Here is a 54,784-nt window from a genome sequence, read left to right as displayed (position 1 = left end):
CTGCAGTCCAGATGTTTCACCACCTGAAAACAGTTCAAATACAACAAAGAAGACCCAGGAATCCTCTATCAGACAGGAACGAGACAACATTCCTCTCATTCCTCAAGGTCCAGCAGCTGGTCTCCTCAGGTCCAGATGTTTCAAGAGTCCAGGTGCTGGACTCACCTGCCTGCAGTCCAGATGTTTCACCACCTGAAAACAGTTCAAATACAACAAAGAAGACCCAGGAATCCTCTATCAGACAGGAACGAGACAACATTCCTCTCATTCCTCAAGGTCCAGCAGCTGGTCTCCTCAGGTCCAGATGTTTCAAGAGTCCAGGTGCTGGACTCACCTGCCTGCAGTCCAGATGTTTCACCACCTGAAAACAGTTCAAATACAACAAAGAAGACCCAGGAATCCTCTATCAGACAGGAACGAGACTCAAGGTCCAGCAGCTGGTCTCCTCAGGTCCAGATGTTTCAAGAGTCCAGGTGCTGGACTCACCTGCCTGCAGTCCAGATGTTTCACCACCTGAAAACAGTTCAAATACAACAAAGAAGACCCAGGAATCCTCTATCAGACAGGAACGAGACTCCTTCCTCAAGGTCCAGCAGCTGGTCTCCTCAGGTCCAGATGTTTCAAGAGTCCAGGTGCTGGACTCACCTGCCTGCAGTCCAGATGTTTCACCACCTGAAAACAGTTCAAATACAACAAAGAAGACCCAGGAATCCTCTATCAGACAGGAACGAGACAACATTCCTCTCATTCCTCAAGGTCCAGCAGCTGGTCTCCTCAGGTCCAGATGTTTCAAGAGTCCAGGTGCTGGACTCACCTGCCTGCAGTCCAGATGTTTCACCACCTGAAAACAGTTCAAATACAACAAAGAAGACCCAGGAATCCTCTATCAGACAGGAACGAGACAACATTCCTCTCCTTCCTCAAGGTCCAGCAGCTGGTCTCCTCAGGTCCAGATGTTTCAAGAGTCCAGGTGCTGGACTCACCTGCCTGCAGTCCAGATGTTTCACCACCTGAAAACAGTTCAAATACAACAAAGAAGACCCAGGAATCCTCTATCAGACAGGAACGAGACTCCTTCCTCTCATTCCTCAAGGTCCAGCAGCTGGTCTCCTCAGGTCCAGATGTTTCAAGAGTCCAGGTGCTGGACTCACCTGCCTGCAGTCCAGATGTTTCACCACTTGAAAACAGTTCAAATACAACAAAGAAGACCCAGGAATCCTCTATCAGACAGGAACGAGACTCCTTCCTCAAGGTCCAGCAGCTGGTCTCCTCAGGTCCAGATGTTTCCAGATGTTGTTAAAAGAAGAGGGGATGCCACACAGTGGGAAACGTGAACCTGTCCCAGCTTTTATGAGACGTGTTGCTGGCTTCAGATTAAAGATGAGCTCGTATTTTCCATGAAATAGCTAAATTTTATACATTTTCTATGTTGTACTGTGAATAAAATATTAGTTTATGAGACTTTTAAATCATTTATGTTTTTGTTTAAATGCTATGCAGTGTCCCAACTATTTTGCATATATGTCCAATTACAAAGTGGAGAAGAAATTCCCATTTTTTGCTCAACATGTAGAACAAATAATGTAACATAGTACAACGGACAAAACCAAACATTTAGATTGTCACCACATGGCTGAACTGATTAACATCTGTTCACAAGGGGAGAACTTTTCATGCTGTATTGTCATAATTGTGGGTTTGGGTTCAGCTTTTTAAAGGACTTTTGCAACACTTCAGCTTTTATTTGTCAGAGGAGAAGCAACAGGAAATTAGGGGAAACTGGGTTGAGATATAAATCCAACAAACAACCCTCGCAGCTAATGAAACGAGGACATTACAGTTACATATTCAGCAGCTTTCCTCCTTTAGCTTCCTCTCTTTTGTCTTTTCTGTCTTCTTGTAGTCTCCTCTTGGTAAGTTAAATCAGGATTTTTAAATTACCGAGACACTGGGTCTGTCACAGAAGTAAAACATCCTCTGTTCCTAATGTTCTTCATTTGGATGCAGATAAATACTTAAAACAACGTAAAACAACAAGTAAACAGCTCAGAACATGATATCAAGCTACGTTCCTCTCCCATTTGCCTCATTATTACTACTCAAAGTTACTACTCAAGTAATTTTCAAGTCTTAAATCCATCAAACTATTTATATGGCTCAAAGTTCATTGCATTTAAAGGTGTTTGCTATGTGACCAATAGACACAGGGTGTGAAATTAAAGTGTCGCACACAAAAATCAAAGCAGAGTACTAAAAATCAAGTGAAAAATCTCAGAAATAAGGAATGTCCAGTATTTTAGAAAAATGATTATTTAATTCTCTTTCCACAGGAATGCAAGTTTATGAAAGTATGAAATAGTAATTATTTGGCCTTTCATAATATTGGAATGAACAACTTATATCAAAGTAAATGCAGGTTGACCTCCTTGACCTTGCTGCCACATTAATACACTGACCATTAAAAACTTTACAAACCAGAGTCTTAAAATCAATTTGGAAACACAGGAAGTCTATTTTAAAACTGGTGTAATTTGTGCTCTTTTTCTGGTCTTTGTCAGCAGACCGGCTGCTGAATTTTACAGTAGCTGTAATGGATTAATGTTCTTTTTTGTTTTTTAGGGAGCCCAGAAGGAAGCTCATAACAGTAATCAAGTGATTAAGCATGGATCAGTGTCTCTGCATCGGTTTGAGGGAGGAACGGTCGCACTCTGGCAATGTTTTTCAGGTGAAAAAATGTAGTCTTTGTTGCATTTTTAAAACAGGATACAAAATCTAAGCTGGAAACTAATATAACTCATACGGTAGTTTGCTTTTGTTGATAGGTTTATTGATAGTGATTTCAATTTCGAAAACAGTTCCTCCCTGTGTTAAAGGGTATCTATAGGGCCGGCGTCACCCGGAGACACGGAAACATAAAGCTGCGTGCTGTCAGGTTAAAGGGTATCTATAGGGCCGGTGTCACCCGGAGACACGGAAACATAAAGCTGCGTTCTGTCAGGTTAAAGGGGATCTATAGGGCCGGCGTCACGGAAACATAAAGCTGCGTGCTGTCAGGTTAAAGGGTATCTATAGGGCCGGTGTCACAGAAACATAAAGCTGCGTGCTGTCAGGTTAAAGGGTATCTATGGGGCCGGTGTCACCTGGAGACACAGAAACATAAAGCTGCGCGCTGTCAGGTTAAAGGGTATCTATAGGGCCGGTGTCACCCGGAGACACGGAAACATAAAGCTGCGTGCTGTCAGGTTAAAGGGTATCTATAGGGCCGGTGTCACCCGGAGACACGGAAACATAAAGCTGCGTTCTGTCAGGTTAAAGGGGATCTATAGGGCCGGCGTCACGGAAACATAAAGCTGCGTGCTGTCAGGTTAAAGGGTATCTATAGGGCCGGTGTCACAGAAACATAAAGCTGCGTGCTGTCAGGTTAAAGGGTATCTATGGGGCCGGTGTCACCTGGAGACACAGAAACATAAAGCTGCGCGCTGTCAGGTTAAAGGGTATCTATAGGGCCGGTGTCACCCGGAGACACGGAAACATAAAGCTGCGTTCTGTCAAGTTAAAGGGGATCTATAGGGCCGGCGTCACGGAAACATAAAGCTGCGTGCTGTCAGGTTAAAGGGTATCTATAGGGCCGGCGTCACGGAAACATAAAGCTGCGTGCTGTCAGGTTAAAGGGTATCTATAGGGCCGGTGTCACCCGGAGACACGGAAACATAAAGCTGCGTGCTGTCAGGTTAAAGGGTATCTATAGGGCCGGTGTCACAGAAACATAAAGCTGCATGCTGTCAGGTTAAAGGGTATCTATAGGGCCGGTGTCACCCGGAGACACGGAAACATAAAGCTGCGTTCTGTCAGGTTAAAGGGTATCTATAGGGCCGGTGTCACAGAAACATAAAGCTGCGTGCTGTCAGGTTAAAGGGTATCTATGGGGCCGGTGTCACCTGGAGACACAGAAACATAAAGCTGCGCGCTGTCAGGTTAAAGTGTATCTATAGGGCCGGTGTCACCCGGAGACACGGAAACATAAAGCTGCGTTCTGTCAGGTTAAAGGGTATCTATAGGGCCGGTGTCACAGAAACATAAAGCTGCGGGCTGTCAGGTTAAAGGGTATCTATAGGGCCGGTGTCACAGAAACATAAAGCTGCGCCCTGTCAGGTTAAAGGGTATCTATAGGGCCGGTGTCACCCGGAGACACGGAAACATAAAGCTGCGTTCTGTCAGGTTAAAGGGTATCTATAGGGCCGGTGTCACAGAAACATAAAGCTGCGTGCTGTCAGGCTAAAGGGTATCTATAGGGCTGGTGTCACAGAAACATAAAGCTGCGTGCTGTCAGGTTAAAGGGTATCTATAGGGCCGGTGTCACCCGGAGACACGGAAACATAAAGCTGCGTTCTGTCAGGTTAAAGGGTATCTATAGGGCCGGTGTCACAGAAACATAAAGCTGCGTGCTGTCAGGTTAAAGGGTATCTATGGGGCCGGTGTCACCTGGAGACACAGAAACATAAAGCTGCGCGCTGTCAGGTTAAAGGGGATCTATAGGGCCGGCGTCACGGAAACATAAAGCTGCGTGCTGTCAGGTTAAAGGGTATCTATAGGGCCGGCGTCACGGAAACATAAAGCTGCGTGCTGTCAGGTTAAAGGGTATCTATAGGGCCGGCGTCACCCGGAGACACGGAAACATAAAGCTGCGTGCTGTCAGGTTAAAGGGTATCTATAGGGCCGGTGTCACCCGGAGACACGGAAACATAAAGCTGCGCCCTGTCAGGTTAAAGGGTATCTATAGGGCCGGTGTCACCCGGAGACACGGAAACATAAAGCTGCGCCCTGTCAGGTTAAAGGGTATCTATAGGGCCGGCGTCACGGAAACATAAAGCTGCGTGCTGTCAGGTTAAAGGGTATCTATAGGGCCGGCGTCACCCGGAGACACAGAAACATAAAGCTGCGCCCTGTCAGGTTAAAGGGTATCTATAGGGCCGGCGTCACCCGGAGACACGGAAACATAAAGCTGCGTGCTGTCAGGTTAAAGGGTATCTATAGGGCCGGCGTCACCCGGAGACACCCTTTAACCTGCGTGCTGTCAGGTTAAAGGGTATCTATAGGGCCGGTGTCACCCGGAGACACAGAAACATAAAGCTGCGCGCTGTCAGGTTAAAGGGTATCTATAGGGCAGGTGTCATCCAGAGACACACAAACATAAAGCTGCGTGCTGTCAGGTTAAAGGGTATCTATAGGGCCGGCGTCACCCGGAGACACAGAAACAGAAAGCTGCGCCCTGTCAGGTTAAAGGGTATCTATAGGGCCGGTGTCACCCGGAGACACGGAAACATAAAGCTGCGTGCTGTCAGGTTAAAGGGGATCTATAGGGCCGGCGTCACAGAAACATAAAGCTGCGTGCTGTCAGGTTAAAGGGTATCTATAGGGCCGGTGTCACCCGGAGACACAGAAACATAAAGCTGCGTGCTGTCAGGTTAAAGGGTATCTATAGGGCCGGCGTCACAGAAACATAAAGCTGCGTGCTGTCAGGTTAAAGGGTATCTATAGGGCCGGCGTCACCTGGAGACACGGAAACATAAAGCTGCGTGCTGTCAGGTTAAAGGGTATCTATAGGGCCGGTGTCACAGAAACATAAAGCTGCATGCTGTCAGGTTAAAGGGTATCTATAGGGCCGGTGTCACCCGGAGACACGGAAACATAAAGCTGCGTTCTGTCAGGTTAAAGGGTATCTATAGGGCCGGTGTCACAGAAACATAAAGCTGCGTGCTGTCAGGTTAAAGGGTATCTATGGGGCCGGTGTCACCTGGAGACACAGAAACATAAAGCTGCGCGCTGTCAGGTTAAAGTGTATCTATAGGGCCGGTGTCACCCGGAGACACGGAAACATAAAGCTGCGTTCTGTCAGGTTAAAGGGTATCTATAGGGCCGGTGTCACAGAAACATAAAGCTGCGCCCTGTCAGGTTAAAGGGTATCTATAGGGCCGGTGTCACCCGGAGACACGGAAACATAAAGCTGCGTTCTGTCAGGTTAAAGGGTATCTATAGGGCCGGTGTCACAGAAACATAAAGCTGCGTGCTGTCAGGCTAAAGGGTATCTATAGGGCTGGTGTCACAGAAACATAAAGCTGCGTGCTGTCAGGTTAAAGGGTATCTATAGGGCCGGTGTCACCCGGAGACACGGAAACATAAAGCTGCGTTCTGTCAGGTTAAAGGGTATCTATAGGGCCGGTGTCACAGAAACATAAAGCTGCGTGCTGTCAGGTTAAAGGGTATCTATGGGGCCGGTGTCACCTGGAGACACAGAAACATAAAGCTGCTCGCTGTCAGGTTAAAGGGGATCTATAGGGCCGGCGTCACGGAAACATAAAGCTGCGTGCTGTCAGGTTAAAGGGTATCTATAGGGCCGGCGTCACGGAAACATAAAGCTGCGTGCTGTCAGGTTAAAGGGTATCTATAGGGCCGGTGTCACCCGGAGACACGGAAACATAAAGCTGCGTGCTGTCAGGTTAAAGGGTATCTATAGGGCCGGCGTCACCCGGAGACACGGAAACATAAAGCTGCGTGCTGTCAGGTTAAAGGGTATCTATAGGGCCGGTGTCACCCGGAGACACGGAAACATAAAGCTGCGCCCTGTCAGGTTAAAGGGTATCTATAGGGCCGGTGTCACCCGGAGACACGGAAACATAAAGCTGCGCCCTGTCAGGTTAAAGGGTATCTATAGGGCCGGCGTCACGGAAACATAAAGCTGCGTGCTGTCAGGTTAAAGGGTATCTATAGGGCCGGCGTCACCCGGAGACACAGAAACATAAAGCTGCGCCCTGTCAGGTTAAAGGGTATCTATAGGGCCGGCGTCACCCGGAGACACGGAAACATAAAGCTGCGTGCTGTCAGGTTAAAGGGTATCTATAGGGCCGGCGTCACCCGGAGACACCCTTTAACCTGCGTGCTGTCAGGTTAAAGGGTATCTATAGGGCCGGTGTCACCCGGAGACACAGAAACATAAAGCTGCGCGCTGTCAGGTTAAAGGGTATCTATAGGGCAGGTGTCATCCAGAGACACACAAACATAAAGCTGCGTGCTGTCAGGTTAAAGGGTATCTATAGGGCCGGCGTCACCCGGAGACACAGAAACAGAAAGCTGCGCCCTGTCAGGTTAAAGGGTATCTATAGGGCCGGTGTCACCCGGAGACACAGAAACATAAAGCTGCGTGCTGTCAGGTTAAAGGGGATCTATAGGGCCGGCGTCACAGAAACATAAAGCTGCGTGCTGTCAGGTTAAAGGGTATCTATAGGGCCGGTGTCACCCGGAGACACAGAAACATAAAGCTGCGTGCTGTCAGGTTAAAGGGTATCTATAGGGCCGGCGTCGCAGAAACATAAAGCTGCGTGCTGTCAGGTTAAAGGGTATCTATAGGGCCGGCGTCACCTGGAGACACAGAAACATAAAGCTGCGCCCTGTCAGGTTAAAGGGTATCTATAGGGCCGGTGTCACCCGGAGACACAGAAACATAAAGCTGTGAACTATGGAAGTTTATGCCGTGTCTCCTGATGATATCCCTATGGAGCAGTATGTAAATACTGAGAAGAATCTGACTTAAAATTGAGCACTGGGGCGCGCCATAAGTCAGTTTCTATCTTACAGATACAGATTCATCAATGCCAATAAAAAAAAACTCTATTAGAAAGATAGGATCTGAATCTGAGCTCAGTTATGAAGTCTATGTAAAAGAATAGTCCACAGTTTTAAAGGCAGCAGATTGGCCAAACAGCACAAGGACTGAGAGTTCTTTCTCATGTAGTTTGCTTCTAATATAATGTAAAACCTTGACCTTTGTCTGTGGTTTGCACTGCTGCAGTAGCTCTGGACATATTGTGCATTTCTTTCCATCTTCTTGAGATTTTCTAATTAGTTTTTTTTCTGTAAAAACACAGATTTAGAAAAAAAAACTAAACTGGTAACTCTGTTATGATGTATAACCATGGCAACGGAAAAGTTGTTTGTGTGTTGGAGCAGTTCATCAAGCTTTCCAAAAAAAGCACAAATCACCATCATCATCTCACTCTGAAGGAAGGAACTATAAGTAGAAAACTGCAATAAAATAACCAAAATGAAAGCAGTAAGTTGATTGTAAAATGCAGTAGGAATTTGGCCCAAAGATAACGGGGGAAAAGTAAGAATTACAGAGCTCTCTGCTGCATCCAGACTCCAGTAGGAACGACCAGGAATAACCTGGAACTGCCTGGAATAACCTGGAACTGCCTGGAATAACCTGGAACTGCCTGGAATAACCTGGAAGTTGACGCTTGGACCAGTAAGGAACATGTGACATCAGGCAGAAGGAATTCAGGAGCTGGGGTGTTTATGTTTCTGTATTTATCAGATTCTTTTATCCAAAGCGACTTACAAATGAAGATATAACAGCTTTATAAAAAGCTAACAATAAGCTCCATAGAAGGAACCCAGGAGTCCGACTCTGTCAGAGGGGACAGAGTAGAGATAGGGTGCAGGCATAGAAGGAAGTGCAGAAAGATAAAGTGCAGAGATAGAGGGGGGAGGGAAGTACAAGGTAAGTGCTGGGATAGGAGATGCTCTCTGAAGAGCTGGGTTTTCAGGAGCTTCCTGAAGATAGACAGGGACGCCCCTGTTCTGGGTTTGGCTCAAAGTCAAACCAGCAGTGAAGAAGCAGAGAATATGACATCATCAAGAAAGGAAAAGGCTTTACCAGGGACTGAGGGTATAAAAGCCATTGACCGCAGACAGAGACAGACAGACAGAGACGGACAGACAGAGACAGACAGAGACAGACAGACAGAGACTGCAGACAGAGACAGGCAGACAGAGACAGACAGACAGAGACTGCAGACAGAGACAGACAGACAGAGACAGACAGAGACTGCAGACAGAGACAGACAGACAGAGACAGACAGACAGAGACGGACAGACAGAGACAGACAGACAGAGACTGCAGACAGAGACAGACAGACAGACAGAGACAGACAGAGACAGACAGACAGAGACTGCAGACAGAGACAGACAGACAGACAGAGACTGCAGACAGAGACAGACAGACAGAGACTGCAGACAGAGACAGACAGAGACTGCAGACAGAGACAGACAGACAGAGACAGGCAGACAGAGACTGCAGACAGAGACAGGCAGACAGAGACTGCAGACAGAGCGCTAACAGTAAAGCAGGAAGATTGCAGAGCTGGTTAACAACAGATGGTGGAATCCTGGACGTGTCACTGAGAAGGAGCGTCAGATGAGAACACTATGTGTGCTCATTTGCTTAGTTGCTACAAAAATAACATCCTAATCCATTCATTGTGAAATCTTCAGATTTCTGCTACATTTCAACAGTGTTTGCCAGCTGATTTTTTTATTTCTGTTTGATTTTGATATCTCTCAATAACAATAGCAAATCTTTACTAATAATATATACTGCAGTAATGTAACTTTACCTTAAGGAATCAATAAAGTATTATTGTATTGAATTAGACTGCATAAAAGTACTTGGTTAAGGTGAGGAAAACACAATAGATGTGTATTAAAATGCATCATCAATAGCATTTTTTGGGGGGGAAGCTTTGCTTTTTAACCATCACCATGGAAACCTGTCCTGTGACTGTCACATACCCTGCATGTCCAGAAGTAACACTGCGGGGGTACCTTTTGTGTTCAAAACTGATGCACTCAGCATGTCACACAATGGGAGGTTGGCTTTGTCCCTCTTTTTCTGTGAAATTTACCAAAATGAACCAAGACATAATGTGCAGTTATTTTACCATCAACCATCAAACTTTATCCTGCAGAGGGTTAAATATAAATAAAATTAATATAGAGGTTTACAGTTAGGGAACAGTTAAATCATCTAAAACATGTCTTGAACATCAAATTAGGTGTCTAAAAGTTTTAGGCTGAATTAATCTAATCTGTGTAGTAAATGAACAAAAACAGTGAAATCTATGTGGTCCCAAAAACAGATGAGCATGCAATAAAAATCAGATTTTGTCCAGATTCATTCATTCAGGCTGAAAAACAAGAAGCTGTAGCAAGTTGCAGATAAAATGTGTTTTTATTTAAAGATTTTTATCAGGCACAATAGTTATCGTTATCATTAAAACACGGGCAAAGCGGCTACCTGGGTCACATGGTACAGTGCTGAGGTTCAGTAAGAATGGAGGGACGACCAAATATCTGCAGACAACACAGTGCGGAGAACAGAGATCCAAACAGAACAAGACACAACCGCTCACCATTATATCGGCGATAGAAAGAAAAATAACTAAAAGGGACTGACTGTATGCGAGACCCTCCTCTCAGTCATCAGTTACCGACTGTACAGATAAACTCATAGTCAGTCGGAAAATCAATTAAAATGTCTATTGATACCCAAAACCACACAAAAACACCTTTCTGAAGAAGCAAAAATACAGCATTTAGTTGCTACTGCAGTTCACAGCTTAGCATATGGCTTCAGATAGAAAATCTAACTTTAGAAATCTCAGAAGAAAACATGACAAAAGCTCATAAAGTCTCATAAAAATACACAAACTGCTACAGTGAAGCTACATTTCTTTGATAGACAAATAGGTAATTCAAGGGAAATGACGGCTTTGAGGTGATGGGGACGTTTTAGTGGCTTTAAACGGGAAAACACGGACTGGCTTATGGGAGTGTGTTAAAATGTTTGGGATTTTTAAGAGTGAAAGAAACAACTTGTTGTTTTTATTCATTTTAGGATTCATCTCGTAGTTGGAAATTGGCTTCCATCCTAAAGAGGTGGGACAACCTCAAATGTTAAGGAACATACTTTGATTCTAACATTTACTTTAATCTTTATTTCATAACAGACAGTATGGACCCAAGATGTGTCATGTTCCTCATTAACTTCATTTAATCTGTTAATATGTATTTTTACATTTCAGGATGTAACGCAGTATTAAGGTACAAAAAATAATGATACTGTTATTTCAAACAGGTGATTCTAACCCTGATCTGGTCCTAAATCAGCCTCTCTGAGCAGCAAAGATGTTCAGAGGAGCTCCAGTTTGTGTTTAAAACAATGTTCCTCAGAGAAAGACTGGAAGGGATCTGCATATTTCTGCCTCTACAGAGCAGAATATCATTAAAGCATCCAGGGAACCTGGAGGAGTTTCAGTGTAAAGGACGAGGGAGCAAGCCTGAGCTGGACCCCGTGACCTCTGACCCCTCAGACGCTGCATCAAGAACCGTCATTCATCAGCAGCTGATAGAAGCACATGGACAAGGGATTACTGTGGAAACCTTTGTCCAGCACCACAATACAGAGTTCCATTCACAAGCTTTACTGTGCAGGAAAGAAGCCTGATGTTAACCTCGTCCACTTCTCTGGGCTCGGAGGCGTCTGGGATGGACCGTCACACGGTGGAAACGTGTGCTGTGGTCAGACCCATCAGTATTCCACATCTTTGCTGGAAGAAATGGAGCAAAGAGCAAAAGCAGCATCCAGCCTGCTGTCAGCAACCAGTCCCTGCAGCCAGGCTCTGTGATGGTATGGGGTTGGATCAGGGGGCAAAGCTCATTTCCACTTCTGTGACGGCAGCATTAATGCAGAAAAGCTCACTGAGATTTTACAGCAACATATGCTGCCTTCAAGGCCACATCTTTTCCAGGGACGTCCCAGCATTGTTCAAGCAGACCATGGAAAACCACATTCTGCCACATTCCAAAGGCCTGGCTGAGGAAGAAGAGGTACGGGTGCTGGACTGGCTGCCTGCAGTCCTGACCTGTCCCCAGCAGAGAAACAACCACCCCCCCGCACTGCTGCACACCTTAAGACCTGTTTAAGGAAGAATGGGACAAAATAACAGCTGGAACTCTGCATCACCTGGTTTCCTCAGAGTCAGAACGGCTTTAAGTGTTGGCAGAAGGACACAAAGTGGGAAAAGGTTCCCTTAAAATTGGATGTTTAATAACAGATGAAATGAAGCTGGGTCAAAACACGAGATATTTTGAGCTCATACTGTCTGTAATGAAACTTTATCTGATTTTTTCCAGGTTTGGGGTTCAACTGAATAAATAAAACAATGTTAAAGGATGAAATTCATTGTGGAAAAAAGATAAACTGTCAGGAGTAGAGAAGTAAAAATAAATCGGAGAAATAGAACAGTAAGAAGTCAAATAAGGTCTAAAAGTGAAGAAAAATGGATTGAAGAAAGGAAAAATGCATCAAAAGAAGGAATAAATGTGGGAGGAGGACAGAAGAAGGGAGGATGTATCTGAGTTTTGACTTTTGTCTGAATCCTTCAGGCTGTTCTCATGAAGCTACATCAGGTCGTCCAGCTGCTGTTTCTCTACATTCATCAAGTCAAAGCCATTTCAGCGAAGGTGCTCAGTGTTTTCTGATAAACAGAAACGAATGATAGAATTCACCACATTTTCTTTGGAAACTAATCTTAATGGCTCCATAAGCTGGTTGGAGAACACGAACTCAGGAGAAATCGCACTCTTGCTTTTATCTTAAAGAGGGGATTAGAAGAGCCCGTCCTCAGGAAGCACGCTGGATATTTGCCCAAGGGTAGGGTGGGTAATAAAATGTGTTACAAACACAGTGTGTGAGGGTTTTATCGGACAAAATGAGGGCCTTTTGGTGAGCACCAGTTTATATTTGCTGTGTGGCCAGATGTTTTCCTAATGTGGCACATTTGTTGCTATCCTGTGTAAACCGGTTTTTAACCATCAACAAAGACTGTTTTACATTCATAGACAGTTTTCTGCATCATAAACACTTCTTCCACACAAGAAAATGTGCCACAGAGCAACAGTCACAGCACACCTCAGGGACAAATGACTGAAAGCGAAGAGGAAAACGGTCTGTCCACACAGATCTGTTCCATGTTGAGTTGGCAGGAGCTTCAAACTGACTCATTTCTTAACTCGGAGACAACAGTCGACAATTAAGAACTCGCTCTGATGGAAGATGAGTCATGTTTGCTGATTACAGGTCTATTGTTATCTCTGAAGCGAGGCAGAAACCTGCTGTCCTCTGCCTCCTGTGACTGAAAAGGGTTTTTCTTTAAAAGCTGGAGCCTATCGAGGTCTGATCCTCCTGACATGTTGGTGAAAATGTTTCACGAACAAGTGACAATACACAAGTGAGAGAAGGGTGCACCAAAACACACAAGACAAAGAATACGACAACAGGGTTACTGTACGAGGAAGTGTGTGAAGACAAAAGTGAGCGCTGATGGTCATGAAAGGAGCTGCAGTTAATGTGAGGAGACTCACCAACATCCTCGAGCCGAGGTCGTTACTCTGAAGGCTTCTGACACTTTAAAGCACCACTTTAAGTTCAAACAGGACACTAATCACAGCACACAAATTAAGACTGACACCGGGTTCTCGGCCAATCAGTCTCTCAACTTCACCAGGACTAGAAACGACGCATAAAGCTCTGTGAACAACCAGAAAGATGTTTCACATCGGTACAAACATGAGAAAGCAGCTGCTGCCTGATTTATGGATGCTTCAGTTTCAGCTTTACCACACATGGCTGCCTTAGAAGCCCGGCAGAGGACCACATGTGCCCTTCCTCTGTAAAAACTGTAATTCACAGACAGACCCGATGGTGAGCTGATGGCAGAGAAATTACAGGATGGAAGTGCTGCAGGCTGACAGAAACAGCTGCCCTCGAACAGCTGGAAACCCTCCCGCTGGACACACGTTTGAGTCGTCTTTTACTGCTCTTATTGCTCACCTAAACACTGACGCAGGTATAAAAAGGCAGTGAGAAATCAGTTCACTCCCATCGGTTTTACAGCCTCCAACACATCCAATCAGACCAGCAAACAAAGAGGAGCCGAGTGAAGCTCAGAAGTGAATAAATATAGAAAGTCTGCTCCAGCTTCATGCCCCTCAGAGGTTCTGACTGTCTAATCACAGTCAGGAGCCCAAAGCACCCATCTTTGCTCACATGGTCTAGATTTTGTCCTAGTTACTGCCGATGGCACCGTGTGAAAAGCCTCCAGGCAGCAGCCATGTGTCACTTTTACCCTGCAGTAGTTACTGAGCTACAACAGTTTGGACTTCATTCCCTCTGTCTTCAGACCCAAAGCACTGAGAAATATTCTCTTCTTCTGGTTGTGTCATTTAAAGCGTCGCAAACTGCACAAGATGAGAATTTGAGCATAAAATTGAAGCACAGATCAAAACCTTCCTGATAATAATCTCCACAAAACAAGCAATTCCTTTTATTTTTGGTCTTAATGATAATGAACATATTCTGCAATGATTAAAGAATAGTTACAGGAGATTTTTCCTACTCTGGTTTATTAAGCCTGCAGAGCACAATAGGTACAAAAAGCACCGTCCTGCAAAGATAGTTTGCCTCAGCTCTCCAAATGATTTCTCTAAACTGCCAATCTAATTAATTAATTAGTTAATCTGTGGCAACAAAATCACTGGACTGGTCTATGAAGTTGCTAACGTTTGGCTTTTGAGTGCAAGGGGACTGTCTCTGGTCTGGATTCAGTCGTGCATCAAATGACTGTGCAGCTGTCACTGGTTTTAAACGGCTTCAGCTGCCACACTTTCATTTTTACAGAGGGTGCTGCGTTCAAGGCGACAAGAGTGGACACGGTCCACGTCTTCTTTATAGAAACCTGTGCTTATCGACCATAAAATCTCCCACTGAGACTCTGAAACTGGCATAAATAAAAAGGGATTCTGGTCACACTTCAGCCTGCAGTCATTTCAAAGGATCATCGCCTTATGCTCAACAATACGTCTTAATCCAAAAAGATGCAAAAAAAGACATTATTCAGTCTTTAGTTTGGAGTGGTGCTCAAATATGCATTTATAAAAGCAAACAATTGGAATAAGAGCAATCTGCTTTGACCCTAAAAAGAAGTTCATTATTATTTAACCAACTGAAACAACTGAAAAGGGACTTGTGCTTAGGAGGACCTGAAAAGAATGACTCGAATGGGACTTGAACGACATTTTGAGACCACAGAAGCACAAAAAAGTGTATCTCAAAGCATAAAAAAATGGAAACACTTAACGAAAGCGTCAAAAGGAGACAAAGCTGTAACCTTTCCTCGCATAAGCTGCGTTTTCTACATTCTTCTCCATCATTTCAGTTGGACTCGAACACTTTTCTGTACTCTTTTATTTAATTTGCACCCCCGACAGGTTGTCAGTCCATCACAGGGCCACACACTCACTCCTAGGGACAATTTAGAGTCCCCAATTAACCGAAGATGCATGTTATAGGATGGTGGGAGGAGTAGAACCCATGCAAACACGGGGAAAACATGCAAACTCCACACAGAAAGGCCCCAGCTGGGAGCTGAACCTGGAACTGTGAGCCCCTGCTATCACTTAATATCCATAAATACAAAAATAAATGATAGTGCAGCTGGTTTCACCGACCACAGCACTTTGTTTTGGTTTGACCTGAAGGGAAATCTGCTCAGTAGCGTTTGCAGTGATTGTTCTTGCGGTGCTCCCTGTCCAACCTTCCACTTTCCTGCTGTCTGCAAACACACCCTGAAGACCCTTGGCTCAAAGGCTCTCACATCATTAGCAAGGCAGAGGTCTGGAGTCTCAGAAGCAACTGAAGCCGCTAATAGGCCCTCAGGTGAGTCAACAGTGTGCTTGAATACATGAATGATAAATCAGGTTTAATAATTTAAAGTCACCTCTAATAATTTATGTACAAACTTACATCTATAGACCCTTTACCTTGTCATTTCCTCGCTTTTCTTTCTGACACAGATCCTCTTTGACAGCACTGATCCCAGTTCCAAGTGTTTCCAGAACCCTAAAAGACTTTTTGAACCAACTGGAACAGCCCATGTGGCACCCTCTAAACTTGGGAACTGGTTTAATCAGGTCTATATGGGTTGAAATAGTCCTACAAAAGTGACAACAGTGCAACAAAACAGGTGAAATTTACACCTTTCGTCTTTAAAAAAATACTGCTGATGGATGTCGGTTAAGAGCTAAATATAGTTTGAATGCTTACAAATCAACAGTTAAGCTGTTTCAGGGTTCAGGCAGGGTCCGAAGTATCTTCACACAAGCAATACGAAGCCGTCAGAAAGACCCAAAGGGGACATCAGGACTTAGGGTCTCTGTTTTGAAACATTTATGGCTACTGAGGCTCAGAGAGAAACTATATCAGCAAAAGAGCTACAGCGAAGAGCATTTACATCCCACATGTCGGTCCTTATGTTTCAATCAGACTCCTGTCGGCTCAATACGTCACAGTACAAGCATTCTGGTTGGACTGTGATAGCATTGGGGTTGAATCGCATTCAATTCTTTCATCATTTGCAGCTAAAGTTAGAAAAAGGTCAGAGAGAAGAAGTGTGTGCTGTTCTTGGGAAAATAAGCTACAAATATAAATCAGTGTTAAGATCAATAAAGCTGGATATAAACTAGCATTTTCTTGGCTCAGATGACGGATCACTGCAGCGAAGTGATTGGATAATAATCTTTTTCATTATTGTTGGGTCTGCTTTTAATTCCTAAATCTCAAAACTAGCAGGTTTAAGCTCCTAAACTCCTCAGATTGTCTGCTTTTTGTCCGAAAACTTGAGATATTGGTCAGAAACAACCCCAAAGATGTTCTTGAATTGTAGGAATTTTTCACTACTTTCTGACTTTTTTTACTAAAACTACATTTTTTAACTCAGTATCGAAGATATTACCTATTTCAAACATCTTGATTTGATATAGTTTGGACCAAAGTCTGAAAAGACTTCACTGTGACAAGAATTTTAGTCTTTAAAGATAAATCTACTAATCGGTTAATGAAAAAAATATCTGTAGATTAATAATGAAAACAGTTGCTACTCGAATCTTAAGGTCACAACTGTGATCTTAAAGCAGAACTTGGCAACCTTGAGAAGAAGGACTTTGGTTGAAAATGGGAACAAATTGAATGAAAACAAATGACAGGCTCCTCCCACTCCCTCTCTGCTGTGCTTCAGCTCTGCTTCTGAAGCCCCGCCCCCAGCCAAGGTAAACACCATGGCAACTCCTCCCGGCTCTGATTGGTGGATTCATTTGGGCTTTTCTTGCAAATCTCATTAGAAGCACAGAGAGGAACCAGGGGAAGCTTACTGTATTGTTTGTTTACAGACGGGGCAAAAGGTACAGTTTCAGCTACCATCAGAACCTATCAAGTTCTGCTTTAATGAACTCCAAATATAGATTTGAGTGTGGGATTCCTCTGGCATTTGGTACAGAGTGAAGCATCCATTCATCAAAGACCTTTGCTAATAATAATGAATCGAACAGATGTTCAATAAGAGATTCATCAGAGCTGAAACCTAATAAATTCAGGTGTGTTTTTAACAAGAAACCAGACCCACGATGACATCAGCTACCAGAAAGCAACCAGGACTGGGGTACTTCACACAACCCTTAATAACAACTTAGCAGACTCAGCTCGGCACCCTCCGAGTGTCCCACTGATCCAGTTAAACTCAGGAAATATGCTGAAGTATCTCTCTACAGTGTTTCTGCTGAACTCTACAGGCAACAGGGTGGACCTACCCTCTATCTCACTTCATTTCTTTCCTGTTCGAAATCATACAAAATCAGCTGTTGGTGAAGTCCACTCAACCCCCGTCTAGATCCAAAGTAATTCCACGTTGTGTAAACAGATTTCTGCACTTTCTTAGTGTTCTCGATCGCGCCGCCGCACAGGCACTGCAAACAGGGGCAAGGTCCTTGTTGGCGATGTCAGGTCAGGGTCAGAGTTCGTCGTCAGGGGGTCTCTGGCCTTGTTGCCACAGCGATCCGAGGGCACAGCGGACTGGTCCTGGCACACCTCGTAGGAACATTTCCTCTTCTGTAGGGCCTCGGCTCTGACAGCCAGAGAGCGGGCGCACACTGTCAGAAGCACAATGAGCGTGCCCAGAAGAAGAGACACCATTGGCCAGAGGACGCAGTGCAGCAGGACGCTGGTGTCATGGGAACGGCGCCACAAAACGTCATCGGGCCTGAAATCACAAGAGGAAATGCACAGTAAAGCAAGAATTTATCGATACTTACCAATAATACCAATCACGTCTTTCTGGGGACACTTTATCAGTCACTGTCAATGAAACCCAACACTTCCTGCTGATATTTAACATTACAAGTCTGAAATATACGTACGTATACCTTTCCATGCTGATGTCCACGAGGGAATTTAGCCACTTTAAGCATATTTTCTTAGTAACTTTAGGCAGCTACTTTTTATTGAAAGTGGTTGAAATAATTCATTCAGACTTCTGCATGCAAACAACAGCATGGTAACGCATGAAATGACAAATTTACAACATCTACCCCAAAAGAAAATTATTTTATGCATCATAAAATATGCAAAAAATGTGCCAAAATTAACAACAGAATCATCCTAGAAACACAGCAGCCAAACCAGTGTAGAAAAATGTTTAAAAATCACTGTTTTACCAGAAAATAGCTAATTAAAAACTCAAAAAATGAGCAATGTTTGTTTCTTTGTATCAAAGAAGACACAAAGAAAGACACATTATGTCCACAGCTACAGCAGCAGGCTGCCGCTAGCACAGTGGCATTAAACAGCTCACAGGGGAAACTGTAATAATCAATATTCCTCTTGAAGTTGTTACTAGTAACGACCATCGGACATAAGCTATCATAACACTAACTTAATGTTAAAATGGTTTAGTTAACTGCAGTCAAACATCTGGGTGCAGATTGGAACCATCGCTAGCATTGCTATTAACAACCACATGAAAAAGCTAATGTTATTTTACTCGAGTTAAGCCATCTAAATCTAAAAGTTGTCAAACTTTTAATACAGCATTAGCCTGTATAAACTATTTGTAATCAATAACAATGAAACAAGTCTAGTCTAAGAGCTAACTTACTCATTCCAACAACCCACGCTTTAATAAATGATAACATTAGCATTAGCATGTGGCTAACCGCAACCTAACCTTGGCACAAGAGTTGAAAACTTATGGTTAAATCAACTATCTGTGTGCTGTAGTTCTCGTATTCCAACATTTAAGCACAAAGTTAACAAAGAGTAGCGTAGTGGATTCATAAGTAGTCAACAATAGCTGATAGCGCTAGCTATTAGCATTAGCTTTCGCAAATTAGCTAGAAACAGCTAGAAAGATAGCAAGGAATTGTGTTGATCACATCATATATAATGATCCATGTGGTTAACTCAAGATGTTATAAATGTTATAAACACATCAGTACATACATAGACTAAGTGGGGTTTTCTTTACTCGAATAAAGCCTATAAACTGTTCCAGTTTGATGTGTAGCATCCACAAGCTCCCAGAGGGTCCTTATTCATGAAAGGTTCCTTACTTTGGTGCAGAGATAAAAATAAAATCTGTCAGGGTCACAGGTGTGAATAACAGGAAGATTAAGCTGACACTGAAGCGCATCTTCTGTTTTTCTTTGTCTCATCAGTTTTTGGTCACAGCCTAGAAAAAGACTCTCAGCAGGCCTAAAGTACCCTTTTTTTCTGCTCTACCATCACTGCAGTGTTTATTTTCAGTTTTTCACCTTAAAATCCTTCCACTGTCAAGGTCTGTGTCTCCTGCTCACCTCAAGCGATCTCCAGAATCTGCCTTCATCATTCACCACCAGACCTACATTTCTCTCAGCTCATGCCACCTGTACACCACAAAGGCTTATCCAGGGTAGTCATATTTCTTTATTAGACTTTTGATCTAGTCAGGCATGACTTAGTTATTACAGGTATTTTTAAATTGGTCCTGTATTACCTTAATTTAATCTCTGAATCTCAGACAGAATCATAAATTAATCAGTTTGAACTCTTATTCTGTAATGAAATACCAAGTTCTTCTGATTGGTCAGAAATACTTCATTTATTTAATAGACACCCGTCCTCAAAGCTGAACACATTTGTCCAAACAGCTTTCAAGGATAGCTCTCCATCTCCTGTTCTCGTCTGACCTTTTTCTGTGTCATGTTGAGTAAGTATTGAAAGAGGCTAACGCGGTAGATTTGGCCTTATTGTACGTTCAGTGAGGCTGGCTGTTGGCATTTTATTTCAGTAACCAAGGCAGAGTTATTGTGTGTATGCACTCATATCTGAGCCATTAAGGTTTCATTTAGAAGCTCCCACATGCTTTAACAACAGAATAAAATATTACCCCAGCTAACTTTCAAAGCACTCATTTCTGGATGAGACATCCTAATGACTGTGGTGATCCTCGGGTTTCTTCCACCACTTCCGTGAGGTTCACATCTGTGTTCTTAAGTGATCATTTTAAACAAATTGCCTCTAAATTTGGTTCATATATTGCTTTTTCCCACAAGATCTACTATATTCACTTTGGTGGTGACTTTCCTTATGGTCTAATCTGTCTTTTAGAGCAATGAAATGATCATTTTAATCTGTTCAATGTTTAATCTGACATTTCCATCGGCCTGAGCTGGACTTTGTTTGTATGTAGTTCTATTAATTAAAGCTTAGGATTCTACACGCAATGATGAACATGATAAACATTGTGTCTTGAACTACTGTCACATGAGCATTTATGTTAGCATGGTATTATTGGTATTTGGATGAAATACTCCCTATGAATCCTATAATTTATGCCATTGAACAGCTTTTGAGTTTTAGAAATGGCTTGAGTCTAACAGATGTAGACATTCAGCAGGATAAACCAAAAGAAAAAGAAAATAAATGTCTACACATCACCAAACCTGCCTGAAAATCATCACAATTTTAGGCTTTTATCAGCATCCCAGTAATCCAGCGATAACTGTTTATCCATCCATGGATACATCACATACGGCAGCTACTATTGGGCAATTCTGCTTCTTATAAAAGCACCAATTTGGCCATAAGTGAACAAATCCAGGTCAAGAAAGGGCCTTAAAAAGAAAATAAACCAACCAATAGCTGACATTACAACAGTGAACTCATGAACATCCAGCCGACAGCTTTAATTTCTTTTATGTTGCCACACAGGTTCCCAAACAGGCCTAAATGTTGAGGCTAATGTTCCTCCACCAGATTGGTCAAAACATTTTCTCTGAAACTGGAGGTAATTTAAGTGGACTGGATTTAAATCACCAACCAGGTCCGGTAATTCTAAAATCACCCCTCATTTCCCAGACACAATAATCACATCCAAATGGGGCTAGTCTGGTTTTCAGCCTTGTTGTTGTGCTTTTGTTGCATTGAGTGGAGAAAACATGCGGTTTCAAATGGTGCTGATGATATTTTGCATTATTTGGCAATGATTCAGGAGCTGTAAATCACAGTACTAGCTCTTTGTTTTGCAGGGTGCTTCATTTTAATATTTAATACCATTGTATTTATGAGGTAAAGTGTGCTTTAATGAGTACAATGGTGCAAAGTCATCCTAAAAAAACACTTTTTCTGTTGGAAGAATGATTACGTGAGTGAAGTTTCTAAGCTTCAGCAGCAAAAACATTTTACATTTGTACAGGGACTGTGAGATCTTGAGGCATGAGGAACATAAATTGAGGTCAGGAGTCCGTTCAGTGGGGTCAAATATCAACGGCAGCAAAGTAGAAAGCAGAAAAAGCTTTTGTCAAAACGACCCTCGGAAAAGTCGGACAATCTCCTGTGATAACATCGATCTGTCAGTGAGGCAAATTTCACAGCATCACACATCCTCCTGCTTCCAATTTACCTTCATCACACCTGAAAATAGATGTGTGTCTCACCTCCTCTGCTGGTTGAAGAAGCAGATGAAAGACCGGTTGGTGAACTCTTTGGTGAAGAAATCCTCCCACCACAGAACATTGTCTTTGTTCTTCTGGTTGTCCCTCTCACAGGGGGGGACGTATGAGCACTGAGAGACACAGAAAACACACCATTTAGGTCTAATGTTGATGAAGAAAACGAGGTACATAACCTGTAACCACACTGCTTCACAAGGTCTTCACCTGGACTGGTTTCCTGTCAGCAGGTGGGAGTTGTTCCGAGGTGCTGCTGCTCCGTTTTGTTGTGTAAATCATTGTGGTTCATGTTTTTATTCATGCTATACCGACACTGAATGATGTGCTCCTAAAGAAGTTCCACTGATTACCCGGCAGGAGGCACCGTAATGGGGTCAAAACAGGCTGAAAGGTTCAGCAGTGATTGGCTCAAAGGGGGCTCATTTTGCTGTTTTTCTCCTCAGCTTTAGTACCTGCAACTGAACACAAGTTCTCATATATTTCGTAGCAGGAGGCTGATTGGTGCCATGGATCGAGTAGTTGCTATGACAATGATATGATTGGTACAGAAGGGAGGGGGAAGGAGAAAAGGATGGGTGAAAGAAAATCATTTAAGGCTTGAAACTTTGAGCTGTGGCTCAGTAAATTTGCTGTAACTACAGTCAGATAAGATGCTGATAAACAATGTTCTGGTTGGCTCGCCAGCATTGGAGCATTGAGAGCTGCAGCCACACCTGAGCCAGTGAAAAGTTTGTGAACCATACAAAACCTCCATATGTTTCACCTCTTTAATATGCAAACCTTTGCAGGAAGGCTCTCCAAAGTGTAACCCGACCCATCTCCTCAGCTTAGGCACCAGCACCAATAGGTGCTGCATCAGCTGCTGATTGATTTTCAGAGAAGTACCTCATCAATATCCTGAAGTGCTCTGTTTGGAAGCAATAGTTGTGATAAAGCTGACACCAGGCAGAGTCTTTCAAAGTCCCAGTTTCCAAGGCAGCCTCATGACACACCTGAGCCTCATCTATGTGTCACGGTGCTGTTTTCTCACAAAGCTTCACACTGAACTGGTGTGACTGACTAAAACTGCTCAGTCCGACCTGCCAGAGGCTTTAAACACATCAACATACTTGTTTTTTGCCTCAGAACCTCTTATAATTGGTGAATGATGTTTAAAGTTTGCCTTTTCTCCTTTTTCCTCCATTCAAGCTGCTTTCTTTTGGTCCAGTATGGAGTCAGTCTGCGTCTTGAGTTCATTATTTTTTAAATTTGCTTTGATTTACTGCGACTATAGAAGGCATTAAAGTACTTGGTCAAGGTTAGGCAATACTTTAGTCATCAAAAGAACTTGGTTGGGTTCAGGTATTGAAGGTATCTCATAGATTTGATGAAGCATGGGGGGGGCCGGGGTGAAAGGCTCACCAGTCCTTCCGAGTTCACGTAGTAGAGAACAATAACACAACAGATTAGCACCTGGAACCTACAGGTTGTGCCATATGGCCTTATTACATAAAATATTTCTAGTTTCTGCATCAAATTCATTTTTTTGTTGTCCTCATCCAAAAGTGGCGCTTTTTGGGCATTAAAAGCCAACCTGGCAGGGTCCTATGATCGTCAAGATTACCTTAAATTAATGTCCTAAGCTGGTCTGAAAGTGGGCTGCACCTGTTGATCATTCAAGAAGATCCGCTGTCTTTTACTCAGGGTTCAGTGAGCATGTCTGTTTCAGAGCTTCGGCGGGTAAAGCATGTTGTACGGCTGAAATCAGTCCAATAACTTGATTACAAAAAATCTTTGATGCAAATTATTAGAGGCTTCTTTTAACTCCAACCTACATGTTCTGCTCAGTGTTTCACACCCACAGTTATTACTGCCACACAACGTGCACACGCACGTGCTGCGTTTGCAGCAGCTTGATTTGATGGAGGAAACTGGAGAAAACAACGAGGAAAGAAAAAGAAAAAGAAAGAAAAAGAGCAAACACTGAACACTGGGTCCATTGTAAAAGCCAGTTAGCTTAGCACGATAGCATAGCGTCAATGCTACAGCATCTCAGCAGAAACAACTTGGGTTTGTTCTCCCATGAATTGGATGAAGCGGGCATCCGGTTCATTCCTTAAACATGTTGCATTTTCTAAAAAATAAACCAGTGAATGGTCTGCCTTTTCTCTCTTTTAAATAGTTAATATTGCAAAAGCATTTCTTAACTGAGAATACTCAAATAAAAATACTCAATTACCTAAATAACCGCGTGCTGCAGCACGAGTGTGTTGATTAAAACGAAAAGAAAAGAAAGATGCATAAAGTTTAAGTACAGCTGGGTGTGGAGCAGATAAATACCTGAAACTACAGCAACTGACACAAGACTGAAAGCAAAATGTGTTTCTTGTCCATTTGCAGACAAAATACAGATTTTGATGCTTTTCTTTTTTGTGATAAAGCGATAAAACCACAGTTTGTACACTTCAAAGTCAGTATCAGAGAAAATGAGACAGCTGCATGCATTCTGTAGACGGCAAAGTGTCTTTATAAAGAAGGATATTATCTGTACAAAAGGCTTGGTGTGATGTTCTTCTGCTGCTGAGGTAAAATACTGAGAGAAGGCAAGAAAGCTCTGCCAGCTGTCTGACTGGAGAACATCTGGACTTAAATCTATTATCTTGTCTCCATTTCTCTAAATCAGCAGTGATGTCTGCTGATATTTGAAGTAATAAATGTGACACCAATGAGTTTTAAAGCTGATCCTGGAGCTGATCCGGCTGATCAGACCTGAGCTGGATTAGTTTCTGTCTGACTGCACGCTGCCCGGCTCGTTTTCCGTTTCAGGTAATTGTCAGATTACCAAGCAGCCATTCATCCTCAGCATCATTCACCGCGCAGCCAATCACACGCGGCCCCGGCCTGTGACATCAGAGGTGGGCCGCCCTGCTGGATGATTGCGGTTGCTATGCCAACGGGCCGGGCTCACAATTACACGGGTCTATTCATGTGTGTGTTTCAGTCTGTGATAAATGGGCTAAATGAGATCAATCTAGAGTGCGTGTGCTGACATGTGGAGGGCTTTGAGACGGCAGGCCTGCTGTTTACAGGCTGAGCCGTCACACACGGATCAGGATGTGGCGACGGCGTGAAAACAGCAGCTACTCATTTAAATTCCACTCTCAGGTCTTTTCAGGGTCTTGATACCCAAGGGACTCACTGATGTTCAGTCTGTCAATAAATGCAAAGTTAAAAGAGAAGTGTTTCTTTTCTCCATTAAGCTCACACAAGTCGTGCTCATTTTTTAAAATTTTACACTTTAAAACAGAGAAATTTGCCACCTAGGAAACAGATTTCAGTTATAATTAATTCACAGAAATTTACAGTGTAAAACATTTATCCAGTAGGTCTCAGCTGGATGTGCACAGCTGCTGGTAATCAGTGAATCACAGTGACCTGAATTCAGACACGCAGCAATAAATACAGAAGAATTTACCCCTTAAAAAGTCTTTCTATGAACTGAAGCTTCGGGTAAAATCTGCCCTTTAACATTATTTAACATTATGAGTCTGCTATAATTAACACTGGTTCCAAAAAAGCCTAAATACCCCCCTATGTAGAAGAAGACTTTGAGCTGTAGAGATCCTTGTAGTATTTCATCAACACCAATAGCAGCAGTTAGAGTCTAACGGCTGGAGTGCTGCAAGCTTGCTGCCTGGTTCCCTCAAAAAAGGTTTGTCTAGCCTTGAAGAACATCATATCCCTCCTCTGGGATAAAATGTTGTTATATTGGTGTTTTAATTGAGTTAAGATTGTGTGATGTCTTTTTTTAATTTGACTTTCCTAATCTAACCAATTATCTTACAGAATTAAGTGAATTGAACAATGTGCCCATTAAAGGGGATATTTAGATAACTGGAGATCCATATAACGGAGTGAACGGGGCTTAGAGGATGCAGCCTCTAAATAAGGCATTATCTGTCTTTATTTCACCAATACTTTAAGAAGAATGAATGAATGAACGTGTGCTATAGCTCTGTTAGCTCATAGCTGCTGTTATGTGGCTACTTGCAGCTATAGGAGAGCTAACGGAGGGATTTCTACACAGGCACTCTACTGGGACCACTTCATCCACGCACGGCTGCAGCACAGTTTATTCACTCCGGTAAGAACGTCCATCTTACTCAAAGTCGTCGTTCAGGTTGTCAAAATCTGATAAATATCCTGCCATGTTGCACAAAACTATCAGCAGCAAACTCTGTGTGAAGTTAGCCGACTGTCACAGAGCACGGAGTGAATAAACTGTGCTGCAGGGGGGCGTGTGGATGAAGGGGTCCCAGTAGAGTGCCTGTGTAGAAATCCCTCCGTTAGCTCTCCTATAGCTGCAAGTAGCCACATAACAGCAGCTATGAGCTAACAGCAGCTATGAGCTATCAGCAGCAAACTCTGTGTGAAGTTAGCCGACTGTCACAGAGCACGGAGTGAATAAACTGTGCTGCAGGGGGGCGTGTGGATGAAGTGGTCCCAGTAGAGTGCCTGTGTAGAAATCCCTCCGTTAGCTCTCCTATAGCTGCAAGTAGCCACATAACAGCAGCTATGAGCTAACAGAGCTATGAGCTAACAGAGCTATGAGCTAACAGAGCTATAGCACACGTTCATTCATTCATTCTTCTTAAAGTATTGGTGAAATAAAGACAGATAATGCCTTATTTAGAGGCTGCATCCTCTAAGCCCCGTTCACTCCGTTATATGGATCTCCAGTTATCTAAATATCTTCAGAAGGACGCCGACTTTCACCAAACTGTTCTCGGTGAGCAGATGAACGTATTTCATGCCAGAAATAAGGTTTAAAAATACCGGAGTTCCCCTTTAAGGAACAAATGTTTCACTGATGCCACTGAGGAGCAGTTAGTCTCCATGTATAGATTTAACTCTGCCTTCATCCATGCAACATTGGATCTGGATCTCGTAAAAGAGTTGTTGAGGCGCCAGTGGTAAGAACATCGTCTTTCAGTATGGGGCTTTATGTCCAAGCACACAAAGCATGATCAGAGGGGATTATATTACTTATGGAACATCCAATGACCGAGGGAACAAGGGGTTTAGATATTATAAAGGTGAGAAAAAGGTAGTCCTCCGTATGCACACACAAACGTAATTATACAAGATGACATTTGACTGGTTCACTAATTTAAACAGGTTGTGGAGGAACTTGGAAATGGAAACCTGTGGGACACAAATGCCGGCTAAAGTGGGATTTTTCCTGGTATTGCCAATATATTCAATGGATAATTAATAAAATGCGAACATGCGATCAATACAGCAGCCTTAGTGTCAAAGGCCTGTTTAAATCTGTTTAACAAAGCAGTGAAATGAGCTTTTTCTCATTGTTGGGTCAGATACTGGCGCACTGATGAGTCATAGTGACCTATGTATCACATGCAAATATCTAAATTTACTTGAAGAGTCCATATTTTGCCAATTTCTGAGCTTATAACTTCATAAGGTTTATTATGGTAGGCCAGCTAATTAGTAAAAAATGGTGGAGAGAAAGGCAGCTACTCATTTTTTGGTAAAGATGTGCTAAACTAGCCACTTGGTCGACACTATACTTCTATACTTACATGTTTCAAGGGGATGTTTCATGAAGGAAAGAAAGAAAAACGTGGACTGCAAACAAGCTATTCCAAGATGTTCAGCAGCAGCTGCGTCTGTGGGAGGTAATATCTCCCTTTGTTGTGGACTTTCAGGTTGGTAACTCTGAACTAACTCTGAGAAAACGGTGTATTGCACTGAAGTAAAGGGAGAAACCCAAAGACTGGGGCCACTGGGGAGCATGAGCCAGTGTGATATTTTCTAAGATATTGTCTAAGATATTTTCCTAACAGAGCACTTCGCTCCCAAACTGCAGGTTTACTTGTTGTTCCCAGAGTTTCTAAAAGTAGAATGGGAGGTAGAGCCTTCAGTTATCAGGCCCCTCTCTTGTGGAATAAGCTGCCAGTAAATGTCCGGGAAGCAGACACCCTTTCCACTTTTAAGATTAGGCTTAAAACTTTCCTTTTTGATAAAGCTTATAGTTAGGGATGGCTCAGGTGAGCCTGAAACATCCCATAGTTAAGCTACTATAGGCTTAGACTGCTGGGGGACCTCATCTGTCACACCTTTCCTCACTTTGCTCTCTTTTTCCCCCTGTTTAATTTCAAAATTGATTTTATGTCCATGTGACATTATTGTGGTTATTAACTTGTGTTTCCCTGTTCCAACAGATATCCTTTGAATGGTGTTATGGTGTTTTCCCCCCTCTTTTCCCTCTTTTCTGTCTTCTCAAACCCCAGCTGGTCGAGGCGGATGGCCACCCTTCCTGGTTCTGGTTCTGCCAGAGGTTTCTTCCTGGTTCTGGTTCTGCCAGAGGTTTCTTCCTGTTAAAGGGAGTCGTTCCTTTCCACAGTCCCTCAGGCTCAGGACGGGAGATTGGACTGAAGACACATTTCGGTCCAATCTGTTGGTTTCCTTAGCTAGGATATTAATTTTTTGAATTAGCTCTATATGAATTAATTGGATTATGATTACAATGAATTGAATTCCAATTGGCTTGAATTGGACTATATTACTTAAGTGCCTTGAGATGACAATTGTTGTAATCTGGCGCTATATAAATAAAATTGAATTGAATTGAATTGAATTGTGTTTCTAGTGCCGGTCCCAAGCCCGGATAAATGATGAGGGTCGCAGCAGTGCCAAATCAATGATGTGAGATCGACTCGCTGTGGTAAAGGAGAAAGGAGGAAGAACAAGAACAAGAAGAACAAGAACAAGAAAAAGAACAAGAACAAGAAAAATAATAATAATAAGAAGAAGGAGCACAAGAAGAACAAAAAGAAGAACAAGAAGAAAAAGAACAAGAAAAACAAGAAGGAAAAGAACAAAAAGAACAAAAAAAACAAAAAGAAGAAGAAGAAGAAGAACAGGAAGAACAAAAAGAAGAAGAACAAGAAGAAAAAGAACAAGAAAAACAAAAAGAAGAAGAAGAAGAAAGGGAGAAACCCACAAAAGTAGGATACGGTCTCTTTAAAGCTTCAGTTTACCTGAAAGATTCTAATTTAAAACCACAAACTTTGGGGGTTTCATCAGAGAGAAGTGGTGTGAACGTTCTGCAGGTTCTGCAGAACTTTGCCCTCTTTTGCTTCAGTTCAAAATAAACTGAACATGTTTTAGCAGTAAAATAAATTGCAGATTAATTTCCTGTCAACTGACATTTCATCTCAGGTCCAAACTGTCCCGCGGAACAAAGACGAGACATCGATGTGACAACACTCACACGGACAATTAACTCAGAGTTCAGGAGCATCCATCACGTCCTGACAGGCACAAACGCTGTTCCTCCTGATCGGATCAGTCAAGGAGAGAAGTTCCCTGATTGGTTGCTAATGAGGAAGCAAACTTTGTTCTGCTGGAGGTTTTGGAGCCAAAGAGTGAGAAACACTGAAGTTCTCCTTCACAGCCTCTAAAGAACCAACATATTACCAAAAAAAAAGGTTTTCCCGATTGGTTGAGCTGGAAAATGTCATGAAAAGGTGTGAGAATAAACTGCAATTCATTCAAAACAGACCAGAGAAACACAAAATAACCACAAAGAGGTGCAAAATCATCTGAAAAACACCTTAAAGTTATAGAAGGGATGCACTGAATGCTGCTTTATCCATTGTTGTTCTTCCTTTAATATCAATAAAGTAATAAAAAATGTATTATATCTCTCATATCTCGCCACTTCAGCACTTTTTATTATGTTTTAGTGCTTTTTTGGCCAGCTGGACCCCAAATGTCCATTACCAAATTAAAAAAACAACAAAAGAATAAGAAAAAGTCTAATATTTATGCTAATGGAGTCGGTAAAAGGAAGGGAGACATTATGAGAGCACAGTGGTTCTGCCATGCAGCTCTGTAATGAATTTAAACTGATAATCAGGATCTATGTGACCTGCGGCTGCCTTTCTGTCTTACCCAGCTGAACAGACTGACATGAGGCCACGTCCACCTGAGAGTCCACCTGAGAGTCCACCTGAGTGTCCACCTGAGAGTCCACCTGAGCGTCCACCTGAGAGTCCACCTGAGTGTCCACCTGAAAGTCCACCTGAGAGTCCACCTGAGCGTCCACCTGAGAGTCCACCTGAGAGTCCACCCGAGTGTCCACCCGAGAGTCCACCTGAGAGTCCACCTGAGCGTCCACCTGAGAGTCCACCTGAGTGTCCACCTGAGAGTCCACCTGAGCGTCCACCTGAGTGTCCACCTGAGAGTCCACCTGAGCGTCCACCTGAGAGTCCACCTGAGAGTCCACCTGAGAGTCCACCTGAGAGTCCACCTGAGTGTCCACCTGAGAGTCCACCTGAGAGTCCACCTGAGTGTCCACCTGAGTGTCCACCTGAGAGTCCACCTGAGTGTCCACCTGAGAGTCCACCTGAGCGTCCACCTGAGAGTCCACCTGAGCGTCCACCTGAGTGTCCACCTGAGAGTCCACCTGAGCGTCCACCTGAGAGTCCACCTGAGTGTCCACCTGAGTGTCCACCTGAGAGTCCACCTGAGCGTCCACCTGAGCGTCCACCTGAGAGTCCACCTGAGTGTCCACCTGAGTGTCCACCTGAGAGTCCACCTGAGCGTCCACCTGAGAGTCCACCTGAGCGTCCACCTGAGTGTCCACCTGAGAGTCCACCTGAGCGTCCACCTGAGAGTCCACCTGAGAGTCCACCTGAGTGTCCACCTGAGAGTCCACCTGAGAGTCCACCTGAGAGTCCACCTGAGTGTCCACCTGAGAGTCCACCTGAGTGTCCACCTGAGTGTCCACCCGAGAGTCCACCTGAGAGTCCACCCGAGAGTCCACCCGAGTGTCCACCTGAGAGTCCACCCGAGCGTCCACCCGAGAGTCCACCCGAGAGTCCACCTGAGAGTCCACCTGAGTGTCCACCCGAGAGTCCACCCGAGAGTCCACCTGAGAGTCCACCTGAGTGTCCACCCGAGAGTCCACCCGAGAGTCCACCCGAGAGTCCACCTGAGTGTCCACCTGAGTGTCCACCTGAGTGTCCACCTGAGAGTCCACCTGAGTGTCCACCCGAGAGTCCACCCGAGAGTCCACCCGAGAGTCCACCCGAGAGTCCACCTGAGTGTCCACCTGAGAGTCCACCTGAGTGTCCACCTGAGTGTCCACCTGAGAGTCCACCTGAGTGTCCACCTGAGTGTCCACCTGAGAGTCCACCTGAGCGTCCACCTGAGAGTCCACCTGAGAGTCCACCTGAGAGTCCACCTGAGTGTCCACCTGAGAGTCCACCTGAGTGTCCACCTGAGAGTCCACCTGAGTGTCCACCTGAGTGTCCACCTGAGAGTCCACCTGAGCGTCCACCTGAGTGTCCACCTGAGAGTCCACCTGAGAGTCCACCTGAGAGTCCACCTCAGACTCCACCTGAGTGTCCACCTGAGTGTCCACCTGAGAGTCCACCTGAGAGTCCACCTGGGTGTCCACCTGAGTGTCTACCTGAGAGTCCACCTGAGAGTCCACCCGAGAGTCCACCCGAGAGTCCACCTGAGAGTCCACCTGAGAGTCCACCTGAGTGTCCACCCGAGAGTCCACCTGAGAGTCCACCTGAGAGTCCACCTGAGTGTCTACCTGAGAGTCCACCTGAGCGTCCACCTGAGTGTCCACCTGAGAGTCCACCTGAGTGTCTACCTGAGAGTCCACCTGAGTGTCCACCTCAGAGTCCACCTGAGCGTCCACCTGAGAGTCCACCTGAGAGTCCACCTGAGAGTCCATCTGAGAGTCCACCTGTCCACTCGTCTGCCTCTCTGTGGGTGAACAGGACTGCGATGAATCCCCAGCTCAGCAGAAAAGGCTCAAACACTCTGCAGCTCCAGCCCGGCTGCTTAGCTTTAACTTATTTAACAGCTCGAAGGCCGTTTAAATCCACTATCCCACATCCCAGGCCGACTTTATCCGTCAGAAACTCACACCTGGACCCGCTGACACGTCTCCTTGCATTGACTCATCACTCCTTACCGACCGGGGAGGGATATGTGAGGCGTAGGTCCACTTAAGGGAAAGTTAAATTAATAAGAGACTCTGTGTGTGCAGTCATCATGGAAACCTCGGGGCAGGCGATAATGACATCTCCTCAGGAAGTTAACAGAGTGTCAGGAGCTGCAGCAGCAGCCCTGTGTGGACAGAGATCAGTTTTAACAGGTCGCCGTCGTCTTCAGGCGGTAAATAAACCGAAGTGTGCTCTCATTGCAGAGCAGTTCTTTATTTTCCACTGATATCAAGCTTCAAATCGGCCTCTAACAAAGAATCATAATCCAGACTTCAGGGGTGTGATAGCTGACAATGTGCAGCACCAGCAGCTTCTCCATCCTCCTGTTTACTTTCTCAGTTTGTGCCAAAATGTGACGATCACTTCACAGGCGACTGTAACCTCCAGCAAAGAGATGAAAACACGAAGATATTCGGACTATTTTGTGCTGAAATTTAACCATTTTATAGACACAACATTTCTTATCTTATTTGCAAAAGGAAGTGATTTGAAAATGAAATAAAAAAGAATAACTAAATGCACCATTAAAGCTATTTTGTGGGAAGAAGCAGCTTCCATGAAGGGAGACCACCATAAAAAAGTGCTCTTATTGGTTGGTAAGAGCCAGCTCCACCCACCGATCTGCAAAAATTCTGTAAAATTAGTGCACGAATCTGTAGATGTACTCCAGGAAGGAACTAAAAAGCTACTTTTCCAAGGTTTGGTGGGACAGATATTGCTTTACATGCGATTCATGATGTGAGAGAGTTTGATTTCATGGAATTTTGCCCTAATTCTAACCTAATCTGATGTCATGCTCAGCTTCAGGGGCTGAAAAGATGACAAAACAGCCACAAATAAGGGAAAAATTACAACAGGCACGAGATTTGTGACTTTATGAACACTCCCAACTCTTCTGAAGAGGAGGTTTGTAATGTTTGTAACTCTCCTCCTCATTGGATGTGCATTAAAAGTGTTTTTAATGTGAGTTTATTTGATTAAAAGTGTTTTAAATGTGAGTTTATTTGATTAAAAGTGTTTTTAATGTGAGTTTATTTGATTAAAAGTGTTTTTAATGTGAGTTTATTTGATTAAAAGTGTTTTTAATGTGAGTTTATTTGATTAAAAGTGTTTTTAATGTGAGTTTATTTGATTAAAAGTGTTTTTAATGTGAGTTTATTTGATTAAAAGTGTTTTTAATGTGAGTTTATTTGATTAAAAGTGTTTTTAATGTGAGTTTATTTGATTAAAAGTGTTTTTAATGTGAGTTTATTTGACTTTTCACAGGTAAAATAGTCAAATTAAAGTAAACACTTTCAGTCACAGGCCTCAGACCAACCCGAGGGACGTGAATGCAACAGTTTGCCGTCTAATCAAACAGCGTAACCACGTTCTAACTTCACTGACCGGCGTTTTCTTCACACATACGAACGTTTCCAGAGCAACTTTTCCTCTGAGAGGCAACGAGTTTCCCCTGGACAGAAGCTCCTGCCTGGACAGTGCCGGCCGGCTCCCTCCCCTCCAGCAGCTCAGCTCTGCCTCATCAGCTTTAATTAGCTTAAGTTGACATGACACACACACATCATTGCTGTTGTCATGACTCAGTTATTAGATTTCAGTTGTGTTGCTGTAGTTCAAAGATCAAAACGTCCTCATATAGATGTGATCATCTTAAATTTAGGCTATTTCATCAAGTCAAGGCTCCTTAAGGGACGTACACAAGCCTGAAGGTTTAAGAGATGAAAATGTAAACTAAATCAGTGTTTCGGTACTATCAGAATAGTGCTAAAGGTTGAAGGCTCGGAGGATAAATGAATACAATAAGAGTGAGTATTTGTGCGTGTTGTTGCCCTCTGGTTACCCACAGCTCTTGTCATTTACATTTATAACATAATTAAGTCATAAACGAGGAAATTACCCAGCCAGTAATTGGCTGAGTGAAACCACCCACCTGCCTTCATCTCCTCTCTTCCTTCCTCTTTCTCGCCGCTGTCACACTGTGTCGGTTCTGCTGTCTCATTATTCAGACGCCAGATCAACGTTTTACAGCTCACAACTCGTGATTTAGTGCTGATTTGCTCTATAAATGACAAAATACGGAGGAGAGAGGCTCAAATTGATCTGCTTTGCAGGAGGGAACACAGACATCTTCAGCTGCTTCTCAGAATAATCTCAATAAATCTGCAGGGGTTGATGTGGTCACTGATCAATGCCTATGGCTCAGTGATTCATTGATCATCAATGCAACATTTAGGAAAATTAAATCCTCCTCCTGTACAGCGTTGTGGACGCTATTGATCATTATCAGTCAATCTGATGATTTATTCATTAATGTTTTGGTCCCAAAATCAAAAGTGACATTTTCAAATGTCACTTTTTAAAGGCCGATTTCAGTATTCTATCAAAGAGGCCACACAGAAGGGCAAGAATCAGTCCAGGAAACAAATACAGCATTAAAAGGTGGCCCAAAAGGTGGCCCTAATGCAGCTGGCATTAACGGGGCTCTGCAAGACCAAGACAATGGTTGTGGGGGGCTGATTGTATGTTCTCTGTAGGGATGGGGCACCTTTGTGTCCTTTAGACACGGCACTGTTCTGTCAAAATGAGAGATTTATATAAAATGTGGATATAAAGCAGAGAAATGCAGGACAAGAAATGGAAGAAGTGATAATTTACAGATGTGAAAAGAACATCTGCACTTTGGCCTTTGACAATAACGCATTTCTTCCAAATATATTGCAAAATTTAACCAAATTATCTGAAAGCAACCACACCTTTGACAAGAGGTGTGCTGCGACTACGCTCAACACCTGCAAGAACTCTCAACAAATGCAACTCCACATCTGTGCAGCGAACAGCATAAATGCCATCAGAAGCTGGGAAACATTTGTTCCTTAAAGGGGAACTCCTGTGTTTTTAAATCTTATTTCTGGCATGAAATACGTTCATCTGCTCACTGAGAACAGTTTGGTGAAAGTCGGCATCCTTCGGAAGATATTTAGATAACTGGAGATCCATATAACGGAGTGAACGGGGCTTAGAGGATGCAGCCTCTAAATAAGGCATTATCTGTCTTTATTTCACCAATACTTTAAGAAGAATGAATGAATGAACGTGTGCTATAGCTCTGTTAGCTCATAGCTGCTGTTAGCTCATAGCTCTGTTAGCTCATAGCTGCTGTTATGTGGCTACTTGCAGCTATAGGAGAGCTAACGGAGGGATTTCTACACAGGCACTCTACTGGGACCACTTCATCCACAAAATCTGATAAATATCCTGCCATGTTGCACAAAACTATCAGCAGCAAACTCTGTGTGAAATTAGCCGACTGTCACAGAGCACGGAGTGAATAAACTGTGCTGCAGGGGGGCGTGTGGATGAAGTGGGCCCAGTAGAGTGCCTGAGTAGAAATCCCTCCGTTAGCTCTCCTATAGCTGCAAGTAGCCACATAACAGCAGCTATGAGCTAACAGAGCTATAGCACACGTTCATTCATTCATTCTTCTTAAAGTATTGGTGAAATAAAGACAGATAATGCCTTATTTAGAGGCTCTAAGCCCCGTTCACTCCGTTATATGGATCTCCAGTTATCTAAATATCTTCCGAAGTTCCCCTTTAATGAGTAAACTACTCACACCTGTGATGACTGTGATGGATGTTTAGGAAAAGGTAAGAAAGGGTAGTCACAACTCTATCGCCTCATGATGCTGAAAAGAGCTTTAAAGGCTGAAAAAAACATTGTTCATTTTCATAATTTCCCTCTGAAGCGGAAGGTGAAAGAAAATAATCCTCCACTGAGCCGTGATGCTGGGAGTTGTGCAGGTTTCTGAGCTGCTTGAGGCCTTTCACCCTGTTTTTTGCAGCATTTTGATAAACAATATCATTGCATAGACTGTATATTGAAAAGAAGCAGAGCAAAAACATCCAGAGAGTGTTTAAAGCATCTTCTCCAGCCCACGCATCTTTAGAAGATGCTCTGAAGAAAAACCATCGGTCTGAAGAACAACATCCTCCAACAGTTTTTCTCGTGGTCTGGAAGATGCCACAGAGCTCCTTTCAGCTGAAAAAATGCTGCATCCCTGAACTTTAAGTGCTTGATGCAAAGCTTTCTAATTCTCAGTCTGCTTCCAAGAGTTTTTGAGGTCAGCAGCAGCAATAATCATCACGGATGTGGACTGAAGTTACGCTGGCTTTGGATTCAGATGAGAAAAAATGTCAAAGACCAACATAATCACAGCAGCAGCTAAAGCTTCCTGCGACATAAGAAATCAATAAAAAACCCCTCTGAGAAATGATCAAATGTGGTGTTTCTGTCAACATCTGCAACACAACAATGTTACAAATCTGAAATCATGTTGAGTAATCCTCCTCATAAAGCCAACATCGGCACGGCACCGTGCACGTGTGGCGATATTAGAGACCTCTGCTGAGGCCAAAGCTGCTTTAGTCTGATGGAAAGACTTTAAAGAGGGATTTCAGCACTTATGAAAAAATGTATGTGCAGCACACACACATAAGTTTGGGACGTATGACGGCAGAGGAGCACTCTGGGAAAGCATTACAGCTAAAGCAGTGTGTGCTTAAGTAAAATACATAAACACACAGACAATATTCAATCCATTTCAAGTTTAATGGAGTCTGCAACACAAGGCTGGGCTGGATACATTAGTGTGTGTGTGGAAGCTGTGAGTTATTATATTTGATGGGAAGCCACAGGAACATTATGAACTCAGACCAATAAAGTGCAAAGTAGGGCTGGGCAATTCATCGTCTCGATCAATTACTCTGCACCAGGACTCTGACATTTAGCAAGCCTCGGGCTTAAAGGGAAGAGATTGTGTTTTGGGGGTAACCTCTATCCAAATGAAACAAACCTGCAACACGTCTGCAGCTTTGAGGACAAAAACAGAAACAAAACAACAACTCTGGGCTTTATTTCTCTGAAATCAATCTGAAACGCTGCAGCAAAAAGGGACATTTCTACTCGTTAACTTTGAAAATTAGCCACTGAATAACTCCAGACTGATGCGATTGGATTTTTCTACAGCAGACCTTAAAACAAGCTCAGCTATCCAAGTATAAATATCACTAAAACAGCGAGGGACATGAACAAAAAAAGCCCACTAAAATATCAAATAAAGCAAGAATAAAATCAATAAACTTCTGCTTTTGAGCCGACAAAATGTCCAAGAACAGCTGCTTCAGACACCTGAAGCATGAGTTGATAAGACTGAAATGGAGCCAGCGAAGGGAGGACAGTCCATCACAAGGTGGCGTCTGACACAGCGGACCCTTTGAAGCTCCATCAGGCATTTAAATTGACCCACTGCTCTTGTCCCAGGAATTGATTTATTGTCCAAAATATGTCAGACTCCACTGTGAAGGGTGGTGAATTTCCCTCTTCCAGCTTTCAGCTTTTTTCTGTTTGACCTGTTATGTCACAGACCAAAAAAAAGTGACGATCAGTTTAGCTGGGGGCATGTTTGCACTGAATTGGTCCCATTTTGAACAGATAAGATGCATGTTCTCCCCTGTTAGCTGTGGAGCATGTGCAGAGCGTCTCAGACAGTCATAATGAACATATACATTCAGTATAATATCATAAGACCAGCTATAGTATGTTTTCCTATCATATGTTAAGGTTTGGATCGGTGCATTCAATGCCATGAAATAGTGTAGTTAAAACACACTGCAGCCATGTCACATGTTGTTAATCTGCTTCGAGCTAAGCCCTCACCATTTATTAAGTATCAAGTATTTCTAAAACACCAAAGTGCTGCATCAGAACAGACAGTCCCAGAGCAATAAAGGAAAACTTCCACATAAACCCAGTAAAACGCATTGGGTGGAATCGTTAAAACAGGCTGGAAGTAGCAAAGCAAACTATAAAAACATGAAATAATAGATAAGATCAAGGTGTCGAGCTCTACCTCAGCTGAATGCTATGGAGAAGAAGTCGAGTCTTACAACATTTTGATACTAAAAGGCAAGTTATTCCAGGAAATAGGAGCAGCCACTGCTAAGTTTATGTATTTAGAGTGTCTTCTATGTTTGCCTTTAGTGTTCAAGTGGGAGAATAACGATGTTACAGTTCCTTAAGATAAGCTGGGCCCAGACCACTGAGAACCATAAAAACCAGCAATAAAATGTTTGAATCAAGCCAAAAAGTGAACAGGAAGCCAGTGGATAGATTCCAACACTGTTCAAAACCTTTTAAACATTTTACCAAGCATCACAAGGTCTAAATGATGTGGCAAAACCAGCCTAAAAACAGCCTAAAACCAGCCTAAAACCAGCCTAAAACCAACCTAAAACCAGCCTAAAACAAGCCAAAAACCAGCCTAAAACCAGCCTAAAACCAGCCTAAAACCAGCCTAAAACCAACCTAAAACCAGCCTAAAACAAGCCAAAAACCAGCCTAAAACCAGCCTAAAACCAACCTAAAACCAGCCTAAAACCAGCCTAAAACCAACCTAAAACCAACCTAAAACCAGCCTAAAATCAGCCTAAAACCAGCCTAAAACCAACCTAAAACCAGCCTAAAACCAGCCTAAAACCAACCTAAAAACAGCCTAAAAACAGCCTAAAAACAGCCTAAAACCAGCCTAAAACCAGCCTAAAACCAGCCTAAAACCAACCTAAAACCAGCCTAAAACCAGCCTAAAACCAGCCTAAAACCAACCTAAAACCAGCCTAAAACCAGCCTAAAACCAACCTAAAACCAGCCTAAAATCAGCCTAAAACCAGCCTAAAACCAACCTAAAACCAGCCTAAAACCAAACTAAAACCAACCTAAAAACAGCCTAAAAACAGCCTAAAACCAGCCTAAAACCAGCCTAAAACCAACCTAAAACCAGCCTAAAACAAGCCAAAAACCAGCCTAAAACCAGCCTAAAACCAGCCTAAAACCAGCCTAAAACCAACCTAAAACCAGCCTAAAACAAGCCAAAAACCAGCCTAAAACCAGCCTAAAACCAACCTAAAACCAGCCTAAAACCAGCCTAAAACCAACCTAAAACCAACCTAAAATCAGCCTAAAATCAGCCTAAAACCAGCCTAAAACCAACCTAAAACCAGCCTAAAACCAAACTAAAACCAACCTAAAAACAGCCTAAAAACAGCCTAAAAACAGCCTAAAAACAGCCTAAAACCAGCCTAAAACCAGCCTAAAACCAACCTAAAACCAGCCTAAAACCAGCCTAAAACCAACCTAAAACCAACCTAAAACCAGCCTAAAACCAGCCTAAAACCAGCCTAAAACCAGCCTAAAACCAACCTAAAACCAACCTAAAATCAGCCTAAAACCAGCCTAAAACCAGCCTAAAACCAAACTAAAACCAACCTAAAAACAGCCTAAAAACAGCCTAAAAACAGCCTAAAAACAGCCTAAAACCAGCCTAAAACCAGCCTAAAACCAGCCTAAAACCAACCTAAAACCAGCCAAAAACCAGCCTAAAACCAGCCTAAAACCAACCTAAAACCAGCCTAAAACCAGCCTAAAACCAACCTAAAACCAACCTAAAATCAGCCTAAAATCAGCCTAAAACCAGCCTAAAACCAACCTAAAACCAGCCTAAAACCAAACTAAAACCAACCTAAAAACAGCCTAAAAACAGCCTAAAAACAGCCTAAAAACAGCCTAAAACCAGCCTAAAACCAGCCTAAAACCAACCTAAAACCAGCCTAAAACCAGCCTAAAACCAACCTAAAACCAACCTAAAACCAGCCTAAAACCAGCCTAAAACCAGCCTAAAACCAGCCTAAAACCAACCTAAAACCAACCTAAAATCAGCCTAAAACCAGCCTAAAACCAGCCTAAAACCAAACTAAAACCAACCTAAAAACAGCCTAAAAACAGCCTAAAAACAGCCTAAAAACAGCCTAAAACCAGCCTAAAACCAGCCTAAAACCAGCCTAAAACCAGCCTAAAACCAGCCTAAAACCAGCCTAAAAACAGCCTAAAAACAGCCTAAAACCAGCCTAAAACCAGCCTAAAACCAGCCTAAAACCAGCCTAAAACCAACCTAAAACCAACCTAAAATCAGCCTAAAACCAGCCTAAAACCAGCCTAAAACCAAACTAAAACCAACCTAAAAACAGCCTAAAAACAGCCTAAAAACAGCCTAAAAACAGCCTAAAACCAGCCTAAAACCAGCCTAAAACCAGCCTAAAACCAACCTAAAACCAGCCTAAAACCAGCCTAAAACCAGCCTAAAACCAACCTAAAACCAACCTAAAATCAGCCTAAAACCAGCCTAAAACCAGCCTAAAACCAAACTAAAACCAACCTAAAAACAGCCTAAAAACAGCCTAAAAACAGCCTAAAAACAGCCTAAAACCAGCCTAAAACCAGCCTAAAACCAGCCTAAAACCAACCTAAAACCAGCCTAAAACCAGCCTAAAACCAGCCTAAAACCAACCTAAAACCAGCCTAAAACCAGCCTAAAACCAACCTAAAACCAGCCTAAAACTAACCTAAAACAGCATGAATACAGTTTAAATAACAAGCCAAAAAGTGAACAGGAAGCCAGTGGATAGATGCCAACACTGGGGTTACGCAATGATGTTTTCTTATTCCTGTTAAACAACAAAACAGATGCATTTTGTTCCAGCAGCTGATCCGCACCCACGTACGAACAAGGAATTACAATAATGCAGCCCGGCTGACACGAGCGTATCTGCAGCATCTCCAGAAGAGAGAGATCAGGCTTCACCTTGGCCAACAGCCTTAAAAAAGATAACTGAGCGGCTCTGAACATCAATTATATGAAGCCAAAAGCTCAAGAAACTCACAGTCAACAGCTTCAAAGAACTCTCGTTACCTGGACAACATCTCTGGGATGTTTTCAGCACTTGGCTTGAAGAAGTTTATCTCCCACAGGTGAAAATGAGTTTCATTAGCTACACTGAAGCTTAAAAAGATGGAGCTGAGACACGAGCATCATCTTTTAATAAAAGAAGAATAAATATCTCTCCAGGGCCGAATGGACCTGAGATGAAGAGAGGAGGCATGTGTTTGATGACCTCTCTGAAAGTAACTGTAGATCACAGACACAATGCACACAATATCCAGACACCTGATCCACCTCCTGTTTATTGAGGTCAGGAGGTCATCTCATTTTTGCAGGGACAAAAGATGAACTGGGGGAAACTAAAATGACTCCAGTTTTAAGGCCTGTGTGTGTCTCTGCCTGTTCGACTGTCTTTATGAGGATTAAAGCCAGTCCTGGACCTTGTGAGGACATTTTTATGGCGCCGACTCTGTTTCTGCTCCAGGTTTGAGCTAAAGAGACAGTTTAAAAACAAAAAACCTTTGCTCTGACCTCAGCCGCATGTTAGCTGCTTCACACAGGAAACGATAATCTGCTGATTCTGATCAGATAACCCCTCAAACCCTCCAAATAAAATCGATGTGTGCATGCATGTTCCAACAGATATCCTTTGAATGGCGTTATGGTGTTTTTCCCCCCTCTTTTCCCTCTTTTCTGTCTTCTCAAACCCCAGCTGGTCGAGGCGGATGGCCACCCTTCCTGAGTCTGGTTCTGCCAGAGGTTTCTTCCTGTTAAAAGGGAGTCGTTCCTTTCCACAGTTGCCACAGGCACGCTCAGGACGGGAGATTGGACTGAAGACACATTTCGGTGCAATCTGTTGGTTTCCTTAGCTAGGATATTAATTTTTTTAATTAGCTCTATATGAATTAATTGGATTATGATTACAATGAATTGAATTCCAATTGGCTTGAATTGGACTATATTACTTAAGTGCCTTGAGATGACAATTGTTGTAATCTGGCGCTATATAAATAAAATTGAATTGAATTGAATTGAATTGAATGTCTGCACAGGTGTGTATTCATGCATTACTATGTAAATTAGTGCAATGCGTTTGCTCGATTCAGCAGGTGTGAACTCAAATATCAGAGACTGTTTTCTCATTTAAATCTCTGAAAGTGACATTAAAACAGGAGGATAAGAACAGGAGGGTTGTTTCAAAACTTTTTTCTATAATCTATTCATTTAATTCCAATTTTGATTGAATTAATTAGTGAAGTACAGAGAAAAAAGTTAATATAATCTACAGAAACAGCTTCTGGAGCTTCTCCAAGCAGCAGGTTACCTGCTGACAGGTGAGGGTGTCAGGATTGGGTATAAAAGCAGCTTCCACCAAAGGTTCGGTCTCTCCAACAAGGATGGGTCGTGGCTCACCGCTTTGTGCCAAACTCCATCAGAGAATCATCAATAAGTTCAGGAAATATTCCTCAGAGTCAGACTGGAAAGAACTTTGGTCTTTCAGCATCTACAGAGCAGAATATTGTGAACAGATTCAGGGAGTCTGGGGAAGTCTCAGTGTGGAAAGGCCAAGGACAGAAAGCCCTGCTGGATGAGCTCGGAGCCCTCAGGCAGCACTGCAGGAGAAACCGTCAGGCCACCATGATCCATACAGCCACATGGGCTCAGGAGGAGCTGGGAAAAGCATTTCCACTCAACACAGTCCACGGCTGCATCCAGAAATGTGAGCTGAAGCTGCATCACACCAGGAGGAAGCCATATATCAGCTCTGAGCAGAACCACGGCCCAGTTCTCTGGACTCCAGCTCATCTCAGAGGGACAGAAAGACAGTGGACACGTGTTCTGTGGGCAGATGAGTCCACGTTTCAGCTGCTTCTGGGAAAAACTGCTGAGAAAGAGCATCCAGCTGTTCTCAGAGGAAGGTTTAAAGCCAGCGTCTGTGATGGTCTGGGGCTGCAGCAGAGTCCATGGCATGGAGGGCTTCATCTGGGTGAAGGTACCACTGATGCACAGCTGGATGTTGGAGTTCTGGAGAGACAGATGCTGCCATCAAGGTGCCGTCTTTTCCCGGGAGGTCCGTGGTTATTTCAGCAGGACGATGCCAGACCTCATTCTGCAGGACTTCCAGCAGCTTCAGACACACAGAGTGTGTGAGCTCGGCTGCCTGCCTGCAGTCCACATCTGTCTGCTGCTGCAGATGTTGGAGCATCATGAAGAGGAGAACCAGACAACCAGGGACTGCTGAGCAGCTGGAAGCTGGGATTCAGCAGGAATGGACTCAGAAAAACTCAGTTCAAAGCATTAAAAAGAGTCATTAAAGGAAGCTGAAGGAACAACTTTCACTGAGTGTTGATGCTTCAGATCCTGGATCTGGTTCTGTCTTCAGTGAAGATGTTCCAGAGTCCAGAATAACAAACATCCCAAAGAACATACAGCCCTGCAAAGCTGGTCCGATGGCCCCGTAATCCTGTCATCTATACATTAGAAGAAGCCTTAATGATGCTCCAAAATCTGCCGAAAACCAACACCAAAACATCCAGAATTACGTCTACAATCACAGCCAAAAACAGCAGGAACACAGTTTAAATAACATAAACCAAGTCTGATGTCCAAAACCTTTTAAACATTTTACCAAGCATCACAAGGTCTAAATGATGTGGCAAAACCAGCCTAAAACAAGCCCAAAACCAGCCTAAAACCAGCCTAAAACCAGCCTAAAACCAGTCTAAAACCAACCTAAAACCAGCCTAAAACCAGCCTAAAACCAGCCTAAAACCAACCTAAAACCAACCTAAAACCAGCCTAAAACCAGCCTAAAACCAGCCTAAAACCAGCCTAAAACCAACCTAAAACCAGCCTAAAACCAGCCTAAAACCAGCCTAAAACCAGCCTAAAACCAGCCTAAAACCAACCTAAAACCAACCTAAAAGCAGCCTAAATCCAACCTAAATCCAACCTAAAACCAGCCAAAAACCAGCCTAAAACCAGCCTAAAACCAACCTAAAACCAGCCTAAAACCAGCCTAAAACCAACCTAAAACCAGCCTAAATCCAACCTAAAACCAACCTAAAACCAACCTAAAACCAGCCTAAAACCAGCCTAAAACCAGCCTAAAACCAGCCTAAAACCAGCCTAAAACAAGCCCAAAACAGAGTCCGAAACTGTTTTTTGAAAGCTTCCTCATCCTTGCTGCACATCCACAGATAGCTGGTCTGTAAAAGACCCGTGCTGGTGTTGATCTTAATGTCATGTCACTCATCTGGCCCACAGGTGGCTCCATTAACTAATCGCCCCCCACAGACACAACACCAATTAACTCTTCATCTGGCTCTCAGTTGTTTTACAGCCACAAAGTCCATTTTAGACAAGACTGCAATTAATGCTCTCCGTCTGTCTGCTGGTGAAAGGTCACCAAACTCATGAAGAGTTCAAGGTAAATTACATACTTTCATTTCCTGGGTGTCCATCATTTACAGCAAGAAATAATTCAGCCCAGAGACATCAGTATTTACCACAGAAACAGCTGTGTTTACAGGTAACTTCTAACTTTTATACGTCAGTTTTATCAGTGTCCATTTGAATTTAAAGGTGACATATGGTGCATAAATCCCTTCTTCCTGCTCCTGGGAGCATAAATCAGGGCGTCTGAAGTCACCAGCAGGTGTAAAACTCCCCAAAAACACAACCCTGGTGTTTTATTTTGTGAAGTGTTAATCGTTGCTTGAGCCAACACTTATAAATACTGCAGTGGGACAGAGACCTGATGGTTTCTGCATGTGTAGATCATCTGCTGCTCGAAAACATGGAGAGAATCTGGGTGAAAGCGTTTAATCTGCTTTTTTGTGTGCAACAAAAACTTAAAAAACATTCTGTTTTCTCACATTTTCTGTGTAAAACTTCAGCCCTTTGGGAATGATGTTCTTTTAACTTTTCAGGCCATACTAAACTATAAGATTCCCAAGGAAATGCAGGATGTTGTTCCTGGGTTTGACACCCAGGAGCCTCTTCCAGTCTCATGTAAAAAGGACATTACTCGATGCTTCCAGAGGAGATCTGTGGCTGGATAATTGCATTTCATGTGAAAACCCATTTCCTGAGAGCTAAAGCAGGGATTGGCTGCAGGCTGGAACTGTCACCTCACTGCAAGAAGGTTCCTGGTTCGAATCCTGGGTGAGTTTGCTGTGTTTGCATGTTCTCCCCGAGCATATGTGGGCTCCAGCTTCCTCCCACAGTGCAAAAACATGCGTGTCAGGTGAACAGAAACTAAATAAAACTATAAATCCTTGTGATACTAAACTGATGTCACATCATTTAGAGTATTTCTTATGACAATTCATGCTAAATGATTGTGAAATGTGCAACAAAAGACATTAAAAACAGTGATTAATGACTTAAAAAGGTCCCTTCCACCTATAGAAAACATCTGATGCTGTATAATCTGATCAGAATGTAAAATAAAATCTGTTTTTTAATGTTATTATTATACTTATTATTATATTGTACAGACATTATACGCATTTTTAGTGACATTCTGGGTAACAAATATAGATTTTTCTTTAAATAAGAAGGAATTTGAGAGGAGCTGATGCCACCACTGTAGCGCGTTTCGGATCAATAGATTTTGAACCCATTTGGTCAACATGTTAATGATGTTTTCATTCTCAGAATTCGTTTAATTTAAGTGGGCGGAGCAACAAAGGCTTCCTTTTTCAAGACGGCGTGACATCCATCCTCTCCAGTTCTCAACCTCTACCTCTGTGAGAAAGGATTTCTGAATGAAGCGTGACTCTTCTGCCTCCCTCCCCGTGTCTCCACATCACCGGTCACCATGGCGACCGAGCGGCATCGATGACGCGCCGTCTCTGCCCTCTATATTTACTCTGTTGCTGTAGCGAGGGCCCGAGCGAGCGCTGAAGGAAAAGGACGGTAAACGTCTATCTGCCGATGTTTATGTGCTTTTGGCTTTAACTCTTTAGCTCTTCTCCAGCTCCTCGTATGGAGGCTTTGCTCCTCTACAGAGCCAAAAGTATGTGGACGCTCTTTGTTTTCCTCTGTCCATTAGCTTTTAAATCCGACCGCAGGGATTCTCTCCATCCATTAGGTCCAGTTTGAATGAAAGATGGAAGAGTTTGAGGTAGGTTTGAAGCATAAATCACCAGACAATGCTGTTAATCAGGGATTTACTTCTCAAAGACACATTTTATCTTGATGATCACAGAATAAACTTCTCCAAAACAAAGTAGGCTGTGCATCACTTGAAATAACAGCGAGATGAAAGGTAAAACTACTTTTTTTCTGGCCCAGTTCCACTGCAAAAATACTTACAGAATTTCACAGATTTTATCAGAAACACAGTTAATGAAACGCTGAAATGAAGAAGCTTCTGAAATAACCCGACTCTGAACTCAACAAGCTTCTGGACTGACTGTGAGAGAGTATTGTTTAGCTAAAGGGAACTTAATAAGAAGAAAAATCTAAAGCTTTGAGCTAATTCTGCAGCAGAGCAGCACTGATCATAAAACGTTTGTGTGTGAGAGGAACATTTCTGTCAGCCTGGTAAAAAATGGCCATAACAGAAAGCTTTAGCAGGATGTTCTGAGTCTTAACTGGTTTCCATCTGCCTCGTTTCCCCTTTTAAAAGTCTCTAAAGCTGCAGGTGAAGGTGATCTACTGACACAAGCACAGCATGATAATAACGCTTTAATAGGAGTAGATTCAAAGCCAAACCATACACCACAACTGACGAGGCTTTGGTGGTTTATTTCATGATAAAAATCATCATAAACTGAATTAAGCGGGTTTAGAAACTGGATTATCTTTACCAAACTTGTGTGCATGGAAACAAAAGGGAAACAATCTGTTTGACAGCTTCATCATAGACCTTTTTGAGTTTATTCTTTGAGTTTTCTTATAAAACAGAGAGACTGGGGGTCATTTTTGTCTCAGACTCCTCTGAATCTGATTGTAATTGTCCCTGAATAATATCTTCCCACATATATTTAGTAAGGAGGAGATACACATCCTAGCAAAGATACAGATTAGGCTGCAGTTCATCTGAAAGGTGGCTTTAAGCCAGGGCTCTGGAGAGGCTGGTTTAGTTCTACCAAATCAAACCTTTTTCCAGGTCCCTGCCTAACCCGAAACTCAGACCTTTAACACCAACTGCTGTTATCTTTGTCTCTTAAACACCTCAATATATTTCTCTTCATGCATCCCACCTTTCAGACCAGATTCATTTCTGTCCTCAAACGACCTCAATGCACCGTGACACATCCAGCTATAGCTCTACTATCTGATGAATAATGGAAAAGTCCTCAAGTTGCCTCTTTAAGGGCTACAGCTGGAGACAAGGAGAGCCTTCAAAAGGGCAGTAAAACTCTGTTTAAGTTGCTCTTCTCTAATTATAGGAGGAAGATTCTCCCCCACAAATTAATTTCTGTCATTCGTGGTTTAAACTCTAGTGACAATTTCAAATATTATGACAAAATCTTGTAGCTTCACAGCACAGAACTGGGCTTCTAATCACTTAAGTCCATTTAAAAGGGCATTTTCTTGTTTATGGTTCCAGCATTTAAAAAAAAAAACAGATAAAAGTGTCCTTCAACTTTTCCTAAAACTGTAAAAACTAGAAGATCGCCCAGCTGTGAGGTGTTTACCGCCAGCTGTGAGTCCTTCATTCAAACACAGAGGGCCTAAGTGGTGTGTCTCTGGCTCTATTTCTGTTCAGCTCAGGCCTTCAAACAGCTGTGATACAAAAACAATCAGACTCAAACACTCCTGGTGCTCATATGGGGGAAAAAGCAGCTGCGCCTTCATTTTTATCTTTGAACAGCCAGTCGTTTACATCGCCTCGTCTCACGTTTCTTCTGCTCTTTAGAGGAAATTCATGAAGTGAACTCAGCTTTTTCCTCGTCTTTACAGTAATTAATTCATCTTTGTTCTCATGGTGTATTTACAAAAGGACAGTAAAGTCATGTCTTACTGCGACTCACTGCTACTCTTCAGAGTAATCACTTACAATCCATCCATCACTTATATTCTTTGTGTTATGAATTAGCCGTTTTATTAATGATCTGAGGCTTTGTCAGGCCAACTAATGAATTAAACTCTTCTCTTTTCTCCCAACTAATTCAGAACCATCCCATGCTGGGAAATGGTATTCTCTTTAGGTTATTTGAGGCCATTTAAAATGATTTCAGCTTCTCCGAAACACATGATAGTGCCTTATTGAAGATTTTTATGCTGCAGGATGTAAAATTTGCACTGATTGTGCGACATGTTCCTCGCATCTTAAACAGGATAAAGTTAGTGGGCTGAAACAAACTATTCATAACAAAAGTTTCTGGTGAATCTGACTTGAAACACTTGTATGTAGCCTGAGATGGAAGTTAAAATTGGAAAATCACCAAATACCACCAAGAAAACGTAGTTCAAAACTTAAAAAGGAAACCCTGCTTACTGTATATCAATATGAAGGCCGATAACTTGAAATAGTATGTGAAATAACTTGAAATAGTACGTGAAATAGCTTGAAATAGTATGTGAAATAGCTTGAAATAGTACGTGAAATAGCTTGAAATAGTATGTGAAATAGCTTGAAATAGTACGTGAAATAGCTTGAAATAGTATGTGAAATAGCTTGAAATAGTACGTGAAATAGCTTGAAATAGTACGTGAAATAGCTTGAAATAGTAAATATCAGAATAGTTTTCCTCCATAACTATTGTCAGCTTGGTGTTTATCATCATTTAATCAAAACGTTTCTGTAGGATACAATATTGCTAAGATTTTTAAGCCAAAAAAAAGTATCGGCTTTTAGAAAATAAACAATAAACAGACGGTTGATGCTCGAGTTTCAACATGTGTTGAGTGCAGTTGGAGCAGAAACATCTGCATGTCTGCTGGCCGTAGACAGATGTTTGTTTCGGTACATATTCGACTCCGAGCACGACACACAGAACAGTTTTGCGTACCTTTGGGTTGAGGACCAGCTGCTGCTCGTCAAAGTGCAGAAGCGCCACAGTGTTGGACTCCGAGTTGTTGACGAAGATCTGCAGGCAGGGATAGAGGGATGTCCCCTTACAGTCGGCTCCGCAGGTAAAAACACACTCAAACATCTCCTCAGGATGCAACACTGACACCAACTGGAGGAAGAAGACAAATGGATGAATGGGAGAACTGCACATTAACAACCTGACCCCCCCACCTGACCCCCCCCCACTACTGGGACCACTTCATCCACACGCCCCCCTGCAGCACAGCTCATTCACTCCGGTAAGAACGTCCATCTTACTCAAAGTCGTCGTTCACGTTGTCAAAATCTGATAAATATCCTGCCATGTTGCACAAAACTATCAGCAGCAAACTCTGTGTGAAGTTAGCCGACTGTCACAGAGCACGGAGTGAATAAACTGTGCTGCAGGGGGGCGTGTGGATGAAGTGGTCCCAGTAGAGTGCCTGTGTAGAAATCCCTCCGTTAGCTCTCCTGTAGCTGCAAGTAGCCACATAACAGCAGCTATGAGCTAACAGAGCTATAGCACACGTTCATTCATTCATTCTTCTTGAAGTATTGGTGAAATAAAGACAGATAATGCCTTATTTAGAGGCTGCATCCTCTAAGCCCCGTTCACTCCGTTATATGGATCTCCAGTTATCTAAATATCTTCTGAAGGACGCCGACTTTCACCAAACTGTTCTCGGTGAGTAGATGAACGTATTTCATACCAGAAATAAGGTCTAGGTTCCCCTTTAATTTCCCTTTCAGGCTCTGTGTGCCACCCTACTTAAAACTCACTTTCATTATGAGTGGCAACATATTTACACTTTCATTTGTTGCTTTTAGGTTTAGAAAACTAAACTACTTGGACAAACGTAGGAAAAGATAGTTTGTGTTTAGAAAATTAGCCGCATGACATTGTTTGTGAGACTGTATTTTGCAATTGCAAATTCTGACTGCAAAAGCATTTGCTAGTTTCCCATTTTTCCTGCGATGGTACAAATAACTTGAGATTTGACTGTTGACCAGAAAAAGGAATCTTTTGAACTCAAACAGCTTTTAACAAGTGAACTTGATATCTAATAAAACAATGAAGATATTTAAAGCTGGTAATTTATAATTTATGTAAATTATAACCTCTGCAGTGCAGCAGCTAATGTGTAAAGAAAGGATTAAACAGTGTATTTATCTATGCTAAGAGTCCTGATGCTAACATGTTTTGTTAGCTGGTTTGTTGCCTATTGTAGTTATCAAGAAAATACTTTCATGAGCATATTATTAGCTAGCATTAGTTTGCAGGTTAGAATAAAACAAACAAACAAAACACATTTGCCAGCTGCGTGAAAATGTACCGTTTTGAAAATTTAGTGTCCTGAAAGCTAGTTTTAGCTAACATTAGCAGCTCTTGGTTAGATTAAAGAATTTACACTCCAACATCTGCCAGCAGCTTTCTAAAAAATAAATTCAATTTAGCCAAATACATTGATAAGTGATTTTCTTAAAGCTTTTTTTCTCTTGAGACATGAAAAAATAGAAAAAACAGGGAGTATAAACATGAACAGGTATATAAGCTAAATTGCTAAACAGGTTTTTAACAGTACATGCTAATATGCACATCATTATAAGTCAAAGTAGCTTAAAACCATTACTACTCTAATTCTTTCAGTGTGATTAGATGTAGTAACCAGTTACTACATCTTATTTTATAATGTTCTAGTTGTAATATAAGTTTGAGGGCTGTGTTTTCAACAAACTGACAGAGCTAACATAAAACCTGCACCAGCTTTGAGTGCTTAATGTTAAAAGTTAAAAATAAACTTCACGTTAATTGTGAAAATCAAACCGTCACATGGCAATACTTAGTTGGAAAACAAAATAACTTGATAAAAATGGTAATGACTGTTAGCTAATATTCAGTTTAATGGAATATGTGTCCACAAAATGTTGCTAAATGTGTGTGGACACAATAACTGCAGAGTATTAGCTTGGAGAGAACATGACCACCATTTGCACGTCTCAAATGTGAACGAGGATTGATGACCACTCATTAGAGAACTGAAAATGGAACCAGCTGGATGAAAATGAATAACAATACATGAGATATAAGTAATCAATCTATGCTGATTTGATAAAAGTCGGACACCATTACTCAAGAGTTCAGAGAGCTGCAATAATACCAAGTACTGTGAGTTATGTTTTATCAAGAAATGGATTCATTTGGACAGAGTTGACCTGCTAACTTTGGACTGCAATTTAAAAAGGAAAAAAATAAAAGCCCTCCACTCCCCATAATACATGAACTTTCTTCCAAGATGATGCAATAAGCTAACAGCCAAATAAATCAGGTTGGTTTTAATTCCTCATCCACAGTAAACGGCAAGGAGTGTAGGCCCTGGAAGCCTGCAATTTATTTTTATGAATACTTCCAGTGGTTTCAAAGTGTTTTAATGATCCACAGCGAAAAGTGACGCAGCATCAGGGGACCGAAGGAGCTTTGGACAAATCCACTTTGCATTGACAACCAAAAACATTAGAATAACTAAATCAGAAATGGCCTGAGGCTGGTTGAGCTGTTGCAATATCAAACAATATGTTTAACTTTCTGTCCAAACTAAAGGTCACATGAGGAAAAGAGAGCTGGAGTGACGTAGGACTTTACATAGAATATCATATGCATGTGTAATCCTTAACTCAGGTTAAGGTGCAGTTTCACTGGTAATGACTGACATGGGTGTGATTGATCCTGTCAGATTGGATCAGTCAGGTTGGTGTGATCACCTTCACAGACTCTGAGACTGATGGAGCTGATCTGCGTTGGGGTTTGTCCTCATTTATTCCTAAACACTCAAACCTTCTTTTATTTAACCAGATAATCTCAATCTAACTCCAAAATCCTGTTGTATTGATTTTGACTTCAGCTTTTCCCCCGACAGGTTCAAGTAATCACGGTATCGGTGTGTTGTGTGTGTGCAACACCACATGTGATGACTTTACATTAAAGCCATCTATCACAGTATTACAGTCTAGTTCTGCTTCCCACCTCTGTGTTGCAGCAGCGATGGAGCACATTTTTCTGGTCAGTTAACTTGAAAGTTAGTCATCTTTGAGTCTATAAAATGGCAAATAATTGTGTACACACATGGAACCTAAAAATCGGTTAATACTACTAGAAACAAAGAATATAAGACACTTTTGCATGACTAACTTGATGAATTAACCATTGATCTAAATAATTGTTCCACTATCAAACAATGTTTTTGCTGACAAAAATAATCCACGAATGTAATGTTGGTAAAATGGTAAAACCCATGTTTTATAGTTTATTTAAGCCTTCATTTTCACTTTGCCACAACCAACCATCATCAATATTAATAACTGAATTTCAAGGTAAAAAACCAAATACACTGAAGTGAACTTAATAGTATTTTGCATATTTTCAAGTGATGTTATAATCAATGTAGTAGTTTAATAACCTACTTAAAACGCGGTCATTAATGCAGATAAAATCATTCTTAAATGTATTACTGCTCTACTGTAGTACTCTGAAATAGGCAGCGCTACTTTTTATACCGTATTTAAAAAGTATCTTTGATTGGTAAACCTAAATTACTACTTAAAACATTAGTACTTATTGTATTTGTGCTCTGAATAATGACAGGATAAAGTAATTCTATATATACAATTGTAGCTACACGACGGTGAAATGTGCATTAAAACGTACTAATATTATCTTAGAGACATAGTAAGATACAGAACTAATGCCAATAATACAACAAATCTTAGTAATACTGGTTAAAACTACTTCTATCAGCACCGTAAATGGGCTAAACTTACACTAATACTAATGTTACGGGAGAAAAAAAGTCTAAAAATGACAATTAAAGTGTCAATTTTGACCAAAAACCAGAGTAACTAACATTTGCACTACAGCTACATCTAGTCTGCGGACACCGGCGGCAGCTCGGAGCTCGCAGCCGGGCTCACCGTGCAGTTGGCCGGTTTGCTCTGCAGGTTCTGCAGCGTCGGGCTGAGCCAGCAGAAACCCAGGATGAAGAGGCTGAGGATCCCGCAGGCGATCAGGAACAAGCCCAGCCGGATGCTTTTGTCCTCGGCCTCGGAATACTCGTACGACACCCGGATCTTTGCCATGGCAGCCGCGCGGAGCCCTCCGCCGGCATGGAGAGGAGGAACGGAGGAGGTGGATGGACGGATGGATGGAAGGAGGAGGAGGAGGCGGAGGAGGCGGCCGCGGCGACGCTGTTCGCCTGCTGCTGCTGAGAAACTGTTGAGTTTAATCACCGACTGCTTTCTGTCTCTGAATCAGTTTCATCTCTCTCCATCCTTCACTTCCTCTCCACGTCTCCATCCTCCGTCTCTCTCTCGCATCGTCCTCTGGTTTCCTAAACCTCCCATCCCCATCGTTTCTCTTCTTCTCTGCTAAGTTGAGTTCTGTTTGCTGCAAAAGCGACACAGCTGGAACTTCATCCAAAAACCCCCACGGACCAGCTGCACGTCGGGGCCAGAAGTGACAAATTGATGTGAATAAACTCTGATGCAAAGTCAGCAAACAAAAGTTTTCTCACAGCTTCTTTTTGCTCATGTGTTTGTCTCATCTTGTATTGCATGTTTCCGCCATTGTTGGAACACTTTTTTCAGTTTTTCAATACTTTAATGAGTTTAAATGTTAGTGAAGAAACTGTTTATGAGCTGCTGGAGTTCATCTCTTGTTGTAAAAACTAAAAGAATATTTGTAAATGTTGATGGAAAGACTGAATATCATGTAAGATGAAATTCAAAGTATCCAGAGATGTACAGCTGATAGAAGACATTAAAATCATTTGGATCAATGTTGTGCTGGTGGCTGTTGGATTAAAGTAATTATGGGCAGAAACCATAAAAAATAGGACATCATTTTTAATCAGTTACTCAGTTAAATCTCCACCCAGGGGACCCGGAGTTTCCTGCTCCAACACACCTGATTCAATAAACAGGCCAACCTGTCATCAAGCTCTGCAGAAGCCTGATAATGACCTACTTATTAAATCAGGTGAGTTGGAGCAGGAAATAAGTAAAACATGCAGAGAAGATGGTTCCCAAAACCTCCACGGGAAAACCCAGAAAGCAACACCAAGACTCTGTTTAGGGTCTTAGTTCAGGAACCCCGCCTTAAAGGTTTAAGTATAGGTTTAAGAACCTTTAAGGTTCTTAAAGGGGAACTCCGGTATTTTTAAACCTCATTTCTGGCATGAAATACGTTCATCTACTCACTGAGAACAGTTTGGTGAAAGTCAGCGTCCTTTGGAAGATATTTAGATAACTGGAGATCCATATAACGGAGTGAACGGGGCTTAGAGGATGCAGCCTCTAAATAAGGCATTATCTGTCTTTATTTCACCAATACTTTAAGAAGAATGAATGAATGAACGTGTGCTATAGCTCTGTTAGCTCATAGCTGCTGTTATGTGGCTACTTGCAGCTATAGGAGAGCTAACGGAGGGATTTCTACACAGGCACTCTGCTGGGACCACTTCATCCACACGCCCCCCTGCAGCACAGCTTATTCACTCCGTGCTCTGTGACAGTCGGCTAACTTCACACAGAGTTTGCTGCTGATAGTTTTGTGCAACATGGCAGGATATTTATCAGATTTTGACAACCTGAACGACGACTTTGAGTAAGATGGAAGTTCTTACCGGAGTGAATGAGCTGTGCTGCAGGGGGGCGTGTGGATGAAGTGGTCCCAGTAGAGTGCCTGTGTAGAAATCCCTCCATTAGCTCTCCTATAGCTGCAAGTAGCCACATAACAGCAGCTATGAGCTAACAGAGCTATGAGCTAACAGCAGCTATGAGCTAACAGCAGCTATGAGCTAACAGAGCTATGAGCTAACAGCAGCTATGAGCTAACAGCAGCTATGAGCTAACAGCAGCTATGAGCTAACAGAGCACACTGGAGAAATCAAAGAACATGATCCTCACAGGACTACCTGCTTTGTCCAGATAGGAGCGGGCTCCCTGAAGCAGGTAGATGGTACTTTCAACACCAACCCCAGGATGACAAGAAAGGTGAAAGGTCCTGAAAGGTGTTTACTTGCTTACTTAATAACAGTCTCTCTGGCACTTTCTGTGTCCCTGCAGACGTGCACATGGGTCAGTTAATAGTATGCAAAGCTGGGATTCTCCAGTCTCGTCACAACTGTGTTGTTTTTCGACTCCTCATCTTCTTTGTTTGCCATGTTGTTTCTCTGAATGAGGATCGTTTGATGGAGTCTGCGTGGT

At 42.7% G+C, this 54,784-nt stretch overlaps 1 protein-coding gene across 1 annotated transcript; it reads right to left on the bottom strand.

Annotated features, from left to right (window-relative positions):
• Positions 1–17,311: 17,311 nt before the first annotated feature.
• On the bottom strand, positions 17,312–52,676 carry LOC140283193 (calcium-activated potassium channel subunit beta-4-like). The gene is made up of 4 exons (XM_072377903.1): positions 52,493–52,676; positions 48,486–48,656; positions 21,700–21,827; positions 17,312–17,987 (listed from the first exon to the last, which is right to left on the bottom strand). Exons 1-4 carry the CDS (start codon positions 52,655–52,657, stop codon positions 17,663–17,665), a joined length of 789 nt encoding a protein of 262 aa, XP_072234004.1. The 5' UTR covers positions 52,658–52,676; the 3' UTR covers positions 17,312–17,662.
• Positions 52,677–54,784: the final 2,108 nt, after the last annotated feature.

This window comes from Leuresthes tenuis, unplaced genomic scaffold (genome assembly GCF_036924035.1).
Source record: "Leuresthes tenuis unplaced genomic scaffold, fLeuTen1.0.hap1 SCAF_23, whole genome shotgun sequence".
In the NCBI taxonomy this organism is placed as follows: Eukaryota; Metazoa; Chordata; class Actinopteri; order Atheriniformes; family Atherinopsidae; genus Leuresthes; species Leuresthes tenuis.
Note: the sequence above shows the minus strand (reverse complement) of the source record. Positions and strands in the feature narration are given on the sequence as shown.

What these genes read in the sequence shown, in the direction of transcription:
- LOC140283193 (XM_072377903.1), bottom strand. Translation starts at nt 52,657, where the DNA reads ATGGCAAAGATCCGGGTGTCGTACGAGTATTCCGAGGCCGAGGACAAA. An exon ending in GCAAACCGGCCAACTGCACG is followed by an intron (nt 48,657 to 52,492) that starts GTGAGCCCGGCT and finishes TTCTTCCTCCAG; the next exon opens with TTGGTGTCAGTGTTGCATCC. An exon ending in TTCTTCAACCAGCAGAGGAG is followed by an intron (nt 17,988 to 21,699) that starts GTGAGACACACA and finishes TTGTGATTTCAG; the next exon opens with GCCCGATGACGTTTTGTGGC.